The sequence below is a fragment of the Lipophrys pholis genome (genome assembly GCF_963383615.2).
Source record: "Lipophrys pholis genome assembly, chromosome: 16".
Classification (NCBI taxonomy): domain Eukaryota; kingdom Metazoa; phylum Chordata; class Actinopteri; order Blenniiformes; family Blenniidae; genus Lipophrys; species Lipophrys pholis.
The window spans coordinates 2,528,864-2,600,952 of NC_137634.1; the positions used below are offsets into that span (position 1 = coordinate 2,528,864).

The 72,089-nt window shown below is 43.0% G+C and overlaps 1 protein-coding gene across 1 annotated transcript; it reads left to right on the forward strand.

Moving 5' to 3' along the window:
• Nucleotides 1-13,631: 13,631 nt before the first annotated feature.
• Nucleotides 13,632-44,690, forward strand: wscd1b (WSC domain containing 1b). The gene is made up of 9 exons (XM_080484069.1): nt 13,632-14,080; nt 15,371-16,033; nt 31,673-31,787; nt 34,502-34,686; nt 37,046-37,167; nt 38,218-38,443; nt 39,191-39,355; nt 39,439-39,639; nt 43,783-44,690. The coding sequence occupies exons 2-9, from the start codon at nt 15,628-15,630 to the stop codon at nt 44,133-44,135; spliced, it is 1,773 nt and encodes a 590-aa protein (XP_080340195.1). The 5' UTR covers nt 13,632-14,080; nt 15,371-15,627; the 3' UTR covers nt 44,136-44,690.
• The last annotated feature ends 27,399 nt before the right edge of the window (nt 44,691-72,089 follow it).

The window sequence follows — 72,089 nt, forward strand, 5'->3', positions numbered from 1 at the left end:
GAGCGCACAATGAGGCGTGAAGCGCTGGTGGTGTAGTATTGGGTTGTTTATTATGTGTGATTGACCTACAGGTCAGAACAAATATACACAACAATTCATACTGACAAACTGGATTAAAAAATAATTTATTATTATTATTAGTAGTAGTAGTAGTAATACTAGTAATAATAATGAGAATACAATGCGGTTACTTTGATCATTGTAAATAAATGGTCCACTCCCATTGTACCACTAGTATTAATAATAAATATAAACTGAACTGAACTACCAAGACGCTTCTCTGAGACACATCCATCCATCCATCCATCCATCCATCCATCCATCCATCATCCATCCATCCATCCATCCATCCATCCATCCATCCATCCATCCATCCATCCAGCCAGCCAGCCAGCCAGCCAGCCAGCCAGCCAGCCAGCCAGCCAGCCATCCATCCATCCATCCATCCATCCATCCATCCATCCATCCATCCATCCAGCCAGCCAGCCAGCCAGCCAGCCAGCCAGCCAGCCATCCATCCATCCATCCATCCATCCATCCATCCATCCAGCCAGCCAGCCATCCATCCATCCATCCATCCATCCATCCATGTGTGACCGTTCGCCTCAGTTTTTATATTCATCTTCATTACTGTTTCTCTTTTAATGTGCCGTACATAAATAATCATAAAAACAACATTGAGCTGAAAAACAAAAACGTCTGTACATAAACGACCATAAAAAAAACAAAAACAATAAAAGACAAATAAAAGCATATAAAACTAAATGAAGAGCAAAGTACCGCCCCGGGTCAATAAGTCAAAGAGTGAAATTTAGGTTTTAAGAGCCAGTTTTTAAAAGTGAAGCCGTCGGTCTGAAGTGCAGAATAAACTCGGTCCATAATGTTGCAGCAGCAACAGAGACGTTGTTGAAACCCTGAGATTAAACAATAAATACATGTAAATTAGATTTCTTGTCTAAGAGATAGAGGAAACTAATCCTGGTGGTTTTTCAAGGTGACGTGTCAGAAAGCGTCTCTGGATCAGAGTAAAGTCCTGTGAGGACAGTGGTCACTTCCTCCTCCTGCTCTTTATGACACATTTTACTGCGGCTCTCACTGTTTTATTCCTGTTTTTGAGCTTCGTAATGGATCCTGTGACTTTCAGAGACACTCCATCTCCAGGTTGAGAAATGACTGCAGAAGTGTGAGAGACTCTTCGATGGTGTCTGAACAGAGAAACAGATAAATGACGTCTGACGTCTCCTCCTGACTACTTTAATTTCACCTCGGTGGAGACGCTCACGAGGAAAAGAAGGAGGCTTTGGAATGACAGCGAGCACACACACACACATGCGCAAAGAACCAATTTAAGTCCCAGGAGAACATGAACTGGGAGTCATGGCACTCCGGAAGCAAACACTCTTCTTATTGTCCAGCTACTGAGCATGTGCAGTAGCAGGACTGTGTAAAACTGACGGCCAAAAAGTTTTCCATTTTCACTTGAAAGCGTTGTTTGAAGGAAGTCGCGTTTCCACTGAAGCAGCAGACACACTGACAACGATGTAGTTGGTCTGCCGGGCCACAGGAGGGCGCTATCGCTTGTCTTGGCAATGAAACCACACAGACGTGTGTGCAGAGAACAACATGCAAGAAACGTGAACAAGATGGAGAGAAGCCAACATTCTACTGGACTGATGAGGATGTCATCAGATGCTATATATTATACTACTGATATGGACGAAAAAACTACAATACAAACTACTACGGGGGCCGCCATCTTTGTTTAATGGCGCATGAGCACAAGAAACTGTTTACCACTGTTAAGATGTGCAGTAACAGCACAGTTACAGTAACTTCATAGATACAGTGGATCCGAACACTGGTGTCGTGTAAACAGAACTCTGTTCAATGTTATAGGTTCTGCTTCCGCCTGTGAATCCGTTTCTTTAGATCGTCAAAGCTTCAGCCGATCGGGCCTTTGAAGTGAAGGTTTGTCAAAAAACCTGCTTCTCCTCTGAATCAGACTTTTGACAAACTGCCAATCGAATCACACACGAATCCTGAGGTGGTCACCGGAGACCATAATTATAACCGATATTCAGTGTAATCAGGTTAAAGTCACATCTGGGACTTTAAGTATTTATGGGTCATTTGAATCAGATTGGGGGGGAAAATTAAAAATGAAAGAGCATTTGGCTTCAGCTTGTAGAGGCAAGCCAGAAGTCCTGAAAGCTGGAATAAAATGTGAAATGAAGAAGTGAGGAGTTTGGCTTCACGGAAGCAACAGTTAAAAAAATGAAGACAAGTAAAGGCAAGTCTTGATTTTAGGTCAAATATTACAGAGGAGGCCGAGGTGAGGAGGGGGAGGAGCTCCTGGGGACTTCTAGATTGGTTCTGAATCGTCTCACGCTGCGCTGGAAGAGAAAGTTGATGGAGTGGGAGGTGGAGCAGATGGATTTTGACCTCATCTGAGCTCAAAGTGTGGACGGGGTCAAGAGAGCCCCCCCCCCCCCCCCCCCCCCCCCCCCCCCCCCCACCACCACCACCACCGTGGAATAAGATGTTCTTAGCTGCCCGTTGGAAGACGGAGGACGGGTCAGTGAATCATTTTTTGAAGTGCTGCGATCAGACGACGATAAGTGGAGGGAGGCGAAGCAACAATCTGGGACTTTCTTTTTTTTTTATTGAAAAGAGGAGGTCTTAAAGATGCAGGACAATTTTCTCAGAAATCATATGGTTTTGCAGCCTTGGTTCTTTTTGTGCTTTCAGTCCATAGCAGGGTTTTTCTTCACACACACACACACACACACACACACACACACACACACACACACACACACACACACACACACACACACACACACACACACACACACACACACACACACACACACACACACACACACACACACACACACACACATATATATATATATATTCTTATAATTAATTCTGCAGGGTTTGAAGACAGCTGAGTATTAGGAAGTAAATCCTGACAGTGAAGGTCAGAAGAAGAAGAAGAGAGAATAGGCAGAACAGGGAAGGAGAGCTGCAGGCTGCAGATTCTGCTAAGAAGCAATAGTGTGACATCAGAAAGAGGATGGAGGAACCGAGCCACGCCAGCAAAATTCACCACGCACCCAGGATGATGGCTGTAATACTAATGGAGTTAAACAAAGATGGAGAATGAGAGGGCTTGAAGTTCCCTGTGGGGAGGATAAAACCTCCTGTCATTGTGAATCCTTCTCCACATGCTGAAAAACAGTACAACTATACACACGTGAACTCGCAGTAGATAATGTAATTAATCGTAAACGTCCTCATGAAATTCACCAAACCCAGAGAAATATTTGAATATATATATAATAATATATATATATTTGAATATATATATTAGTGCTGTCAAAAATAATGCGTTAATTTAATTAATATTTCATTATATTTATATATTATTATTATTATCATCATCATCATCATCATCATCATTATTATTATTATATATTTATATATATATATATATATATATATATATATATATATATATATATATATATATATATATATATATATATATATATATATTTAATTCATATATATATATATTCAAATATTTCTCTGGGTTTGGTGAATTTCATGAGGAAATCTTGTAATTGTACAACAAGTAGCAGGTAAAATTAAATATATATATATATATATATATATATATATATATATTAGTGCTGTCAAAAATAATGCGTTAATTTAATTAATTGATTTGAAACGTTTAGTTCGTTAAAAAAAATGTTTGTTTACTTCCGGTTTAGTTTTCCCTCCCTTACCGGAGCAGCAGCATGAGCAGCGTCTCTGGATGCTGCACCGTGACTCCAGAGCAGCGACTAGAATAATATCAAGGCAGAAAGTTTAACTTTATAAGTTTCCTGAAGGCTGATTGAGAAAGTGAAAGTCATTAGTTTTCATTAGTCATTAATTTAACGACCACAGAAGTAATTCTGCAGCAAAACAGCAGGTTGCCATGTTGGCTGACCAGGAGCCACCAAACTACTACAACTGGAGGAAATACTGGTAAAATATACATTTATCCTCTTTCTCTCTTTCCCCGGCTCTCCTCTATACTCTGCGGGTGTGTGTCTGTGTCTGTGTTTGTGTGTGTGCGCGCGCGCGTGCTCGCTCGCGCACGCGCAGTGCAGTCGCTCTCTCGTGAATTCCAGTATATTATTGCCTCTTTGTTCATGTAATAATTTTACAACTTTGTTTCTAGAAGTATTAAATCCTCACAGTGGTGACCTGCACTCTAACAAAACCCAGACTTGTGTTAGATGTTTATTTATTTATTAATTTCTGCTTTATTATTTTGCTGATCTTGGACTGATCTTCTTTTGAAACAGTTTCACCAAAAGGTAAAAGGACGTTATGAAAATAGTCTTTGAATTTAAATATTGTATATATATATATCTAAAATCTGCGGCCTATAGTCTGGAAAACATGGTAGTCTCAGGAAGTGGTCAACCTTTATTCTTTAAGAAAAGAAAATACATTAACTACATGAAATAAACTCAATCTAAAACTGCTTATTTGACTAAAGAATGAAGTGAAGACGAACACTTCCCGAGTCCACAAAGTTTATTTTCCCGGTTTCCTTCATCAGGTACTAATATGAGTTTGACAATGTCACAACAATTTGCTGTAAAACTAAAATACTCAAAACACCTGAAATGACTAAAGTTCGGCTTAAAAAGGTAAAACAGCTAAAATTGCTGAATGAACTTAAGTTAAAAATCAAACACGCCTAAAATGACTAACGTTGCTTTAAACAGTCGAGATATTGAAAAGAGTCCAAACTGCTAAAATACCTAAAACCACTAAAAATGGTAGCAAAAGGTAAAACAGCTTAAAGGTGCAGCCTGAAATAAGGAATAACGACGCCTCCGAAATGCAAATGTGTGTAACCATGTGATAAAAACACACTTATATATCCTGTTGTTTGGTGCTTCAAATCCAAATTGTTGCTTCCAAGTCATTCGACCTTGTTCTGTTTTTACTCCACTTCATCTTCCTTTCCTCTGCAGAGATGTAGATTTTCATTTGGTGGCTGATCTCTCATCCAGCTGGAGATTGATTTGGTCAGCGGGAGCTCGCTGGGAAAACGCCTGAAAGCAGGTGTTTCATCCCAGAACTGTGAGACTTGGCAGCGCTGCTCATGTTTGACTGAGGCAAAGTTGTGATTTATACCATTTTCTTTCTGCGGCGGATGTACAGCCGTGTGTCATGTAGACCTTGGATTGCCTGAAAGCAGTGACCGCTTCCATTAACACCTTTTGTGGTTTGAAAATGACCTGATTTTATGAATTTCGTAACGAACTTGGAAGACTGCCTCATCCGTCAAAGTGGCAGTTTGCGTTATTCTCTATTCACTCCGATGATCGATTAGAAATCAGCGCTGTCTCTGTCAAACGTGCGGCAGATTTAAGATCACGGCGACCTTGACTGAACCCAATCTGTTCCTCTTCGGGTTGTGGTGGGTTCACCAGCTGCGATCGTCCGTTAAGGGGACGACGAGGAGAATGACGAAATGACAGGCTGTGGAGAATTGATGCGTTCGGAGTGACCTTGAGTTTCACACAGCAAAACCCAAACTGTCTTTGGCTTCCAGTGAAAGTCTGCAGCAGAGAAAAAGGGGAAGGAGATTGTCGACGAGGCCTCAGCAACCTGTGGCTCTTCAGCTCGAGGCGCCCAGACACGTCTATGTAGATATTCATTCTGCTGTTATTTATATCTTATATGCACACCACACTGGGTTTTTTTTTATTTCTTTCAAAATGATCGAAGCTAAAAATGTTCCAGCCTTCAGGAAAAACACAACAGATAAAAAATAGCTAAACAGCTAAAAGAGCCAGGATGCATACAAAAGTGAAAGTGGAAAAAAAATCCATTAAAAAATCCATTAAAAAATTAAATTGGTCCCAAAAAACAAAAAAGTAATAAGCAATATCTAGATTACATCATCAGTTATTAGTTTGTAAAGAGTTTTATTTAAATTTTTCCCCTTCATTTCACATATTTAACATGTTTTGTGTCACAAGTCAAATTTTATTTCGTGGGAAATCGCAAAAACGTCTTTTGGTCTTCAAAGTTGCAGAACCCTGATGTAAACAGACCGAGAGGGTCAGAACCAACAAGTACCAGGAGCAACAGGTTAAAAAAACTAAAGGTCAGAAAGCCTGAAGGCAAACCAATTAAAACCAGGACGCAAAGAATCTTTAGACTATTGATGAGACGAACAACTGGAACGGTCCCATTTCCCAGTTGGGAGCGTGTTCCTCTAAAACAGCACAACGAAACACGGAAAGGAAAACGTGTCACTAATCACTATTAAAGTCAACACACATATGAGATTTTAAAAAAAATGTAGTTTTCTTCTACGGATATTAAATTTAGCTCCGATCGAATGGAGTTTATAGTCATTGTTTCAGAAAGAATTAGAGATATGGGCAAAAAGACAAAATTAAGAAAATAATCTAGAATATTATTTTGGGACTACGGCTGATTTTTCTTTTTAGCTGATAATCGTATTAAATGACTGAATCTGGAGTATTTATTTTTGTCTAATAGCAAATAAAGGTAGTGAGATATTTCTTATGTATTTGGCCGCATGACACCGAGTTAAATTACCTTCAAATTAGTTTCTCGGGCTTCTGTGAAACTTCCTACTTTCCCAGTGGGAATTTCTGATTTTACCGGCGGTCAGATCAAGTTCATGATGAAGACTCACCGTGCTGTGGTTTTCAGAGATCGACCACTGCCAATCACTGGGGACAATGTTGACATTGACCAAACAACGTTTCTTACCAGTGGAAAGTGAAACACTGGTGAAACCATCAGGAGCTGAATGTTAAGTTAGAGTTCCTGTTTCTTGGTGATTCAGGTCAGTTGACTTCCTGCTGTTGTCCTCCAGTGATTGCAGCTCGTCTGTCACTGTGTCCGTTTGTCTCCATCTCCCTCGTGTTTGACAGCCGGCGTCTTACGTCTCGTTTTCTTCCACCTGCTCGGCGTCTTCCCCGCCGTCCGGCTTAAAGCATCCGGCCAAATCTGTGTTCTGACGAGGGTCAAACACTTGAACTGAACTTTACCTCTGTCCCGAGTCGTCCCGCTCTTTAGTTTGTGTCCCTTTATGAGAAAAAGCAATGAGGATTCTGCACAACAGCCCCAGTCTTTCCCCGTTGATCCCACTCCTGCACTCTGCTGAATCATCTGAAAGACGGACGAGACAGATGCTAACCCAATCTGAAAAGCAAATATTTACCATGGAGCTTCGCACACATTCACGCTTTCTCTTTAAACATTTGCATTTTGGAAAATAGATAAATATATCAAATGAAAAGCTGCCTCCCTTTAAGAGTGTCTGAAGTACGGAAAAGCAGCTCGCTGATCATAAAGCGGCCTCTTCACGTCAGGACTCTGTCCTCTTTCTTTAGAGACGGAGTGGCAATTCATGTCGTAGAGGGGGGGCTGAGCGGGACGACGAGGGCCAGGGACGGACGCGTCGTACCGCAGAGACGCAGCGGCATGTCTCGTCCTGGTCAATGTCTGCCAGACGCCACTGAAAGGCGGCGACGGCCGAGACGAGCCCCGGCGTCTGGACGGCTGACTGACAGCTCCGGCACCCGGTCTGCACCGCGGTCCGAGAGCGAGCTGACCCGGGGGGGTGAGTAAGGTTAAATGGACTGCATTGTTGGGGACAGATGGCTCTGTCCTCTAGAGAAAAAAAAAAAAAAGGAGGAGGGAGGGGTGATGAGTAAGAGGGGAAGAGAGTGAGATGAGGATACTGCGAAGGGAAATGTAATAAAAGCAAATTGCCAAGTCTGCCGTGGATTTACTGTGTCCTTCCTCGATGGCCTCCCGGTGGTCATCTCCTTTGTTGTTGTTGTTGTTGTTTTGTGGCGCTGTTTGGGAGCGGGGTTACACCAGGCTGTGGCTCCACGTGCAGCCGCCGGGAGGAAACGCCAAGATAAAGCTACGTAAGACTGATTGGAATAATCACAGGAGTGTTAAGCTCAGCCGGCGTTGTGCTTTAGAAGCCGGATGTGAAGGCAAACCGACAGCGAGGCTCCTGTCAGCGGAGGGTGACGTCTCACTCCCACGTGGAAACACACCAGCTTCACACAGCCAGCACACACACGACATACAGCAGGCCGCTGTCTTCCACCGCGCAGCGTTTTGCCAGGCAACGTCCTTGACATTTAAGTGCAAAGTGAAGGCAAATCAGCGCAGAGAGCGTGTGAGCTATAATTCCCAGGTAAACCAGGCTGATGAACGACGCAGACAGAAATGTACCGCGGCGTTCGTCGAGGTAATACAAGTAGTCTCATTTGACAAAGTTGTCCTGGTCTGTCTGCACCCAGAAGGATTACGGGAATAGAAATCCTGCTGAGCGAGCTGCTCTGTCTCCGACCGTCGTTGGTCCAGAAACCTTCAGTATTCAGAGTTTCCAGCTTTTCCTTGATTTTCCTCCATTTGAATATTGGATCATAGGAGCTGCATTCAGAATCTGCTGTGTCTGTGTGAGCTGGACTGGCTCCGCCCACACATGCCCATCTTGGGTAGAGGAGGAAGTGCTTCCTCTCGTGGTGCCATGTGCCAAAGCAGAGCTGCCCTAATTGTGGGAGGAGTCAAAAGGAGGGCCTACCTTGATTGGGATTGGCTAAACCCCCGATGACACTATATAGGGTTTGATCTCTGATTGGCTGGTTGGAGCAACACACTTTTTAAAACCTGAAACGAGCCAGGGACAGAGAGGACAGACTGTCTTCACTTCTGGGACGTCAGTCCAGGAATGGGGACGATTAGTACTGCTGGAAAACCTTTAGTACATTTTGCAAATTATGACCCTTTTAAATAAAAGCCGGCTTCAGGTGAAGTTAATTTACCAGAATGTCTTTCCCATAAAAGGCTTCTGAAAGAGACTGAACCAAAACAAGACCATTTCCACTCATTTCCAACCTGCAGTTCTCCGAATCGATCACACTAAAGTCCAGATGTCTACAAACAAACCGAAATTTGTTCCCATCAAACTGATGAGTCCCATATCGTCTCAGAAGAAGACTTGGTTCTCAGAGTGCTGCCCCCTGGAGGTTCCCAGGTGTACTACAAGTAGAATGGGAGGCTCTCGGGTTCCTCTCATGTGGAAGCAGATCCCAAACATCTGGACAAAACCTACAAACACAGATTTCACACTGTGATTTTCTCTTGTTTGCATGATTTCAACCTTTTCCTTGAAAGACTGCATTGACAGACAGATCTGTCTTTCCATCATCATCATCATCAGAGGCCGTATTGAACGCTCTGACCTCCTGAGCTCCTTATTGACCGCTCCCTCTCGGACTAATATTGGAAAATGCATATAAACAAATACAGATTTTCAGCCGCTGTGTTTGCAATTTGTTTCAGTCGCATGAGCTCAAACCACTGAACTAAAGCAGCTCTTATCGGAGCAACCCAATGGCCAAGGATTAATGATTCAAAGAGATTTTCTATTTTGGTCTCACTTGATCTAATTCCAGTCTTTGATACTGATATTTTAATCAAAAGACTTGAAGATCCCATCAGGCAGCCAAGTCCTGGATCTTCACCGGCTTTTTCTTTTGATTCTACATTTACATTCATCTCAGCCGTTTTAAATCAGATGAAAGGGAGATTATCTGCAAACAAGCCTATTTTTCCCCCTTGACATTTGTGATCCACAAGTAAGATGTGTGACTGTCCTATAGTAATAATAATAATAATAATTATTATTATTATTATAATACCATCTACAATCTTGTTAAACCTCACCATGCCCTACAGTCCAGTGTGCGTGGGTGTGTAAGGTCCCGTTCGACGCTGCTTGCATCTTCAATTATGTTTGTGTTTTAAAGGAAGGGCTTACGATTTGAATGCCGTCCAACATCAATAAACTTTCTGTCCATCGCACCGTCGAGTCTTTATCAATTAGCATTAGTATCGAGAATTCTCTAAATATACAAGTATTCAGTGTAAAGTCCTGAGAATCGGACGGACGTGGTTTGAATGTCTCTGCCTTCATGAAGACTGGCGCTGTAAACGTCTGATCGATTTTTGGGGGGAGGATCAGTAAACTTGGCGCCACGGCAGTCGAGTCAACTGAAGTTGGGTGCCTGGATTAGCCTGTTTAATCCTGCTGAGTCAGCAGGTCGTTCAGTGCTGCTGTATTGTTCAGACGACAGGAAGCTTCCTTTGTTATTGCCGTCGCTGTCAAGACTCAAGGTCAAGGTGAAAGCCAAAGGAAAGTCAGACATTTCCATCGCACTCATCCAGTTTTTGTATCTGACTTTTATCCCAAATCTGGGCTGCATGGAGAACGTCGAAGTTAAAAAAGTAGAGGGCCGATTACGGAACCTTGGGGAACGCCACGTGCATTAAACACTGTCGATACATCAAATGTTTCAATGAGTTTAGTTTCACTGTGACTTGGTGTCGTTGCTTTATTATTAATATACAAAATGCAGCAGATACTGAGAAAGTGACACCATAAACTGTATTGTGACAAATCCCATGTGACAAGAAGTCAGACAAGCCAAAAGGTTTAAAACTAACGTCGACTACAAAATAATAAAAATGTAGTTACCCCATAGAAATAAAAAAAAACATGAACTTCAGAAAATGAACTGTGAACCAAAAGAAGCGAAACAAAAGCAAGAAGCACTTGAGGTAAAAACTAAATGAATATAAAATAAATTAGGCATACTTTTTTCATGAAAAACCACTAAATGAATAAAAACAGTCTAAAATGAAATAACAACAGCGGAGTTCTTCATCAGAAACCATCAACAAGGTTAAACGTTACACCTTAATTAACCTGAACAATATTTACAGCAGCAACACGTTAAAAAAAAACACTCCTGCTGAGAAGTTTAGCAGGAAATAGTTAAATTTCAAGTGTCTGCGCACAATGGTTCTTTATTAACTACATGGAAGCAAGTTTTATGATCGTTTGCAGTAGATTAGAGTATATATTTAGTGTTAGAGAAGAAGTAATGTCAAGACAAAGAAATATCCAGCAACGAGGGAGACTGAGGGCTTCTTAGATCAACTGGTTGCTGATTGGTCCATAACTGATCGCTGCTTCATCCTCGTTACGTTTGTGGTTGTTGGGATGTTTGTGTCAACGGACCCCAAAACTTAGAAAGTTCTCAATTCTCTCTTGAGAAAGATGTGTTAAACAGGGCCTTTCACTCTGGGACAGTCCGGGACCCGGTTCACTTGGTTCCTTTGGTTCACATTCACTGTCCAGACGCAGTTACACCAGCTGCTGGTTAGGGGGCGCTGTCGCCTAGAAACAAACACTGGAAGTAAAGAAGAAACACGGCTCATAGATTGGTCCGGACCGAAAGCAGAAGTCCCGCCCCTTTGGCCCGTGGTGGCTAGGCTAGTTAGCTCGTGGCTAATGGGTTCTGCATCCGCTTCTTTTGATTTGCGCGGTTAGCTTTGTTTGTTTACTACCCAGAATGCATTGCGCTCTACGTCACGTCCTCTCACCCCGCCCGCCAGAAAGATCGTTTGTAAAGGAACCGAGGAGGTTTTGAAGGGAACCAGAGATCGTTTGTTAGGTCGGGTTCAGAGTTGGTGCTCGTGTTCACGTCGCCCAAACGAAACAGCTTTTCCCCGAAGAGACTCTGATCCGGATCAAACAGAGGAATGTGAACACGCCCTAAATCTAATTTTGACAACCTGCGAGCAGATAAAACCTCATCCTAGAATTTCAGGTTGGGAACCAGTCCGTCACTGGAACGCAAACGGTGAACATGCAAACACACACGACTCCTCACCTGGAACTCCAGAATGTCAACCACTGCACCGCCGTCTGGACAATAAAGTGCTTCTTTAATCCCCCCCCAGCGTGCGATTCCCACCACATTCAGAGCTTCTCAAACCACTTCCCTCACACTAGGAAAAGAAAAGGGGGGGGGGGGGGGGGGTCATTTCAAAGAACTCTTACATTTCTTCAGATATTTTATGAAACACCCCCCCACCCCCACCCCCCCCCCCCCCCCCCCTTCCCAAAAAAAAGAAAAGGGACTGAAGGCTTGATGAAAGGCCTGTGATGCAGACGCTTGTGAGTCGTCATATAACCGGCAGCCTTTCCAGCGCAGGCGGCTTCAATCAGCCGTGACAAAGTGCTTCGCCGCCGCCGCCGCCGCCGCAGCGCTCGATGGCGGCGATGTTCCTGTGGGGTCGTTGGTCGCGGTTGACTACGTCACGTTTTGAATCACAGCAATTCGTTAAGTGCTCCGACCAAAAGCAGCGCGCTGGGCTGCGTGCGAGGGAACATCAATAAATAAGGAGCATAAAGTGGTCAGGGAGGCGGATGATTGGAGGGCTGCATCTTCAAACTATCTTTTAGTGCTGATGGGACTTCAGATCTCTGATTTAAGAGAGGCATGGGCAGAAATCAAAAGAGGGGCGACTATTATTGCAACATCCATTAAAAGAAAACCTGAAAAAGTCCCTGATTATATCATTAAACCTTTATTGGGCACTTATCAAAATACTTTTGAGAATGAAAAATCCAGCCTTCTGGTTTTACTGAAGGATTATTATTTTGATTGGCAAATTCTTAATGTTAGTGAATATGCTTTTCTAGTTCATTAATTTATAATAACATCAGTTTTAGAGTGAAAAACGGATTTATGAAATCTGAGTTTCTGTAGTTTTCGGCTCTAAATTGTATTTGATTTGCGAAAGGAAATACCCCATAATGAATAAAACAATGAATGCAATCAAATATTTTGAAAATGTTCCCATATTGAAAAGTGATAAATATCACTAAAGTACTGGTGTGCTTTGATTAGAAAAATGCAAAGTAGAAGAAGCACTGCTGTGCCATGGATGTTACTCCGAGGCAGTAACTCACTTCACCATCTTGTGGTATAATGTGGTATTGCACCACTGACTGGATTGTAACGAGCGAGTGAATTTAACTTTTCTAGATTTCTCCGCAACAAGATCATAATTTCTTCTGATGACATTAAAGTGGTGTTGGAAATTGAAAAAGAAACAACTTTTCCAGTATACAGTATTTATATTCTTTCTCCAACATTATGTTTTGCCACTTTAACACCATATTTGATATACCAATCGGTTACAGGTTCCATGAACCAATTTTTCCCTGTAGACACTGAACCCCGAACAACTTACAATGGATGGAGGCATGGCATGGTGTGTGAATGTGTGTGTGAATGGGTGAATGTGATTACCGGTGTAATGCTGCTCAAACCGGAAAAGCGATATGTAAATTAAATTAATTTATGAAAGATATACCTGAGTAGACAGCGTTCTATTCCCTCATGTGTCATCACTCCTATGAGTGTCCAGCAAAGGGTTAATAATGTTTCAGGCTGGTGTTGAATGTGTTGCACGTTTTAACGTTCAGGTGGTTGAACCTCAGTCCGGCTCTACTCGGATACTCCGCGGTTTCACTGAAGTTCACGCGTCCTTCACGTGTCTGACGCGTAATTCAAGTTGTTCTCGATGCCCCGCTTTCAAAGCGGTGTCAGTGGGCTGCAGCGTGCGTGCGCGCGCGCGTTGGGTCTCCCCTGACGACAGGGGGGGGGGGGGGGGGGGGGGGGCGCACGGACGATGAGAGGATCTCTGCATCTCTGACTGAACCGCTGTTTGATCTTGTGCAGCTCGCGAGCGGAGGGCTGCCGGACATGATTCCTCCCGCGTGCACGGCGGAGGAGCCGTGACGCGCACAGATCACCAATGCAAATGAGAGTCAGTATCCCTCCTCTTCCTCCTCCTCCTCTTCTTCACCAACACACATAGACACACTCGCTGCGCTTCATCTCGCCGTGCCAGAGAGAGAGAGAGAGAGAGAGAGAGAGAGAGAGAGAGAGAGAGAGAGAGAGAGAGAGAGAGAGAGAGAGAGCTTATATAATACCAGCTCTGGCAGATGGAGACCAGAGGGAGAGAGAGAGGGACCGTCACTGGACAATATACCGGCGAGAGAGAGCTCTAAAAACGGTCATAAACTGAAGTGGTCTCGGTACCGGAGGATGCTGCTGCGCGCGCCGCTCCGCCGCTGAAGGTAAGCCGCACGTACACACACACACACTGTAAACGGTAGAGGAGGCTTTCTTCCTTTCTTTTTTATTTAAAGATGGAAGACCATGGCTTCTTAAATAGGTGATGCGTGTTTACTCTCACCGGCTCCGTGAACCGCGCGTCCATCCCGCTCAGATCGCCGTTCATCTCCGGACAGAAACGCGCAGCGGAGGAGGATTTTTACGCGCAGAAAAAAAAAAAAACCAAGAAAAAAATGCGGAGTTGATCAGAACTTGGGCACTCGGACTTGATCGGAGACATTGAGCAAACTGTTGCTTCCATCCTTCAGGAGCACCCCCCCACCCCCACCCCCACCCCCCCACTTTGTTTTTCTATAAATCAGAGAGTGAGGAGGTGCAGAGGCCTGAGATGAAAAGTGACACTTGAAGGGCATGACGGTGTGTGACGGCCATCAAGACAAGCAGGTTTTAACGGAAATCTTAGAGAAGAGAGGGAGAGCGAGTGAGAGTGAGAGAGAGAGAGAGAGAGAGAGAGAGTGAGAGAGAGAGAGAGAGAGAGAGAGAGAGTGTCAACCAGGAAAGCCGTGATGCTTGTTGGTGAAACGGTTCGTGAGGCTCCATCATGTCAGGCTGCCTCTTCCCACCGGCTCCACTCTAAAGTGTCAAGCTTCATAGAAGCACCACCAACACAAGCGCTGCTTTACGTCCTCATCATTCAGAGATGCTTAACACCCCCCCCCACCCCCCCCCCACCCCCACCCCCCCACTCCCCTTTCCCCACTCATCACTTATTCATGTCTCCACGGATGAGGCCGGAGTTGGTGTGCACACTGCGATGATAATCCCCATTTCATAAGCGGCCGTAATGCGCTCTCCAGACAGTGCTTTATCACATGATGTTATTTCACTGTGATTACTGAGATTCTCCGTCGTGGGGGCTGAGAGACGGTACCTGAGTCAGAAACGATAAGAGTGCAGAATTTGAAGTGGAAGACAATCCAGTTTCAAAGTCACATCAGTGCAGGGTTGGATCTGTACCGGGAGGGCAGCGGGAATGTCGAGGACTCTCCGGACACAACTTTGGACAGAGGTTTTCAGATTGAAAAGGAAGAATGGTGGGGATTGAAAGCAGAGAGGCGGCAGGGGCAGAGGGATGTGTTGCAAGATGCTGCAAGACACAAACACAAGTCCATATGTCAACATGAGCTGTGCGTCTAATCCACCAGCAGCAGGCTTCCCCTGCTTTTCATTGTGCTGACATACAGAGAAATACACTCCTGCATTAAATCTACCGCTTGTGTTTTGCCCCTCAGACGACCCCCCCGCCCCTCGCCCCACTTCACCCCTCCCAGGAGCTTCTGGGAGTAAAGCAACCAGGGGCTTGGATATTAAATATCTCTCCGCTGTGACACGTCCATTCTTCCGCCGCTGCTGGACTCAAGGCAACAAAAGGGCCGGGATGATTTGTGCACATGCTGCAAGTCTTTGCAAAATCATGAGGTTGTAAGTAGATCCTCTCGCGCTTTATTCATGAGATGGCCCTTCAGTGAGGCGCGAAGCGGCGTGAGGGATGGCGCCGCCGCCGCTCCACAGGCTGCACTGCCTCTTGAAGCGGGCTCACATGCTGCTGCTCTGTCTGGGCATCGCGTACCTGATGGCGGGCAGCGTCCTGCTCCTGCAGCGCTCCAGCGTCCGGCTGGGCCCACCAGGGAACGCCGCCGGCCTCCCGCCGCTGCTGTCCCTCGCCGCGCCGCCCACCGCCCTGAGGGCCGCGGGGCTGGGCGTGAGGGTGCGCTCCAGATGGGCCGCCGCCGCCGCCGTTCCCGTGGTGTCCGGAGGGGGAGCGAGGAGCGGGAGGCACTGGCCCACCTCCCGCAGCCTGGGGGTCCAACACTTACACCGCCGCTGGTTCCACAGTCTGCTGCCAGAGAGTCCGGAGCAGAAAGTCTCTCCGCACAAGAACAGCAAACACAAAGGTAAGAACATCCACGCAACACACCCGACTCCATGTGGGGATACTTTGGATCTCCACTCCGATGTGACGCTGTGGCGTCCTCAGCATCCAGCATGCAGAAACCTGGAGCTTCAAACACGTTTCCAAACAGCTCGGTGAGAAGAAAAAGGTCTTTTCTCTCTCACAAGGTGGTCGCATCCCATGTTAGGGTGATTTCTAAACCTCCTCAGAGTTAATAAACGCCTCAGAACATCGATGTTCTGCAGCTGCAGTAACAAAGTTCAGCTGATTCCAGCTGCCATTAGGCCTGGTCAGCTCGTCTGTCCTTCACAGCTCCAATACACAGAAATAAAACTGTCATCTGGTGGAGGATCACAACTTAAGTCACTACTCAGCTCTCAGGCCGTTTAAAATGAAATGTTAGTTAATACTATGGCAAAGCACAAAAACACATTTTGGTCAAGACACTACCACCATGTGGTGATCAGGACGAGACCAACAGCTTCTTTTTCTAGAATTCTAACCTATTTAGAGATTCAGGTTTGTGGAAAAACAATATAACTTTCATCTTTTTTTCACTTTTCAACATATTTTTATGACATATTTTTGACAATATTTGCGTCCGAGTGTTTTCCTCTAAAGGGCTAAAGGTAGCGATTCACTGGTATCGATACGAGTACTGGGAATCTAGTCCGATATTACACGGAGTACTCATACGCGTACTTGGAAAGAGTTCCCCGATACAACCCAGCGAGTAATACGCCACATCATGCGTCAGCAATGTCAGCAGCAGGTTCGCAAGAGAAGACGAGCATTGGCAAAAATAAGAGAGGAACTGATGTTCTGCCAAAATATCAAGAGGAGGTAAAACAACAGCAACTTCATCACCAGAGACATTTGGACCAGTAGAGTTAGCCCGACGTCACTCAGTAGTTTATCTGCAAAGCACAGTAACTCCAAGCCATGCTACATGCTACATGCTAAGGAGTTTCAGGTTCGCACACTATCGATGCTACACGCTAAACATGACTAAAGTATGACTCACACACTCAGTACCAGCAGCTCGGTCCATCGATCTACAGAACACAGTAGCATAGCGCAGTGTGTAGATAGACGCTACGCACTGCGCTATGCTACCGTTGCTACACTGGAGCCTTCAAAGCTGTTGGAGGTGACGTAGCGTCGACACAGATGCTATGCGGAGGCGGTTCGTGGCAGCGCATCGCCTCCGTCAATCATTTTGCACATTAATTAGGCTTTACGGCTTTTAATAAGTACTCATATTGGTACTCGCTATCGTCAAGTAGCTAAAGGTTAGTACTTGTACTTGTCCTTTAGGCAAGAGGCATCGGTGCTTCCATAGTTGAGGCTTAGTGGAGAGATACTGATGGATTGAACCCTTTGTCACACGCTCCACATGACTTATCCCTTAGTATTACACACTATTACACACTATTGCACGCACATATAATATGCAGGAAACCAACTGACCTGGAGGAAACCTACTGAAGCACGAAGCCTCCAGTGTATCAGGCTCCCTGCTGTGAGAGCCGGCCTCTATACAGGCCTGGTCTGATGTGGGCTCAACTTCTCTGTTGCGTTAGCATCACATTATCTAACGTACGACTCAGGGTTGCTTCCAGATTCATTTCAATATCATCGGCACACCTAACAACCAGTGTGCAGAAGGTTACATCCACTCTTATATTCGCTTCAGTAACATTTTTCTATAAATAGTACTCAGGGATAGAGCCGATCCGATCGGGTTCCGATACCAACGGAATTCACGGATCGGAAATTTCCTCATACTAACCTCAAGTTGCCTTTTGAGAGAATACATGCATACATTCGTACATGTCAAACCTGCCCGTAAAGAGGAGTTTATTACAGCCTCATATAAAATCAACAATAATGATAATAATACTATTAAAGCTAACAGCTCTGTCATCGGAATAATATCGGTATCAGCAGATATCAAATTCAGGTATCGGGATCGGAAGTGAAAAAATGTGGATCGGTGCTTCCCGAGTTGTACTGTGGGAGTAGTTTTATTACAACTTTTAACTTTTATTTTAGTAAAAAGTTTGATGCAGACATCACTTTAGTATATCGGTTTACATTCAGCGGCACATACATATGATCTATTGTTAAAAAATAATCTGTTTAAATTCATAATCAGTTCACAAGGTTTTGAAATACAGAGAAAAGTTTGTCTGACAAGAAAATGTTGGAGAAAAAGGATAAAAATCATTTATGACCAAATTATTGTGGCTTAAGTTGTATTTATATGTTACTAGTAAAGAGAAGAAATCTCAACAACGTTATAGTTTCATTTTATCTGAATTTGCCATTCCTAAGTAGTTTAATTAAAATACTTTATTAATCCGACTCAAGCAATTTTTCTCAAATTTTGCTTGATTGGTATTTTGCTAAAATAAAAATATTCTCCCTCTGCCTCGCTAATTTACAAAAATGTTAGTTTTTGCTTCGGCGTCTGAAGTATGACAAAGTTAGTTTTATGAGAAGGAGAGAGTTCGTCTTGGTAATATAGTGGTTGGTGGTTAGTACTGTCACCTCACAACTAATGAACCCCGGTTCGATTCTGGGCTCATGTGCCGTTTGTCCAGTGTCTCGTTGTTATTCCTCTGATGCTGAAGTCCCCTACTTCTGGTTCGTGGACCCAAAAAAAGACCCAAAAATCTAATTTCACTAGAGTATTTTTAAAAAATTTTTTTGCATGTGATGAAGTCAAACTGGGTCAGATCATCTCTCAAACTCCAGCTGTCGTGGGAAGTTGTTGTCAACGCCTCAGTCAAGAGGAAAGCTATTGGCTGTCTGGAGTCGCTCAATGAAAGATCACCTAATTTGCATATTTGACCATGTGCATATAATTGTGATGAACTCTGTAGGAGGGCTGCTAACTTTAAGCTGGTGTGGTGTGGCTCTTTCATTCTCACCCAGTGGTCGGTGGGAGAAGTGAGAAAAATGAGAAGTTCCTTCAGTCAGAGTTGGGAGATGATTGACAAAACAAAGGGGGGGGGGGGGTTGTTTGGTGACTTAGGCCGAGTTCACACAGCGTTCCAATCGACAGTACTTTGTTTTTGCCCTTTAGTTTCAGAAAAGTTTTATTTTCATGAGGCAATTTTTGTAAAACAATGTTCAATTAAAACCACGCAGTTAGCATTTAGGGCCACCAGTGGGTGCTGTTGTTGCTTTTGCCAACAGAAGTTGGAGGGGAAGGTTTACATCTGCATTTATTTATTTATTGGTTTGTATGTATGTATGTGTGCATGTGTTTGTGTGTCTGAATAAATGCCTAAAAACTATGAAAAAGAAAGTGGCGGGCTCAGTCCGCTGCCCGACCCCCTTCTCCACTCTCAGCCAATCACAGGCCAACTTGCTCTCACGGTGCGTTCAGGTCACACAAAAGAATGGGAACCAACAGGACATCATCATGTCACCTTAACGTCGCAAGGTGGCGCCCGTTCTAGTTTGTTTCTGTAATGAAACCGCACACACATGCGTGTAGAGAACAATAAGCTCTAAACATTAACGATGGACGTACGAGGACACTGTTATGGACAGACGACCAGGTTGGATTGTTATTACAGTGACTGAAAATAAAACTGCCAAGTCCCGGGAGACTATGGAGTCATGACACTCTTTAGGAAACGTTGTTGTTATTGTCCATCTACTGGGCACGTGCAGAAAAACTATTTACTACAGCCGCGGTGCGCAGTAGCAGGATTTCACAGGAGTTGTGTTTTTCCCCCCCGTTTCCACGGAGACAGAATTTGAAGGCTTTTCAAAAAGATGCATTTTCTGTTGCTTCTTTCCACGGCGAAGGAGCATTTTCAAAGCGTTTCCAGTGCAAACAGACCCTCAAAACGCTACCAAAGTTTTTGGTTTTCACTGGAAAACCTCGCAGGATTGGCGTGTTTCCTGTCTGCAGCGGTTTGTCCAAAGTGTTTCAGAATGTAAAGGATCTGCTGCGGACGGGTTTGTTTCTACCTTCAGGGTTCTGGCAGCGTCCGTGTCACGATGCGTCGGGGTTGTTTTTTCCGTTAAAGAGGGAATCCAGCTGCCATGAGGCAGCCGGACACAAGCAGGTCAGGTGGGAGTTTTTCCTCCGATCTGCTTATTTGATGAGTATCGGTCAGTTTGGCCATCGAACCGCTGCGTTCTGAGGTTTATGTGAAACTGAGCAATTAAGCCAAGTTGAGGTGGTTTTCTGCCTGAGCAGCTCCACAGTCGCTGGAGTCTTGAGACGAGACTTCATCAGGATCACTGCAGCCTCCCTCACAGCTCGCTAGCCAGCGGGCACAAGACGCCAAGGAAGCGGCGTTCGCGTGAAGCCGCCACCACGGGCCACGTCCTGCCCTATTTACATGAATTAGTGTGGCAGCCAGGCGTTGGTAGTCGGTCCAAGGAGCGCTGAGCTCCCATCCCAACACTGCTGCTCCCAAAAACTCAAGGACGTCCGATGTTCCTTCCAAAACGCTTGTTACCCGACAGCGCTGATGTTCCGCGGCCTTCTCTCCAAAGCTAATGTGCTTTTACAATTATTAACTGCCCTTGTGTATCTGCTGCCAAGGTTGCTCGCTTAAAGCCAAGCAGATATCGCACCGGGTGAAGCCGCCGCTCTCCAACGCAGAGCGGCGTTATGTGACTAAAATACAGCTGCCGAGACGACGTGCAGATTTAACGCTGTGGTTTTTCTCCTGAATAATATACGAAGGAGCAAATACACAAGTTTGTTTTCTCTTCGGTGATTTACATTTTTATGCCGAGCGAGGCCGGCAGGCGAGGAGACGCACACGCTCGCTGCTCGCCACTCGCAACCGTCTCCCTCCTACACTCGCCAAGGGATAATCTCGACCTCAGAACATTTAGAGGAGCTCCATCACACATTTATGCGACATTTTATACGTGCGGGTGCTTCAGATCTGTTAGATGAAGGATGGAGCTCGCTGATCCTTTCAAAGCCGGAGGAGGAAAAGACACCAAAGTCACTTCCAGGAAAAATAAATTAATAATTAGGAAGATAAAAAACGATATCATTTCAGACTCGCGGGTCTCCATTAAGCAGCCTCCACCATTACCGGAGCACTTTGAGGTTTCCCTGGACGTCCACTCTATTGTTTAACAATGCCTGTCAGCGCCTCGGCCATTTACTTGAGATGATGAATACAGCAGAATTACCTCCAGTGCAACATTTCTTCTTCCAGCTCATTCTTGAAAAGCCTGCAAGAGCTCTTCATCCTTTTTTTTTTTTTAAACGGACACGATATGACCACTCAGTCACTGCGTGAGGTGAAACATGCGAAGAACGTTTCAGGCATTAAGGGGATTTAACAGCAACCTGGGGAAGGTTGAGTTTTCAAGTATTAGTCGGGACACAGATTTAAATCAAGTGTTTCTGGGGGGGTCTCTCTACACGACGACGGCGCTCGCAGTCAGTCAAAACACACCGCTACGACTCCGTCTCCATGGTAACCGGGGGAAATGCAGTGCTACCGGGTACAACAGCGGTAGTTTAATAGTTCGTTAGGTGGTTAACCAGGTTTCTAATGCAGGTCTGTGTGGTTTTATTCACTTTTAATCATTTTCCTTACTTCAGTTGATATTTTCAAGATTGTAAAACCTTAAAACAGAAACACTCATTAGCATACATATAGTATATGGACAACCTGAAGCTCAAAAATGTACCTTAAATGTACTTTATAAATGTATTTTATTGATACTTTCCCACTATTCCTTAGTGGTTGAAGTATGACGATTTAGGCAGTCGGCAGCGAGAGGCGAGTATACAAAATATTCTTGTGGCATTTTATTGCTCTCGAGTTTTGTTTTGATACATCATGATATTCAAAAAAAAAAAAAAAAAAATGGAAGTAACACATTCAAGTTTTCAGTGATCATAATTAAAAGTTTAAAATTTTCATCCAATTAAATTTGAATATGTGCAAAAAAGTGCTGATCTCCCAGTTGTAATTAAACAATTGTTTAAACATTCATTACTGTTGTCGACCTGAATTATACAGAAGTGTTAACAAGCAACACACGAAATACTGCTGATGCTAAAGCTAACATCTGGCTCAGCAGAGAAACAGCAACTATACATCTTTCTATTGAGACACATAAGTAACTAATACCAAACTCAATAAAAACGTATAACCTTGTATCTGCATTGATTATTTCATATAACAGTAATCAGTGACCAGTGTGTCAGTCTTCCTGTCCTGCAGATCTGTAAACTGCAGCTGAATAGGTTGAGAAAAACATGTTTGCTAAAACACTTTACGTACTAAATAATTCTGCATATAAATAGTAAATATAGACTGATGTAGTAAATACTCACAGAAAACAAAATCAGAGAGCAATTCTATCAATAAGTGTAAAGAAACTTTAGTTCTTGTGATATTGACTTCCTTTATGAGTTCACATCTAACTTTTAATCTGATGATGGATTCGTCACACGAATAAACAGCAGGATAATATTCAGACGTTAGAAAACACTTCAGGGAAATGCTAAATGATTTTTTACCAATTAAATAGCAAAAGCATAATTACTTGACAAAAAAGAGGCACAAACCTGAATACTTACATTGTCTTTTCACTTAATTAAACTGTGTTTTTTTTTTTATCTAATAGCTGGAGGCGTTTCAGGCATTAAGTCATTACTGCTTAAGTGAGCAATTCAAATTTGAGATTAAAATAGTTTGAGGTGACCTTACTTTTTTGTCTTCCGGCGATTTGAAGAGCAACACAGTAAAGTTACAGCAGTTTAGCTTCGATAGACATAAAACCCCAAACGCAGCAAAGTTATTGGGGATCTTGGTACAAAATGGCGTCGATATTTATTTAATCAAAAAGGCATTTATCACATTATATGGTACAGTATGATGTTAATTCTAAAGATTTTAGCTCTGAGTAGCATATTATCTTTAAGTTATAGTTAAATAACTAACGTGACTCAGGATGAATTTAATAAAACTGTAGAGTCATAGCGATCACAATTTTAGCTTTAATTAAATTTAAGCATAAAACCTTGGATATGTAAAGATTTTAATTCATGATTCTGTTTGAAATGAGTCGCCAGTACTGCGTTTAAATCCACAATGATTTTCGCATTACTTTGCTTGAAAGCAGCCAGTATTTAAGAGTAAAGATGCTTCTGTCTAAAAAAGCTAAATATTAAACTTCTCGATTCCAGTCAATTAAAAAATGTTACCCAAAAAGGTATCATAAAAATAAACAACCATACGATCACCAAATGAGGATTTAGAGAGAAAAATATTCTTTTTAATGGTCAATTAGCTGCATTATAATTAAAACCAAAAACGCTTCACTTCAGTAAATTCAGCCTTTCGTACGGCCCTAATTGTGCTTTCATGCACTAATATGAATTAATCTCAATCTCTGCTGAGGTTTTTAAAGGCTCCTTTGGTGCTACAACCTCACTGCACAAGACACGCTCACGTGTTTTGTGCTCCATTGTTCTCAATATAGTAAAATCTGTGTCATACTCTGCGTCTCCCTTTTGTTTAGCGGAGCTCCATTAGCATACGTGCAGGTTGAGCTTCAGGTGCAGCAGTGAGTTCTGTGGGTCTTCTTCAGTGTGGAATGGTGATTCAGAACTCATATTAATCAGTTCTAACAAAGTATTTTCACAACCAACTGTTCACGGCACTTTCTGATATTTTAGTTAGGTTTTGTGAGTTGATATAAATGTAATGGATATTGTTAATGGAGTCATATCCTCCTCCTGTTCTCCTCCTCCTCCTGGTCTGGTCGGTCCAGAAACCTTCAGTATTCTAAGTTTCTAGCTCCTCCTTGATTTTCCTCCATTTGAATATTGGATCATAGGAGCTGCATTCAGAATCTGCTGTGTCTGTGTGAGCTGGACTGGCTCCGCCCACACATGCCCATCTTGGGAAGAGGAGGAAGTACTTCCTCTCGTGGTGCCATGTGCCAAAGCAGAGCTGCCTAATTGTGGGAGGAGTCAAAGGGAGGGCCTACCTTGATTGGGATTGGTTAAACCCCCGATGACACTATATAGGGTTTGATTTCTGATTGGCTGGTTGGAGCAACACACTTTTTAAAACCTGAAACAAGCCAGGGAGAGAGAGGACAGACTGTCTTCACTTCTGGGGCGTCAGTCCAGGTATGGGGACGAGTAGTACTGCTGGAGAACCTTTAGAAAGGGAAATTTCAAGATTGTGAAATTGCTATATGATATATAAATGATATATTGATCACAGGCCCCTGAATCGAACTGAATCGAAATCGTAACTTGGCTGACTTCAGCAAATATCATATTGTTGTCCAGAGAATCAATATAACATCGTGATGAAACGGGTGACTTGCACCCGTACCACACAACAATGCAAAGCTGTGATTTAACGTGAAAACTTCAAATTGTTGACCTGCTTTTCTAAAAATCATCAATTCCTCAGGTAATCTACGATTATTTTCATATTCTGGACAGAATCCTTTATTTGAAGGGAATCAGGTGATGGTGGACCGATCGATGAGGTTCCCACCAGTGCGATTCGTGACATTGCGTCTCCGGACTGACTTTGCAGAGGACGGTAAAGGAAATGATGGGATCCTAAATCAGGAGCATCATCAGGTGTTCAGCCAAGGCTTGCCGCCATTAAACCGCTCTCATCCATCCAGAGCAATCTTCTTATTCAACTCTCACAGCTGAAGTCTCTGGACCGCAGCCCGGATGTCTGAGGCCACAGTTTAAAAATGCCACGGTGAATTATCGGCCAAATTAGAGGAATAACCGGGTGATAAAGCTGCACTGTTGTTAAATTACCCGACTCTCCTAACATACACTTATTAATAGAAGCTTTAAAGTTGGTAAAACTGCCTTTTCCCTCGTCTACTGGCAGAGTCGGCTTGTTGGAGCGCTTCATTAAATCTATATGATGGCCATTCAGAGAGTGATGTTTGCATACATTTGCAACAGTCCACGTGGTTAAACGCCTCTCCGTGGTACTTCTGGACCGTAAACACTCATTAATTCTAGAGTCTGGTGTGCAGAGGAATCGCTCCAACTCTTCTATATATCACCAAAAAGTAAAAAAAAAAAAAAATTCTGCTCCTGGTCTGGAGCCCATCTTTATTCAGCGACTAATCTCATAGAAGCAGCCTAGTGGTAATACCATTACACAGCCAGACGGGAAAGTTTCCGCACACATTTCCAGTGTCAGATATTCATAGATTCAGCAGACTTACCTATTCAAACATTTTATAATAAAAGCGAGAGATGCATAATACTTTGTGTCTGCTGCCGGGAACTTTGTGCCTTGCAGGGATGAGTCACATATTCCTTGATATGTAAAGCACATATCAGATGTATTACGCTCGCGCAGACGCGCCGGCGGATCAGACGTGGGGAATGTTGTAGGCGGCGCACAGCGGGAGACCGTCAATCCGTGTGGATATTTCATGATGGGAGATTTCCGCAAAGTTTGGCTCGATACTCCTGCAAAGTTTGGATTAGTTGGGTAGAGCCGCCGGTGTGATTGTAGCTCGGGAATGAAGGCAGCCGGAATGATTCATCTGCCATTTTACACTTTAGTGTTCATGGAAGTGAGATAGGACTCTTTAAAAGGCCAGACGCTGTTACACTTTAGAACTTTGCTTTGGGATTTCCTGCTTTCACACCTGTCAGTTTCAGGTTCGCACAGGTGAGAAGTGAGACGGAGTGTGAACGCAACACTCAACGCAACATCTGCACAGAGGCCGTCTTCAACAGGAGCACGGCATCAGGAGAACAGCCGCAGACAGCAATGCTCTTGTATTTCAGAAATGCTCAAATGGGAAACATTTGGAAAATGATCGCTGACGGTGTCGACAGAAGTGTATTTTCTAAGGACGCGTTCACACTGCACTTGATTCTTTTGCTCACAGTGACCCATGTCCAACCTGTGGCAGTGTGAACGCTCCACTTCCACCCTTTTCACACCAGACCCGGGCCTCGTTCAATTCTGATATTTTTCGACATGCGACCGCTACGTCATCGACGTCTGACTGACGTCACGGATAAGCGCCGTAGGAAGCGGCGCCGCCAAAACGTTAAAAGCTGCGTCGGCTCGTATTTAACAACCACTTGAAAATGGATCTACACGCTGGCCTGTGTTGCCAGATATGGCAGGTAGCTAGATTCTCTTACCTTTTAACTTTGTTTAATTCATGCTTTTGTATGTTCATGGCGTGTTCTTTATTATACATATAATAGTTTCACTGTTTTAACATGATTCCTACACAGGCTGAGGTTTGGGCTGGTTTTTATGGAGGTCTGTGGGTTTTACCTTGTTTGGGCTGGAAACAGTGAGTCACATCTGGCAACCCTGCTGCTGACCGACGACCGTCGATATTTACTTCTGTAAAGAGCATGCTCAGTGTGACTTCACGCTGTGTTCTGCGCATTCACTCTGGGACCCGCCAATGTGGGTTCTGATCACCTTAACATGGCAGTCTCATAGACGTCGCACACGCAAAAAATCAGATCCCAGCAAAAAATTGGAATTGAGCCTTAAGACCTGCAGTGTGAAGGTTTTTACCTGTTCTCTCTCCACATGTGATCCAGATTGTTTTTATGTTTTATCAGGAGGTGTGAATGGGCTCAGTATTTAGCTGCTGTTACGGTGATGAGATGATTTCCTCAGCTGACTCCCCATGACTTTTAATTTCAGACTTTATTATGAAATGTTTTTGTGTTGTATCCGTTCCTAGGTGTTGCGCTCTTTCCTGAATCTCCTCTGTTACTCTGGTTTGCCCCGAGGCTTTCACTTTGTTTAGTTTTTTTTTGGGGCTTTTTCCAATTTATTTGCTGCAACGCTTGGTTTTTGTTTGGTAACTCGCTCCACCAACACGTCCGACTCTGTTATCACATCTTATTTTGTGCTGGTAGCGGCTCCTCGCTCCATCCAATTACTCCACGCCAAACACAAGCAAACAAACGCAGAAGCAATTCGGCTTCCATTAGATTACTCTCATGTAAACAGGCCTAATACATGCAAAACCCTCATTCCAATACCCCTGCTTGTGTGTGGCGTCACTTACTGTGTTATTTAAAGTTGATCACCAGCAGAGTCCATGCAAATTGAAAGTGGAGTTTATATGCGTGACGGTCTTTGTACATGGAGCGTCTCAAAGTGGAAACAGGAGAAGTGATGAGTGTTCAGCTTTGAGTCGACAAACCCGAGCTGGATGTAACTTTAGGGGTTTATTTTTAATATTTTGGTTCATTAAGACACAAACACTGTCTTCATTCAGGAAAACGGCAAAATTAAATAAGTCATCAGAAAAAGATGAATCAAGGAACCCGACAGACTGAACATCCCGTTATGACGCGCCAAAGTTCCTCCATCATCCAAAGTAATCCAGTGTTTTTCTCAGTGAACGGCAGCTTGGTGCAGTGGTTTGCACTCTGGCCTCACAATGAGAGGATCCCAGGCCTGTGTGTGTAATCCCAGATAGACGCTTCTCATTTAGACGCCTCATTATAATAAGTCAATTATTTCTAAAAATTTCAGTGACCCAGGATGAATAGTGATGTATTTTTGCACACGAAGACACATAGTTCCTTTAGAAAATGTAACTCACCATTAGTTTAAAATCACGGCCAGGGAAAGAAAAAAAAAGAGAAACTCTCCGCCCACAAACTGGACTGGTGACGTCTGGATTGTAGGACGACTCGTTCACGGAAGTGAATTTAAATACATTTTTTAGGAATTACTTTTGATGAAAAGCTCAGTTGGAAGCCACGTATAGATATCCTGAAGTCAAATTTGACCAGAAAATATTGGCATAATGTCTAAAATCAGATCAGTATTAGATCAAAATTCACCAATCCCTCAAATCAATAATGCTGAAAAACTTTGTGGTGGACGAGGTGTCCAGGGTTGCAGTTCTGTGCACCTGACGTCTGCAGGGTGTCCCCGGGGGACAAACAGGTGACCGTTCTTCATGAGCGTGTGAGATGGACGGATGGAGGACAGACTGCCAGTTGGATGTTCACTGGACAGAGTTTCTGTCTGTCAACTTTCTGCTCTTTGTTCCCTCCTGCTCTTTTCTCTCTCGTGCCACTGAGGTGAAGCAGAGGTTGCTGCATTTGAGAACATCATCGTGTCAGTTTTCTTTAAGAGTAAAACCTCTTCAGAAACCGTGTGAAGATGATCTCTTGTGACCTTGTCCTTCAGGCGCTCTTCACCCCCCCCCCCCCATCAGTGGCTATCTCGTAGCTCCAGCAGAGAGACAGTGAAACCACCGTCAGTCCTGTTTAATGGACACACACAGTCGCTACCCGTGACAGCGGCGCATGCCTCAGACTTGGCTGTCCTCTCATTAGCTTCCTCCATCCAATCCTGCCGGGAGGAATCGGCTCCGGCGCAGCCATCTGTCTCCACGTTTAAGAAAGCGGCCCAGTATCAGGCCGAACGTGCAGCCATTTCTATCATGTGTGGGAATTGAAGCCGCTTCCCTCCATTAACCCTGAGCTGCTGCCGCCGCGGGCCTCTCCTCCACTTTGATTAAAGCAATGACCTGCCCCAGTGGCGGCGGGGAGGCCGGGCCGGCCGGCGCCTCGGGTGACGCCTCTCGAGGCGCGTCCCTCCGTGGGCAGGTCCGGCTCCGCGGCGCTCTCAGGCTGCTGGTCTTCTCCAGGGTTCGCCTCCTGAGGCGCAGACGGCTGGCTGGTGACTCAGCTTCAGAGGACGCCGCACACTGATTGAATCACAAATTCGATATATAGCGATGATCGGCCTGCCAGAGGTTTCACGCTCCATCGTGCACCTTGCCGCCACAACTCTGCACCGCGTGTCTCCCAACACTTCTTAAACGCATCTCTTTAGCCAGCTGAAGTCACCCAAAACACGAGGCCTCCTTCAGAACATCGATAAATACTAATTCAGAAATGAACCTTAAAGACACCCATCACAAACCGCCTCCATGTCCTTCATGGACTAAAAGATATGCTTCAACATTTCCACAGTGTATATTTCCAGCATGGAGCGTAACCTAAAAATATTCCCGTCTGAGACCCGAGAGGGAAGATGTAAATGAAGTCTGCACACAAAAGAAATGCATATGCTAGCCTCCACGCAGAAGCTGGTATTTATAAAAGAGACTTTTATGCGTCTGCCGAGTGCAATTTGAAGCCGGAATGCGGCGGAGACAAGGATAACATCAAAGACTGAATTTAGGTGACATTTTATATGGTGCCTTAATCTTGTCAGCACATCATAATAGTCCGTCGTAGACCATAATGCGTAACATCCAGCTTTGTACGGCGGTGATTTTCACTCCAGCAGGAGTAAATCGGTTCAGAGTGGAGTAGGAATAAGAATAATCTACATGGGAAGATAAATTAGGCCTTGTCATGTTATAAATTAGTTGCATATTACGGCTCGGAATGCGTGCCGCTGTGTATAATTACCAGGAGTGAAGTGATGACGCAGATGCTGCTTTGGCACCGCCGCTGGTAGAAGACGTGACCGGAGCCAAGCTAAACACATCCAGGCTGGTTGGTGTCCAGATCCGGTCCAAACCAAGAGGAGTGTGTCAACATCGCTTTACAGCCAAGTGTGTGAGTGTATGTCACATGAAGCATCAATATTGTTAGAGAAAACACTCAGGAGTAAAACTAACGAGTCCTGAAGCATGTTAGCATGTTACCGATATGTCCTCTGCTGAGGACTTTTTTAAGCTTCTACGAGTCTTAAAGGGGTCATATATGAAAAATTCCCTTTCCAGCAGCTGTTTGGGAGTTGAGACAATTTTAGGTTTGTTTGTTTTATTTTTGTTGTTGTTTTTTTTAGATTTGATGCTGTTGAGGAAGTTGGAGACGAAGAAACGATGTAAAAGCCTGAGAGAGAAGGCTACGTGTTGCTAACAGGCTAACCCCTGTTCACTGGTGGTGGTGGTGGTGGTGGGGGGGGGGGGGGGGGGGGGGATAACAACGGACTGTAAATGTTTTAGTTTTATTTCGGTTTAAAGTCGGGCTGCACCGATGCTACTTTATAAAAAGATTGATTTTACAAGTACGAGTACTGACCTTTAGCTACTTGCCGATACGATACAAGTCTGGTATCATTCAGCCTATTTTATACTCCGTACGCAAACGACACGTGGAACACTGTTGTCGGGAACCTCCTCTGCTCAGTCATACTTCAATCATGTTTAACGTTCAGCATCGCTGGAGTGTGAGCCCCGAAACTCTTTAGCATGTAGCATGTAGCTCGGCTGATGTGCAGAGCGGGTAACTCGTGAGCGACATCGGGCTAACTCTGCTGGTCCAACGTCTCTGGTGATTAAGTTACTGGTGTTTTACCAACCATCTTTCACCTCCTTTTGATATTTTGGCAGAATATAATTAGAGTCTCTTACTTCAGTCCTTCTCAGTTCTGCTGACATTGCTGACGTACAACGTCACGTACAACTAGCTTGCGTCGGGGATCTGTTTTGAGTATGAGTACGTGCAACACCGGACCCGATGCTGGTATCAGTATTGTTGCATCCCGTCAAAACAAAATGTGAACTCAGGTTTTTACTAAAACTGTTAAAATGTACGAATGTAGTGAAATTAAAATAAACTGTAAGCCCCACAGAGACGTTTGTTGGTACGTTGATTCATAGCCCAGGTTGTTGTGGGTTAGAATCTGTTGTAGGTCTTTCTGTGTGGAGTCTGCATGTTCTCCCTGTGGCTGGATTTTCTTCAATACAGATCATAAGCATGTATGTGAGGCTCACTGGTGTCCGTCTCTCTGTTTCTGCCCTGTGGTGTGACGACACTTGGCAGCTATCACTCCCATCGGTGTTGGTAAATGTTCAAAATATGTCAAAACGAGCAACTTACAGTTGAATATTTAATGTCATTTGTATTTATAGTGGCACAAAGTTTCAAATCATGAGAGCAACAGAAAAATGACCAAATCTTTAAAATGATAAAAGCTAATAACAGACTATGTTAGCCTAGCGCAGCCTGTCGCTGGATTGTTTAGAGCTCATACGTGCGCGGGTGAATTCCGGTTTTGATTAAATTGCAATGTGAGAGCTTTATGACGAGACGTCCTGAAAACATCTGCGCTGACCTTCAGAAGCTGATCGTCCCAGCGGCTCTGAGAGGATTATTTTAGTCCCAATCGTTTTATTTTTGAATAAAAAAGAAGCCCAGACTGACAGAATAAACCTGAAAACACGTCACCGTCCGTGTCACTTGGGTGATGTATAAATAAAGGACATTATCACACAATAATTCACGTTTTCAGAGCTGCAAACGCTGCTGCTTTTATAACTGATGGAGCTGTCATTTAGCCTGACTGATGATTCATTCAGTCAGCATTACGTCTTACTGAGTAAATTCCCATTACTGCTTCCCACAGCCTGAGGTGACAACTTCAGATTGCTTTATTTTATCCAACAAGCCCGACGGTATTCACTCTCCTGCGCCACAGAAAAGGGGCAAAACAAAGACATTTATTTTGCTGGACAATGATAATCGGTGGTTTTCTTTTTGGGTTTAGCTCTCAAGCGTTTATTTTAATTGCTATCAGGCGTTTCTTTTCAAAAATGATTTGGCTTTTAAAACACACTTTGCACTTTGTTTCCAGCCTGAATCTTGTTATTTCTCTGCCTCTTCCAGGCACCTACATGGGCTGCTTCCTGCACAACGCCAGCGAGCGAGCCCTAGGAGGGACCATGCTTTATGACCTGCGCAAAATGACCAGCTCCTTGTGTCAGGACACCTGCACGGAAAGGTAACGGGGGGGGGGGGGGCACAGAGGACCCACTGTGTGAGCAAACGCTCTGGATCTGGGCCCCCGCCGTGAATGCCTCCTGTGTTTGGGGGCTGGTGGATGGAGCCAGGTGGCTGGATGACAGTAAAAGATGAGGGGGAGGAGGAGGAGGAGGATGAAGAGCAGGCCAGGACAGAAGGGTTGATCTGTTGCAGAAGAAGGAGGAAGGAGGGAGGAGAGTGTGTGTTGGAAAGCTTAATGAGCTGACTCCAGCAGCGGGGGAATAAATCAGTAACCCCCCCCCGTCTTCCTCCTCCTCCTCCTCCTCTCGCTATGGCACGAGGATATGGTGATGGTTTGTGGGCGACTCTTCGGCACACCGGCGAGAGGCAGGTGGACTTTTCTTTTCTCTTTTTTCTTTCAAAGCAGACCCGGGGAATGACCCCAGCTTGAATTATTCCCTTTTATAAATCAGCAGCAAGGAGCTGAGTGCTGGCCCCCTGAAACAGATGGATGCAGTCAGACTGAGAGTTGGCGCTCACATCCTCAGGCCTACTACACCCACACACACACACACACACATACACACACACACACACACACACACACACACACACACACACACACACGCCCGCCTTGGAGAGCGGCCGTGCTCGTTACCTGAGCGGGGCCAATTACAGCGATGAGCAAAAGTAAAAAGTCAAGGCAATTTATGAGGAAGCTTCAAAGGACATGAATGAAAAGGTCAGTTTTGATGAGGTCTCTGTCTTTTCCCAAGGAGCCAGGATAAAGAAGGCGATGGGGGGTGGGGAGGCGAGGTGGGGGGTGGGGGGGGGGGGGGGTGAGTCACAGCAGTCTTGATATGTAAAGCACAGATCAGAGGTGACTGCGGCTCAGCCAGTAGAAAGCATCAGGTCAACCCGAGGGTCCGCAGCTCCTCTGCAGTGGTTCCCTCCAGCTCACAGTGATGCTTCAGAAACATCCTAATGTTATTTTACCTTTAAAATCTCAATGTTTCAAAGAGACTTCTACCTCATAGATCGATGTGGCCAAAACATGTTGAATTGCTAAATGCAGCAAAAAATTTATGAAAATGAAAACACAACCAATAAACACAGCTCACGAATGTAAAGCCACTAAAATAGCTAATTAAAGTTAAAAAGGCTTAAACAACTAACATCGGCAAAATGGCTTAAACTGCTAAAATGTCTTATAATGGCTTAAAGAAGGTAAAACAGCTAAAACAGTTCGACAGGTCAAAAAGCATAAAGCTACTAAAACACTGTCAAAAACGCTCAGATGCTTAAACAAGTAAAAAGCCAAAATATCAAAAAAATAATAATAAAAAAAAACTAAAACGGCTCTGCTGCACTTGGCACTGCTAAAAAGAATATTTAAGAAAGTTAGTAAGCTACAATAGGTTGAAATATATACTATTACTACTATGACTATTATAGCAAAATAAATGTTGAAAAATGGCTCATGTTGGCACAAAAAAGGTAAAATAGGCAAACAGTGAAAAACAGTTAAAGAAGGTAGAGCTACTTAAATAGTTTCCAAAAAACCAAAATTGATCAAATTGATAAAACTGCTAAAATGGCTCAAAACTACAACCACTAAAAAGAATTTTAAAAAAGTGAGTCAGCCGATTTATGTTTAAACACGACTGTGGTTAATACAGTTAGAAAAATAAAATAGTTCAACCTAAAACGATTAAATTGTTAAATATAATATGGCTAAAAACATGAAAACGCATACACGTTTTATACGACTAACAATGACTCAAAAGTAAAAAAATTAAAAAAAAAAACAACATAAAAACATTTTAAAAGTGAGACTGCTAAAACTAACAAAACAAGAAGCGAGAATACAATAAGAGTAAAATTACACTGCAATGGCTAATACTGCAACAACAACAAAAATTGAAGTCAGGAAAGTTTTGAAAATACCTTGCATACCAATAAGTGGTAAAATAACTGAAAATGGCTCAGAAAGCTAAAATGATTTAATGCCGAAATGACAATTAAAAGTAAATCAGCTTGAACTAATCAAATAGAATACTTTAAACCGCTAAATATAGTTAAAGGAGCTAAAGCTGCTAAAACACTCAATTTGGATGAAACTGCTAAAATAGCTAAAAATGAATAATAACAGCTGAAGAAAGCGACGATGCTCAGGAAACTCAAATTGTTAGAGGTTGTCTTTGTGACTTGTCTCCTTGATCTAAGATTTTATTGTGAATCATTTTAGAATCTTTTCAGTTGCTCTCAGTGTGATTTCTCAGAACTTTGTCTCCTTGAGGTTTTACTAGGAATTTTCTTGACTTAAATTAAAGCAGAACTGTCTTTGGTAAATACACCAAATCGAACTATATGAGTTTATAAGCTATAAGTTGAATGATTTGAACGCCCTGGCAAATATTATTTGGTGAAAATGAGGAAAAGCAGCTGTTTTGGTAAAAAACAGTTGCAGACTTGTGCGTTAATCAGCCGCTCCGACGAGGGAAGACGATCCTGAACGTTCCAGTTCAACGCGTCTAAAACGATTCCTAATGTGCAGCGAGGCGGTTTGCCAGAGGGCAACTTGCTCGGGGTTATGGATCGCCTCGGGCTGGGGCAATAACCCTGTCTGTGTGTGTGTGTGTGTGTGTGTGTGTGTGTGTGTGTGTGTGTGTGTGTGTGTGTGTGTGTGTGTGTGTGTGTGTGTGTGTGTGTGTGTGTGTGTGTGTGTGCCAGTGGGTACCAGTTTGCCGGGCTGGAGTACGGAGCGGAGTGCCACTGCGGGAATCGGATCAGCAGCCCCCGGGCCCCGGAGGAGGACTGCAGTCTGGTGTGTCGTGGCGAGCGGGGCTCGCCCTGCGGCGGCGTGGGACGGCTCTCCATCTACAAGGTGGAGGAGCAGCTGCCGGGGCACAGACGATGTGAGTCAGCCTCAGACGACCCTCAGCTGTGAAATTAGTCTGAGAAACTCTCGTCTCCAACCGCGGAAAAAAATCCCCCAAAAACGAATTCAGTTTTTTTTTTGTTTTTGTGACTTTTAGGTCCAGTGTCTTGATCCAGTGAGTCAAAATGAATAAATAATTGTAGGATTATGTAGGTGAGGTTGTGCTGAAAAAAATGGACATCAAATATTCAAGATAAACACTTTAAATAGTGAAATATGAACGTAACTGCTGCAGTCAGACTCTTCAACCAAGCCTGCTCCCAGTAGACCACTGCACACCACAACCGGACAATATCACTCCACTCCGACTGGCAAGAAGTAGTGCTATAACTATAATAATCTATAAGAACGTATTTACTATGTAAAATACATCCACCCCCATACTCTGTACATGTCCACACTTATATGCACCGTGTGCATATTTTTGTATTATATTGTATTCTTATCTGCTTTTTCTAGTTCTTCTTTCTCTGTACTATCCTGCTGTACCACTGCAAATTTCTCCACATGCGAGATAAATAAAGGGATATCTTATCTTATCTTATCTTAAAATCAACAGCAGTGAAAAGTCAAATTGAGCTCTACGGGCCAAACGGTTCAAATGTTTTGCTCCCAAAAGTAGTGAACACCTGGCTGCTGCGTGTAATCTGAGTACAGGTTGGCCAGCAGCGTGTTTTCTTTGGCTTCGGTTCGGTACGGATCTAAAAACGCCTCTTCAGTCGTGTTGCGTCTCACGAGCGGAGTCAACCTCAAAGTGGAAGTCGTGTTTGTCTACGCTCAGGAACGTAAATCTTTTCAGAAAATGAGCCGCTGTCGTGTAAATCACGAAATTAGAGGGGCGAAGGCTTTAATGTCAGGGTGAGTTTCGGTTTATTCTCAGGTTCAGGCGAGGATCAGCAGCCTGAGGGCATGAATGGAAATCCTCTGAAGTGATGGGAACATGGCAGTCTATCTACACTTGAGCGAGGATGCAGGGAGATAAAAATACATCCTTACAATCTAATAATTGCTCATTTAGACTTAAATCCTCAAGTTGGTGAAGGTACTTGTGATTCCTCTGAGAGTGAAAGTAGTTTGGTGCTTCCGAGACCCTTTAGGCTGTCGTGTGCAGTTTTCACACTTTGGATTATTACTTGACATTTTCTGACATTTCAGAGACTAATTAATTAATCGCAAAAATAATTGAGAAATGAATTTATTATTAAAAAAAAGGAGGTGGAGGCATTCTCCCAAACTGTTCCACACTTAATACAACGTGTAAAACACCCGTGAAACAGCAGGAACATGCAGACTCCGCACAGAAGTCCAGACGGTTGTTAAACCAGGGCCACGTTTACTGTAATGTATATTTTCCCCTCTATGTTTACAGAAAAATCTTAATTTACACCTTTTTCGCATTTCCACTTGGTTCAGAGCTGCTATGAGCAGAATCCAATCAGAATCCTGGAAAAAAATTTCATTGATAGAAAATTATATACATATCTTTTTTAAACACTGCGGTATAGGCAAGTATCGGTATCGGCAAGTATCGGTATCCGCCGATACTATGCAACCGGGTATTGGTATCGGGACACAAAATTGGTGTCGGAACAACACAAAAAAAAAATGTAATGATTGCTTTTTATTTTTTTATTATTAATGAATTCAATTGATAAAGTAACTTATTTATTCATTTATCATTAATTCATTATGTTGTTTTCATATTGATGCTCCACAAATGATATTCAATTGTTTATTTTAAATGTGAACGCTCACGTCACACTTTACAATTTTGCCATTCCCACTACACACACACACACACACACACACACATCACATTTTGTTGTGTGTGTAATATTTTGCTCTGACGTTTGTATTTACAACCGCCGATCTAAATGTTTCAGGGATTCTCCGGTTCCGGCAGACTCACGTCTTCCTTGTTTCTGATATCAGGCTTCTTCTTTTTTTTAATGAAATCCTGCCAGAGCTGAACCAATTTATAACAACTATGACACATCCAGGCCCGATTATCCCGGATTTCTCCATTAAAAACAGTTTTCCCTTCCTTTAACACGCCGCTTCCTGCCTCTGCCAAGGTCGAATCTATTAAATAATGAATCCATAATCATAAACAGCATTAATATTCATGATCGGAGGCTCCGGTGTCTCTGGAGATCGGCTGCTGAGCCTGGAAACACAGTGAACCAGAATCCAGTCAAGTAAAGGAAAACGATTGCTTCACTTTTGAATTTACATTTTTCTGAGCGTCTCGTCCTTGATGGGATGTAAAGAAGCCGGGGAGTTCTGGCCGGGTTGGGAGAGTCCTGACATTCGTCTTGTTTTGCTCTTCCCTCCAGTCAAAAACATCCACTACCGCGGCTGCTTCGGGCTGCTGAAGAGCGCCATCGCCACCTTCCCCGCCTCCTCCGTCCAGCCCAACCTCACCACGCAGTCCTGCATCGAGACCTGCACCGACAAGGTGAGCCCCGGGCTCGCCGGAACCTCGTCCAGGTCCGGCTGAATGTTGGAGGTTTAATGTGGCTCTAATGAGGAGGAGATACGATCCGACTGCGTGGCGCCTCAGAAAAAATGGCCGGCGGATGAATCGCACGTCATTTGGCGGCGCAGAGTGATTAATTCTCGATGTGTGCGTGCAGAACTTTCCTCAAACTCTTTGCCGGCAGTGCCGTCCTCACTTTGACTCAGAGCCTCCTGACCTCTGAAGGAAACGTGGGGTGCATCCTAATAGTCCCTCCTATCTCCTTTCCTATCTCCTTTCCTATCCACTTCTCCTTAAACCTCGGAAGTGTTTGAGTGGCGGCCATGATAAGGAACATTCAAATTCTTAAGAAGCTAAGGAAAGGAGGCTCAATGCTTCCTTTAGAACTTCCTTTAACCTAAGAACCACTGATGCTTCCTTTAGAACCTCCTTTAGCCTAGGAACCACTGATGCTTCCTTTAGAACCTCCTTTAGCCTAAGAACCACTGATGCTTCCTTTAGAAACTCCTTTAGCCTAGGAACCACTGATGCTTCCTTTAGAACTTCCTTTAACCTAGGAACCACTGATGCTTCCTTTAGAACCTCCTTTAACCTAGGAACCACTGATGCTTCCTTTAGAACTTCCTTTAACCTAGGAACCACTGATGCTTCCTTCAGAACCTCCTTTAGCCTAGGAACCACTGATGCTTCCTTTAGAACCTCCTTTAGCCTAGGAACCACTGATGCTTCCTTTAGAACCTCCTTTAGCCTAGGAACAACTGATGCTTCCTTTAGAACCTCCTTTAGCCTAGGAACCACTGATGCTTCCTTTAGAACCTCCTTTAGCCTAGGAACCACTGATACTTCCTTTACCAAAGGAGACCAGCTCATGCTGCCCCACGATTCCCTGCGGTGACAACATTTAAACTAACCCTAACCCGGGTTAAGGAGAAGTGGATAGGAAAGGAGATAGGAGGGACTATGAGGAAGGACCCGTAGCCTCGGTTCCTTCAGGGTTAAAGGGTGAACTGTTGCTGTGTCTTGTTGCAGGAGCTCCCGCTGGCGCTGCTCAGGAAGCCTCACTGCTTCTGTACGTGGACGTCGTCTCTTTTCGACCTGGACCGGCAGTCGGACGACCGGCGGTGTGTCGGAGCCGCCGACACCAACCGGACCGGAACCAACCGGACCGGAACCAACCGGACCGCCACCAGCAGCTCCTCCCCAGCAGCCCCCGCGGAGCCGGACCACTACCAGGTCTACCACACGCCACTGCTCGGTCAGTCCTGTGGAACCTCTTCAAACTAAAATTCCCACTTTGTCTTTAAAAAACTGTCACGACCCCGATGTGTCAGATTAGTCACCACATGGTGCTCATTTAAATCAGGAATGTTTAATTGATATTAGTTACTCATGGCTGATTTTACAAAACATGAAAAAGATTTTCATTTTCACTTGTAAATTAGTTCAAGAATAATCAACAGCAAATCATGTTGAAGTTTTCAGTCGTTATAGTTTGAAAACGACAGAAACAGAAACTACATTATCTTCATTTTAACAACCAGTGAGATTCTCATTCATTTAATATGAAACCAAAGTTTTTTCAGTTGGTAATTGTCATTTATAAAAACAAAAAAAACTCCAGTGCCCAGAATCAAATTCAGAAATATACTTTTTAGTTTTGATATTCCTCAAATAGAAATAAACAATTAAAACTTCAGCATGATTCACCTGCATTTGTATGAATGAAACTAAATAAAAAGACGTCAATGATGTTAAACGCTGTAAAGTTTCACATTAAGGGTTTTTCCTGCTTTAGTAAAACGAAGCCGTCTGACGTCGTCTTCGTGAGAAAAGAACTTAGTGACATGAGAGGAAATGACTTGAGCTCCCAGATCGTCCCTCTAAAGCTTTTCTTAGCTCCTGTAATCACGCCGCCGTTTGAGTTCCCATCGTGCTGAACATGGATCACGTGGAAGTTCTAATTGTGACGCGGCGGTGAGGAATGACCTGCTCTTGCTCCCAGACTCCAGGTGCAGAGAGCGGATGTTTCTGCCTCAGAGGTCCAGCTCCCTCGTGGCTCTGTCCAGCTTCCCCGGCGCGGGAAACACCTGGGTGCGCCACCTGATCGAGCTCGTCACCGGCTACTACACGGGCAGCTTCTACTTCGACGGCACGCTGTACAACAGAGGTGGGCGTGGTCTCTGTGAGCTCGCCGGAGCGTCGCCGCGGCGGCCGGACACTGAGCGTGCAATGTCTGGGTGGGTTCCGCAGGTTTCAAAGGGGAGAAGGATTACTGGAAGAGCGGCCGCAGCATCTGCGTGAAGACGCACGAGAGCGGCCAGAAGGAGATCGACATGTTCGACTCAGCCATCCTGCTGATTCGGAACCCGTACCGCTCCCTCATGGCCGAGTTCAACCGGAAATGCGCCGGACACCTGGGGCACGCCACCGACGCTCAGTGGAAGAGCAAAGGTAACGGCGTGCAGAGTGGGCGTAGCCGAGACGTTAGCACACCTTAAAGGAGCCATCTTGTGTAAAATTTACTCTCTAAAGGTTTTCCTACAGTAATAATCGTCATCGACGAAAGTCTGTCCTCTCTGTCCCTGGCTGGATTCAGGTTGTAAAAGTGTGTGGCTCCAACCAGCCAATCAGAGATCAAACCCTATATAGTGTCATCAGGGGTTTAGCCAATCCCAATCAAGGTAGGCCCTCCCTTTGACTCCTCCCACAATTAGGCAGCTCTGCTCTGGCACATGGCACCACGAGAGGAAGTACTTCCTCCTCTTCCCAAGATGGGCATGTGTGGGCGGAGCCAGTCCCGCTCACACAGACACAGCAGAATCTGAATGCAGCTCCTATGATCCAATATTCAAATGGAGGAAAATCCAGGAGACGTTGGACGTTTTTGGACCAACGAGATAAAGTGAAAGTGTTGAAAAGCTGGAGAATATGACTCCTTCAACTAAATAATTTCTCTGTGTCCTTTTAATAACTTGACATTCTATTAAACTATTTAGCTTTGCAAAGTGAACTATAACCACAAACGCATTGTCTGAATAAGTGTTGATTGAAATGTGGCTCATAGATTAAAGTCCAGAACTTCCACCGTCCAGCCGGCGTTATAACCTGCTGATTGTACCTGTATGAACGAGAGACGACGCTGCTTTCTCCATTCACCCCCCTCCTCTCTAACAACACAAAGCAGACTCATTATACACAGACAGGTGGGTTTTCATTCCACTTTCTCTCCACGAGATATCGGTCGTCTCGGGTGTTGAAAGGGTTAAATGAAACGGCAGCGAGGACCAGAGAAAGGGCTCCCGTCTTGACCTTTGACCCGCGGATAAAGCCGAGGGCAGACGAGCTCAGACCGAAGGTCGGGGTGAACGACTGCTGAGGCGGAGACGACAACAGCGGAACACAAAGACACAATCACAGCGAAAAGATCAGAAACACAAAGAATGAAGGAACGACGACAGATTCCCCTTTTTCAGCACATTTGCATCCAGTGAAGCGATTTCAAAGGTGTTTCTTTCTGGGTTCCAGTTCTACTCAATCAACCCAAATCAAACCTGATCCCTTTTTTTAGAGCTCATTTTAAAACAATTAATTTGACCAAACAACACTTTAAAATATAATTAAAAAGGAGGAAAAAAATGCGTGAATAAAGAAATAAATTAAACCTAAAAAAAAACCCCACATTTGTAAAAATGAAATGCCACAGTAAAAACAAAATGACACTTTTGATTTGAAAAACTATTTAAAGGTCAAATGTTCTCCGAATGATTAAATGAGTAATTTAGTGAAGAACAGTGGCAAACATGATTGGAACCGTCATTTCTATTTTCATTGAGGTCGTGTGGATTGGAAGAAGAGAGACGCAACAAAAAAGACTTTTGTCTGCAAATATATCTGAATGTTTATGGAATGAAAAAGGGGTTAAAAACAAAAAAAGCAGTTTCCAGTGGATCATGGCTGTAAACAGACCAAACAGCAGCTCCGACGCCAACTTCACCTGGAAATACTTCAGAATGTTAAAAGCGGAGTTTGGAAAGATGGAGCGATGAAATGTACCAAGCAGACGCTCGATGAGCTTCTGCCCTTCAACGGTTCAATCGCAGACAAAACTACAAGTGAAAGAAGAAACCGTTTGGAAATGAAGAACAAACGACTGGAAACAGTCGCAGGGATCAAACGTGTCTGTTACACCGGTGGATGGAGGGAGGGATGGAAGGGGGGAAGGATGGATGGAGGGAGGGATGGAGGGATGGAAGGGGGGAAGGATGGATGGAGGGATGGAAGGGGGGAAGGATGGATGGAGGGATGGAAGGGGGGAAGGATGGATGGAGGGAGGGATGGAGGGATGGAAGGGGGGAAGGATGGATGGAGGGATGGAAGGGGGGAAGGATGGATGGAGGGATAAAAATGTATTGATCCCTTTGGTGGGTACCTCTGGGAAATCATGATTCAAATAGACATATATATATATATATAAATATATAAACATTAAAAATCAAATTCCAGTAAAAGTTCAAAAATATCAATAAATTACCATGAGTGGATAAAAAGTATCAATGAAGTACCAGTAAACATTAAAAAGTATCAATGAAGTACCAGTAAAAGTAAATAAAATATCAATAAATTACCATGAATGGATCAAAGGCATCAATAAAGTATGAGTAAAGTTTTAAAAAGTATCAATAATGTACCATGGGTGGTTAATAAAAGTATCAATAAAATACCAGTAATGAATAGTAACTAGTTCTGAAAATCCTGCAGAAGAAAAAGAAAGTGAAGAAGAAGGAAGTATTTTGCGAGGATTCTAGTTATTGACTAAATGAATAATTAAAGCACCCTGACACGCTCACTCCTTCCTGTCATTGAACTTCTTCTTTAATGTAAATAAACCGTTTTTTGTGATGAACACGTAGTTTCATAGAAGTTCTGTGTGATTCGTCCTTCTGCCTCTAGAAGTACCACCGTGTCTCTGTTCGATTTACCTCCTGATCAAATAAAAGACCGTTTACACCCAAAATACGCTCATTTAAACGTACGTACTCGGAGGACCTGAAGTGAATCTTTCTAGTTTTATTTTGGTTTTATTTTTATTCCGTTGCTGCTGCGGTGATTACGGAGCCGACTCCCCCTCGCAGATGGCGAACGCAGCAACGCTCTGCCGTTTGTAAACTTTAAAGCGACGCCGCAAACACATCCAGCTTCTTCATGAAGAGGCTGTTAAGCTGCAATAAATCACTGCTGCAAATGATCAACGTCGCCGAAGCTTTTGAGGAGACGCTCCGGAGGCTTCGCCTCAAAACGCACAAACGTCACTCACTAATTTTTAGACATTCTTTCTCTCAGTTTACATTTTTTATTTCCTCACGGTCTGAAAGAATCAAGCATTTTCAAAACTGGCTTTTATAAAACTACATTCAAGTGTTTTAATGAGGTTGTTGTCTTGTGCTTGATGCTTTCTAACAATCATATTCGAGGTTATTCATATAGAATATTACACATATTTGACTGAATAGGATTTATTTGTAATTTCCAGATGATTTTATGATCCAGAATCACACCCAGAAATTTATACTTATACACTTTTTACTTTTTCCAATAATAACATGATCTATCTTGATCTGAACTTCTGTATCTAGTCTATCATTTCTAAATAACATAAATGTCAAATGTATTGATAATTTGTTTTTAACAAGCCACCAAAGAACTTTAATTCAACCAGTTCTGTTGTGATTTCAGATTCTCTCCCCAGGAGCAGGAAATGTTTGTATCATCAGCAAAACGAACAAAGTTTAGTTTTTTAATCATTTCTGATCGTCTAACATCTTTAAAGGAAATCATTGAGATCGTTCATTGTTTTATTAAAACACACATTTTTAGAACAACATAGATGAAAATTTCACTTATAAACTTGCAGAAAGTTTCCTCATCCTGATGTCAGTGTTTTATTATGTTTACACGTACCTGGGTTTTTACAAAAAACTGATATTTCCCCCTCTACGTTTACAAAAAAATCTTTATTTGCACCTGATTGTTTACCAAAAAAACTTAATTTACATGGACTCGCAAAAAGACCTGGTTCAGAGCTACTGTGAACATTCCCAACCTGTAGGGGGCAGTGTGACGAGATGCAAACAGAGACACAGGTACGTGTAAACGTAGCCTGAAGAGCCTCTTCCTCTTCCTACAATCCCCACAATTCACCCCGTCACTGCGCGTGAAGGTCTGATCAGAGAATAAATATGAATACAGTAAAATCAGTAGCATTATTATTATTAATCATTAAAATTCAACACCTGGATTATTAAAATTCAAACAAAATACTAAAATACATTATTCAACAATACAATGGACTTTTAAAATAGACTAATGCTGACACAGCTGGTTTTCCCTCCATGTGATTTCTAAAGGTTTTGAGAAAAAGTGTTCCAGTCCACAGACGACTGCTGATTCCAGAGTTTGATGGTTTTAAACTCTAAATACTGCCCCCTGTGTTTACTGGTGGTACTGCACCGTCGGTCTGCTTCTCTGAGCAAAAAGCAGATGAAACGTGTGTGTAATTGTACGCCGATGAACCTGTTCCCTCTGTTCGTCCCGCAGAGTGGCCTGAGTTCGTGTCCAGCTATGCCCCCTGGTGGGCGTCCCACGCCCTGAGCTGGCTGAAGTTTGGGCGCCGCCTGCTGGTGGTGCACTACGAGGAGCTGCAGCGAGCGCTGCTGCCGCAGCTCCGCGTCATCGCCGCCTTCCTGAACGCCACGCTGACGGAGGAGCGGCTGCTCTGCGCGCAGACCAACCAGGACGGACACTTCAAGCGCTCGGGGGCCCGGCGGGCCTCCGCCGACCCCTTCACGGCCGACATGAGGCGGATGATCGACTCCTTCATCCACACCGTGGACCAGGCGCTGCAGAGCAGGAACTTCAGCCGGCTTCCAGAGGAATACCTCCCCAGATGACCATCTGAAAAGGTGGTGCAGGTAGTTCTTTAAAAGACTGGCTTCCGCAGGGGACTGGCCAGGAGGAGGGTTTTCCATCGAGCGAGCCGACACGCCTGACTGTGATGATCCCCCCGCCCTGCCAACGGCCGCCGGGCCGCAGCCAATCGTCAGAGGGAGAAAACACGACCGGTCATTGTGGAAGCCAGCAGAGAGCCGCGGTGGAAAAGCTCGGGGCCACGAGCGGCTCGCCGGGAGCCGCTGAAGTGACAGACACTCGGAGAGGATTTGACACCGGTGGTCGGCCTGCGGAGTTTCGGATTATCCAGCAAAGTTTCTGAAGGTTTGAAATCCAGGACAGACTCTTTCTGGTTCTCTTTAGCTTCTTAATATTTCTGCTCTAGTGCTTCTAACGTGTTTCAGCGTACATGAACGGTGACAAAGCGTGAATACAGACGAGGATCGCTGCTTCATCTGTACAGTGAAGTATTGAAACTTCTCCAAACTGTATCTGAGTTCCACCACTTTTACAAGCATTTTTATTTGATTAAAGTCATTCTGTTGGACGTGAACGAGACTGACACCTCTTTAACTTGATTTGGGGGGATACGCTGACTCAGCAGGTTTGAGTCTGTGAAAGCAAACACTCAATATGGTCAAGCTGCAGACGTATAGTTTTAATTATTCCGATATAATCTGAAAGAGCACTGCCCCCTGGTGGCAGATGTAAAGACTGCAACCAGCTTCAGAAAGTCAATATGATGGGATTTATTGAGATGAATGAAGCTGTACTGAGGATTTAGCACTGATATATGTGGATATAAATACTAAAATCAGGCAATGAGAAGCCGTCAGTGTGACATTTTGGGTTTGAATCCCACTGCTGAGGGTCCTTGAGCAAGACCATCGACCCTGCTGCAGCAGCCCACTGCGAGAAGTACAGTATGTGAAGTTCACTTTAACTATTAATACAATGGGTTGGATGTAGAAAAGAAATTTCTTGCAGGCATTAAATAAACTCTGATGATGCAAAATAGAAATGACTAAATTACATAAAACAAAATGAACAATGACATAATGAACAAACAAATAACATGAATATTTATTCTCTACCTTTCTTACATTCAGGTTATATTTATCTGACCGTTCAATCGCTCACATTCTGAATATAAAAGTCTTGTTCTAACTATGAGAACGAATCAGTAAAACACATATTGAAAACTTTAAATCTGAAAAGAGTACTCGCCAAAATCACAACAGAAAACAAATAGAAAAAGTAGTTGAATGAGAAGCTTCATTAAAATCCCAGAAAAGAAGAGTGACGTGTTTCAGCATTTCATCACAAATTTTATTGGTTTTGATTGTTTAAGTAATTTTTAAGTGTCTTTGACGTGAGGCCGAAGAAAACCTCAGTACAGGGTTAAGTACAATACAAGTATAACCTTAATACGTGCTCGTTCTTTAGAAGGTCATCCTGCCAGAGGAGTTCAGCTTTAATATTTGGCAAAAGTGTTTTGTACCCAAAAGATATATATATTTGAGGAGAGAAAATATAAATGCTAAATGGATTTCACTTCGAGCTTTTCAGCTGCTTGAGCAATCCCAAAGCGCTTTACTTCATTGGTCACATTCACCCATTCACACTATCAATCACACACAATTCTGGCTTCAATGTCTTGTTCAAGGACACTTCGTCATGTGGACTGGCCTTTTTCTGTCTTTTTTCTGGGCAGGAATTAAAGTAAATATATAGTTTATTTGAATAAAACGTTAACTTGAGGGTTTGTTAAACGCTGCAAAACTGTTCAACAAGTTTAAAAACACAGATAAACAAGATTTATCCAACTTTTATAAAGAAGTCAGCTGTTACACAACAGGAGTACTGACGCAGAGGACCAAGAAAAAGTAGAAAAAATTGTTCATTTAAACATAATAATTGCAAATATGATTTATAATAATGTGGGAATCAAGACATATACTGAATAATTATTTAATCACTGCTGCTCACTCTACAGAGATTAAACCTAATTTCTACTTTGTATCTTCCCACATTTTCTAAAGACGATTCACTCAGTGCAGCGCAGAGCCGCTCAAACGTTCTTAATGTTGGATTCCAGCTTCCACAGAGGCTGGGATGGGATGAATGAATGGAAAGTGTCATAACTCTCCTCTGGAAGTTTACAATAATAATAATAATAATGATAATAATAATTGGACCCGATGTTGGTATCGGTATCGGTATCGGTATCGGTATCGGTGTGTCTCTACAGCAGCTGCTCAGTATGTGTTTCTGTGCAACGTTAACAAATCTAACTGAACCCAAATACAAACTTTACTCTGAATCCCAGGTCTGCACTCTGCTGTTATGAACTCTGTCCATTACGAGCTGATAAGTCGTCTTCTCTTCAATAAGCTGCTCGTCCGGCGGGCGAACCAACAGCCTCACACCACATCGCAGCAGAACTCGGCGCTCAATACTTAAAGTCGTATTACAGAATAAGTGAGTCTCTGGACTCCTGCAGTAAAATAAAACTCCCTGCATGTGTTTGGCTTTTTATTCTCCTGATGAAAAATGGTCGTCGCAAAACCGCCCGTTTCTTTTCTCCGAGCCGTTTCCTCCCGAATGAGTCCGTGATTGCAAGCTGTGCATCCCAGAGGCAGTGAAGCAACCGCAATACCACCGTCGCCGTGATTTACAACCGCGACGGGCTTCGTCTCCGGAAGAACCCGCGCTTGGGCTGAAGAAAACAAATCCGCGGTCGCTGTGGGCAAACGTCTCCGACTGTGATTCATCCGTCTGGATCCGGAAGTTCGGAGTTCAGAGAAATCTTCTTACCTGCAGACACAATCCAGGACTTCCTGTTTGCAATGAGCGCTTCACTGCTGGGCTGAATTTACTGATGAGATCCGGCCGACAAACTCAAATCAAACGGCTCCTCAGTGATTTCCTGATCTGTTTTCTTCACGCTGCAATCAAGGATCTGGTTGTTGAAAGTTCAGCCTCGCTTGAGGGATTCTAAATTTTCACATTTGGGAGTAAAGACCCAACAACCAGGTCACCAGGTCACTAGGGGCACCCTGACTGTTTGTGCAGGTCTTTGTATTGTTTTCCTATATGCTCCCTGTGGAGGGTGATTAACGGAGCTCCAACGTTCTTGTAGAATCGAGAACCGCCTCCCCTGTGTTTCAATTCCTGTGAATCTTTTGCCAATTTTGAGAAACGATTTCCTTTTCAGTTTCCAGTGGACGTGAGTGACGTCATTCACCAGTGCCACCAGCAGAAAACGTGGCGGCCAAGCGGCACAAACTTTTCTTAGATTTCACAGAAAAAAGACGACAACAGGGCAGATTTCAATATTTGCAAAGTGAATAATTCATCAGCGGGAGGAAATACCACCAAAGTTTTTTTACAAACATCAGCGAGAACTTTGAATGAATGTTGTGTTTTCCTCTCGTTACACTGAAAAGAGAAAATACTTGGAGCAACGACTGGTAACGCCTGAATGATTCAAGTTGTTTTAAGTTCGAAGAACTTGATTAATTTAGGTTTTACAAACTGAAGCAATTAAGTTAAGTTAGTACAAGTATTTTCTTTTTTCAGTGTGTTTGTCACTTTTAAACTAAACAAAGTTGATGCTCATCAAAACGTCTCTTCTCCTTTTTTTTTTTTCACGTGAGAATCGATAAAGAACCAAATTGTTCAGCAGAATCAAAAATGTCATCGGAATCATCACAATCCCATCTGTGGTGGAACCAGTACACTTTGCCTTACCGTACCTTACCGTACCATACCTTACCATATTGTACCGCATCATATCATACCGTGTTGTACCGTACCTTACCTTACCGTACCGTACCTTACCGTATCGTATCGTATTGTATTGTATCGTATCGTATCATACCGTGTCGTACCGTACCTTACCGTACCGTATCAAATCATATTGTACCGTACCATACCGTATCGTGTCGTACCGTACCGTACCTTACCGTACCGTATCAAATCATATCATATTGTACCGTACCATACCGTATCGTATCGTACCGTACCATACCATACCGTACCGTACCGTACCGTATCGCATCATATTGTATCGTACCGTACCGTACCATACCGTGCCGTGCCGTATCGTGAGACGAAATGTGGCCATAGTGGTGCAGTGGTTGTTATTGTCACCTTACACCTGGAGGACCTTCTGGGTTCGTTGCCTTTCTTTGTGCTGCCATGGGTTTTCTCTAGATCCTCTGTTGGGTCAATTGGGGTTTTAAAATTCAACGCACTGTGTGTGAATGTGTGTGTGTGTGTGTGTGCGTGCGTGCGTGCGTGCGTGCGTGCGTGCGTGCGTGCGTGCGTGCGTGCGTGTGTGTGTGAATGTGTGTGTTCCACTGTGAGGCGCTGGTGAGCTGCAGACAGCCTTTCACTCAGCGTTAGTTGGTATCAGCTGGAGCACTGCCTTGATTCCGCGGACGTGGAAGATGGATGACGGGATTGATGGTTTGATTGGATCGTTACTCAGCACTGACACCGCCGCCCGTGGTCAAGACCCCCGCGCTCGTTGGGTGTTGGCAATCAATCCATCAGTCTGGCACGAGCAGCCATTCTTTCTTCTAATTCAGCTCTGCCAGGCTTATAACCAGCACGTCTTCTGGAAAGTCAGACTGTAACTGATGGAGGTGAAGATGACTTGAATCTAGGAGTGTTTTCACTTCTGGATCTGTCTGTCGTTCCCTTTGTTTTCTCGCTGTGGCTTTATTTAGCATTAGGATTCGGATTAATAAGGACTGGGACGTTTTCCTGGGTATTGTTACCAAAATGATCTCTCTCTTTCACTTCAGTCTGCATCACATTAAAGATACGAGGTACTTTTATTGAAGTCCGTCCTGCATTATTGCCTCGTTTTTCTTTCTGCCGCGGTGATTTCGGACCTTCTTCCTCCTCACAGACGCTAATGGAAGCATAGATTTGCCATCTGCACACTTTGAATGATGCAACAATCACATTGAGCTTCTGTAAAGCAGCTGCAGTCGGTATTTTCACACAGGCAATAAATCCTCCTGCAAATCACAGACCTGCACTGAACACCCAGCCAAATCTACACGTACTTTCAGTCTGGCAAAGCCTCCTCAAATGTGTAATATGTAATATTTGTATAATATAAATCCATTGTGTCACGGGACAAAATCAGCCCCCCGAAGTCGATCCAATCCACCTCGCATAGGGTGAAAATTACAGCCCAGATTAAATGCATTTGTTGTAATTCCTCCATTGGGAGGACAGTCCCAGAGTGTCTTTGTATTTCTTGGCACTATAACTAGTTATTCTGTGTTTTTACTGCTCTGGTCCCATCAAGATCGAGCTCTGTGTGTCTTTGTGGCTCCTAAAGTAAAATCAGTTTGAAGTAAATAATCATCTAAATACAACAATCACAAAGTCATCTCAAAGAGATGGACGGTCGATTTTAGGAAAATAAAGAAAATAGAAAAAGACATAGAATGCATCAGCAAAACTGTCAAGGAGAAAAGGAAATATTTTACTGTTAAGAAGCAAAATGTACACGTCACGATGTAGTATTTAGTCCAGAACGTATTAGAATGAACCATTTGCACTGCAGAAACGCTGCTACTCTGCATGCACACCACGGCATAGTAAATAGTTCTTCTGCACATGCTCAGTAGAGACGGACACTAAGACCAGCAGAGTGTCGTGACTCCATGTTCTCCTGGACTTGGTAGTTTTATTTTGACAGTCACCGTAATAACAATCCAACTTGGTCGTCTGTCTATACGAATATCCGTGTTCTGCCGTTGTTAATGTTTATATTCTATTGTTCTCTGTCTTAAGCTCCTACATAACAAAAACTAACAGCAGCTCCTACTAGTGACCGTACATGAAAACTACATTTTAAACGCGAAAATTTTCTAAAACAAAAACTGCATTTTCACTTGAGACGTTGCGTAAACAGGGACAGAAGACAAGTGACTTTGAGAAACGGACAGGAATGTCTGAGGCTCATTAGTAAAATTCTGAGTTTCTGTTCCATACTGACAACATGGGTGCAGCTTTTATTGACTCCGTGTCTTTGGAAAGCCTGACGAGCCGCTCCTATCGCGAAGATTTGAAGGTACGTGTGTCTTGTTGATGCTTTCTAGCAGTTGTTCTGCTCCCAGAGGAGCGTGGACTGATGGAGCTTAATTAGCGCCGCCATAAGGCGTCACAGTCAGGTGCCCGTCACACACACCGGGCGGACTGACAGCTCGTCGGGTTACATTAGGACCATCTGCTCTGACGGTGCCACATTCCTCATCGGCTCCTCTTCCTGCTGATTCCCTGATTAAGCGTGCGAGTGGCAGGATGTGTCGTCGCTCCACGGGAGGACGGATGTGGACAGGCGCTTTTTCTCCTGGCTGCCCGTCAGACAGACGGGAGTCCAGCTTGTTACCTGAGAAGCTGAGACGGAGAACCGACGGAATCTCCGAGGACACTCAATGTCCAAATCAGGGAGACTTCAGTGAAGGTGTGAGGAGGAGCCGGTGACGGAAAACGAGACGTCCCCGGAGGTGGGAAGTGTGTCTCTCATCCTCCGTCACCAAACTCAGCTGTTGCAGTACCGTTAGTACATTTCTGTCCAGTACCGCAACTTTATTGTCAAAAACGATAAAGTCGCTAAAGTTGATGTTTTACTTCAGTTTGGCAGGTCTGAGATTCTATTTGAGCCCAGCTTGTCTTGGTATCAGCTTACAGGGTACAGTGATACCGCAGTAGAAATATTTGTGTATTTAAGAGTCAACTTTTTTATTTTCAGTGGAGCGTTTATATCAATATGTTGTTGTTACTTTCATATTATAGCATATATTCATATATATGGTGGTTCTGCTGCAGCTTTTACGTTTGTGCTTGTATACGTGTGCAAACTGGACTTTCCTCTGTGTTTTTCAGCTTTTGTATTCATGCTGTGGTTTTTGTATTTGAGCTGTGAGTTTTGCTTTTGCGTCATGGGTTCCATCCACATTTTGTGGCTTTTTATATTTGGACTGCGACTTTTTCATCAATATTAAGATTTTTCATTATTTTGCTGCATCGTTCTTAATGTTTATTTATGTAAATGGTTTGTGGGCTTTTCTCTTTGTTTTGCAGCGTTTGGAATCACATCGTGACTTTTTCAGTTTTGCGGCGGTTCGTGGATCTTAATATGATGATGGCCTGTGTGTGTGTGTGACAGCGCCACCCTGTGATGGCCCTCGGTACACTGTGTTGCTGAAATAGCAGCGTGACCTCAGTCCTTAACAAGCACAGTTCAGATGGACACATGTCGTCTCCTCGTCTTCAGCCCGGCTGCTCTGGCAGAGTTATGAAGCCACCAGAGGAGTTTCTCAGCTGGCCTCACACAGACGGAGGGACGGAGCCACCGAGCAGCCGGAGAAAGAAAACAAGAGACGACAGATCGAAGGCTCTCAGCTAAAGCCGCGAAAATAACACTGCATTTAATCCGGATTCTTAATCTCAGGAGACCTTGAAAGCAGCTCTGGTGTATTTCATGACGGATGTGAACGGACGATACGTATCCTGTTTCGGTTGTGACATTAAACAAATCAAAAGGTCTGGGTGAGGATTGCTGCTATGACTCTGGAGAAGAGTGAAGCAGAGGAGAGAAGTGGAGCTGTGGTTCTGATCAACGTTTCTGAGGTGAAGAGAACAACACCAGGTCATCTGCAAACAGTTTTAGACCCGTTCTGCCGTCATAATGGGGCTCGACTGTGTATACACACACACACACACACACACACACACACACACACAGACGTCCTACTGCAGGTGATAATTAAACTCCGTGGAGATATTCCTACAAACAGCTGGGAGCTAAAAAAAAAAAAAAAAACGTCAAAATGCGTCATGAGCAACTGTCTCCATCTGACAGCCTGAGTCCACAGAACTGTGCCCACACAATGTTCTGCGAGAGCCCGACGAGGCTGCAGCGTACAGGTAAACAACACTTTTAAAACAGGGGAGGACAAAAATTGGATTTTGAAAAATGAGGTGGGGGGGGAGTGTACCTCCATCCCCTGTGGAAATTAAACCTTTGATGGATATTCTCCTCCCCTGGCAACTCAAGCAGCGGAATCAGGGAGCAAAGTTCAAACACAAAACCCATGTAAGTTGTTCTCACAACACGGAGAGCGAAGCTCCAACTGCTGGAGCTTTAAATAACCGCAGAGCGTTACACAAGCAAGGGATTGGAGTGATGTATCAGTGATGAACCTCGATGAACAGGAGATGTTTTATTTATTTATTTATTTATCTGATATGATATGATATGATACACCATTTATATATATATATATATATATATATACCAGTGTGTCATATTTTAGGACAGATATGGTTGACACTCTTGCATTATAGTCCAGAATATACGGTAATTCGGTTCCCATCAGGTTTGTGGGTTTGTGTTTAATTGTTAATTGTAATGGTGAAGCTGGAGGTAATGAGACGGGAGGCGCCTAGTGTGTGTGTGTGTGTGTGTGTGTGTGTGTGTGTGTGTGTGTGTGTGTGTGTGTGTGTGTGTGTGTGTGTGTGTGTGTGTGTGTGTGTAAATTAATCAGAGTGTTAATTGAAGCGGATGAAGCGACGACTGTCGGTGTTTCAGCCACACAGAAGAAATGGCGCCCCTGCAGGTCGACCTCCATATTGTCCAGGTGAATTAGAGCCAACATAACGAATACAGTCTGCTGGTTAATCCCGACCTCGTCTGGATTACAGAACTCACCACCACTGAAGGTTTTCCAGTCGCTCACTGGAGACCGGCGCCTCTCAGCACTTCACACATTTCATTACTTTCATTTAAGTTCGTCGTCTGGACGACAGTGAACAAGTGACAAACACAAAGATTTGGAGCACCAGTCGTCAACAAAAGTATTTCAAAAGTATATTATTGCAGTATTTTTGAAGAGTAATTAAATTTCATGATAAAATAAATAACTGAAATATTAAAATGGGTCAGTTATGACCTGAACGGCGTGTGAGGTCAGGTCCTTCCCAGGATCGTTCTTCTCCTTTCTGCTCTTCATATCTGTAGAAAAACTGTGAAAACGTCTTTTCTCTTCTTCCTCCACTTCAGGAAGTTCTTCATCACCACACATTTTGGTGAGAGGTATTGTTTTTCCTTGTCAGCTGCAGATATAAACTCCTTCTGGCGCACGTTGCTCCACTTCCCCTCTGGAGCTCCGGCTTGCAGCTGCAGCGTCTCTGTGGACCCCGTTTGTTTTTTTTGGTTTTATTTAGATTTGTGTTGTGTTTCCCGGCCCGCCCCTCAAATATACGAGCCCCGGTGTAAAATTATACGAGGGCCTGTGGCAGAGTGGAGTTTCAGGACAAACGCAGCCGACGGCTCTTGAGAGGCGACGCCGTAATGTGTGTCGCTGCTGTTCCCCGGCGAGCCAGACTTTCTCTTTTATGGTTTCCTCTTATGCGGCGGAGATAAATCAGAAGGAGCCATAAAGGAGGGATGAGCATTAAAGAAAAAAAATGATAAAACACACACAACAAAAAACATAAAACCTTCAGGTATGGACTCCATCCTGTAAGTTTGACCGTCACATCCCTGCTGGACAATCATTTTTGATCTTGTGTCAGAAGGGAAAAAACTTTTGTTTTCTTTCTTTCTTTCTTTCTTTCTTTCTTTCTTGCTTCTCTTTCCGTTCTTCTTTCTCTATTTTTTTTTTAAAAGTATGGACTAGTGCGAACCAGCAGATGGCGGTAGTGCAACTTCACGGATGCCAACTGCTGTTGAACCCAAGAAGAACGGAAACAGTCATCAGGGACGAAGAGAGCGGTGGAAAACAATGTAGATAGATGGAACCAGCAGGTGATGGCGGCAATGCAACTTTATGGATGCAAACTGCCAATGATAAGAAGAAGAAGAAGAAGAAGAAGAAGAAGAAGAAGAAGAAGAAGAAGAAGAAGAAGAAGAAGAAGAAGAAGAAGAAGAAGAAGAAGAAGAAGAAGAAGAAGAAGAAGAAGAAGAAGAAGAAGAAGAAGAAGAAGAAGAAGAAGAAGAAGAAGAAGAAGAAGAAGAAGAAGAAGAAGAAGAAGAAGAAGAAGAAGAAGAATGCCCAAACTCTTTCACTGATAGTTTTTATTTTGAAAAATCTTTTATTCTGAAATGTGTTTCTTGCTAAAGAAGTTATATGTTTTAGAACTTACTTCCTGTTAGTAGTTTGCAGAAACGAGCTGAATCTGCACTCCTGAGTTCATCCTTTAGTAAGCCACCCAGTAAACGCCACAGAAGCAACGTTAATAATTTAAAGTTAATTGAAGAAGTATCATCATTTTTCTTTTCTTTTGCACGTTTCGTTTCTTTTCAGGCTGACATGTACAATATCATATAACTATGATTGTTATTCAACAACTGTTTGAGAGTCGCTTATTTTTTCTAGATTTACTGGTGTATAATACTGTTTTTTTCAATATTTATGTATTTATTATGCACATATTTTATTTTGTATACATTTCTTTGTTTTGGTTCAGTTATGTGCTTTTAAATGTCTGTTGATCCTCCAGATCATTAACATTCCACCACTTTCCATTGAAGTAGATTACTATTCAAACTACATTTCTTTGCTTGAACATCTCGACTCTGTTTCTTCTTCTCTTGTTTCACACGTAATTGATCATGATGTTAAACTGCGGCTGTGTTTTCCAGGTTTTCTTGAAGGTGACCGTTTCTCCCGGACGAGTTTCCGGAAGCTGAAGAACAAACGTCTGCAGGAGCCGCTACTAACATTTGGCTTGTTACCCGAGGAAAGTTAAAGAGTAATTATTCTTTTTAATCACGATGACAATGATGTATTGCTCAGCCTCGGCCGGCTTGGCGCTCCCTCCGCCTGCTTGGCTGTAATTATCTGGAAGAGGTAACGTGCCCTTTGTCTGCCTGTTGTTTGTTTTGTTTTTCTAAACAAGGAAAGAAGTAATTCAGAGTTGTTGTGAGGCATGAAATAACTGCATACGCTAATAACACTGTGTTCTAATACGCAGCAACGTTATCTCAGCGACGGCCCTGCAGGGCAACATTTCAGTCAACAACAGGGTGAGACAGCGAGCAATGCAGCAGAGCTGTGAGCTTCTTGTTTAACATGAAAACCTCCTGCTAATATCACTGCGTCGTCTTCCTGCTTTTCAATGGTCACATCATCTGGTGGTTTTTTTCACTCATTTAGATTACCGTACAATCTGGACTATAAATTGCTTCTGTCAAAGAATAAAGCACAAGGAGGATAAAGCGGTATACCGTTCACGCTGGTGCAAAAGACACAATCCAGACATTATTCCAGGTCCAGCAGCTGCTGTTCCAGGAATAATCCAGACATTATTCCAGGTCCAGCAGCTGCTGTTCCAGGAATAATCCAGACATTATTCCAGGTCCAGCAGCTTTCTGTTCCAGGACCTTCTGTGAATGTGTTTCTCAGCTTTTAGTCCACGATGAGCCTTCTTGGTTTACTTCACAGGAAGACGCCTTCTGTCGTGATACAGTGACATCTAGTGGTTACACATGGCATTTACTGTACGTTTCACTTCTTTATATAACGCGTATGGCGAAACCAATCAGCTGGAATACACGTGCAACTTTTGGTCGGGTAAATACGGTACTTTTGATTTCAGCTTTGTATTTTTTAAAAAAAATCTAGTTTAACTGTTTGGTTTTTATTCTTCACAGCTCAACCTGACATGTGGGATTTTTCAGTTTTTATTTCAGTTTCACAAAACGTATTAGCACGCTGGACCTAAATCCTCACAAAAAATATAAATTCAGAAAAAATTGTTAATTTTTCACTGAAACCACACACACACACATTGAACCGCTCGTTTTTTATAACTCCAAATATTAATAGAAATTGTCAATTAGAAATACCAGCAGCAACGTGACAGAAGGAAAGAGCCGAGAATCACTTTAAAGAATAAAAGCAGACTGATGTAAGAACACAAACTTTTTTCAAAACTTCAGGAACTCAAAATGTCCATAATTTACCTTTTTAGGTTTCAGCCTCGATTTGGTTTCTATGGGAGAGTAATAGTGCCACTGAAGGAAAAAAAAATTCAGAGGCTAAAAAACAAAAAAACCTTCATGCAGTTCAGGAAAAGTCGAAAATCAAAGTCGAGATTATTTTTTCGGCGGCTGCTCCGTCTCTTCTAGTTCTGATACTGATGATAACTGATCGTGTTTATGAGCTAAATTCTGTCCTGAAGCATCTTTTCACCGCTTCATTAAACCGCCGACGATGCATTTTGTAGAAGCAGTCAGACTCGCTGGCATGTGGACCGACGGACTTTGTAAAAAAAAACTTTTTTTCCACCGTGAAAAATAAATCTCGACTTTGATTTTCGACTTTTTCTGGAGTGCATCAAGAGTTTTTGGGTTGTTTTTTTTAGCCTCCACATTTTTTTTTTCTTCAGTGGCCCTAATACTCTTTAGTAGGTTTCTCAGAGTTGCATTGATAATAATAATAATAATAATAATAATAATAATAATAATGATTCATGCTGCGTTTCTATTGGTTGACGTCCAGATTGACTCCGTCACTACAGCGTTTCATCTGTGTTCATGGGATCTGACATCATTTTGAAGACGTTGCTGTTTAAAGGTGAAACTTTTCTGAAACCAAAAAGAATAAAATAAAATGCTGCATTTTCGTTTGAAAGGCCGTCGTGTCTTTGCTCGCAGTCACCTGGGATCGTTTCCACCTGGAACCCTGAAGTGGATGAATGGATGTTAAACATCATGACGGTGTAAATTAAGACTTTATGGACGTTGGCCTCTTGTGGATCCACTGATTTGAATCAGAATAATCTCCAGGAGCAGGACTGGAAAACAACGGCTTGTAAAGGAAATGTCATGGTGGCTTTAGAGGAGGAAATATAATGTACACCCAAAACTCAATAAATGCTGAAGAATGTGTAGAAATCTTCCTTGTTCTGGACTCGCTGTGTGGAACAAGAGGAACGCTGCAGTGTTCTACCGCTTAATGTGACGTTCTGCAGCTTTTTGTTCACTTCTTTACTGGGATGATCGTTTGATGATCCTCAGATGGTTCCAGCAAAGATCAGTGATGAAGCGCAAAGTGAATGCGAGACGTGCACAGCTCATCAGCCGGAGGAGGAGGAGGAGGAGGAGGAAGAGGAGGAGGAAGAGGAGGAGGAAGAGGAGGAGGAGGAGGAGGAGGAGGAGGAGGAGGAAGATTTACATAAAGAGACTGAGAGAAGGCAGCTGCTGCAGGACGACAGATTTATAAAAGTGCACGACTGTCACCTGCTGGCAGGGAAGAAGATTTGTGTGTGTGTGTGTGTGTGTGTGTGTGTGTGTGTGTGTGTGTGTGTGTGTGTGACTCAGTGTTACGTAATACCACTGCATTATATAATAACCAGACAAAATGTAGTACATTTTCACTGCATTATGCAATAGCATTCACATGGTATAAAAGCCTGAGGGCAACATGTAATCAGTTTTGCAGTTTACATTTTGAAATATATTGGTAAATATTGCAGTGATTAGATTAGATCGAACCTGAATAATCCCAATATATATATATATATATATATACACAATAATTAATGCTGTACTATTAATGTTAGAATACATCAACTGCAATGTATTCTAGTGTTTATTTATATTTATGGATGAACAACTTAATTGTTATTGTTATGTCATGCTCTTAGAACTAATGCATTTTGTAAAACAAATGCAATACTAATACTACTACTACTACTACTACTACTACTACTACTAATAATAATAATAATAATAATAATAATAATAATAATACATTTTAAAAAGCAATATGTCCCAATCTATAACCAAATATAAGAGAATATATGATATATTACGTCCCAAAATGCGTCTGATTATTACAGGATATTACAGGTGTTATTACATAATGTGGTGCGACAGGAGTGCAACATGTAAATGGTTTTTACGATGACATGATGAAATTCTCGGCACAATGTGAGGAAACATTCTCAGCTGAATGACTTCTCTATGTTTACCTGTTGACTTAAGTTTAAATTGACCAAATGTCCTGTAATGCTGCTTCAAACCACAAGGGGGTGCTGTGTGTCTCTGCAGCATCTAGTCACTTTTCAGGTGGAAAAAAAGAAACACCAGGTAATTTGTTCTAATGATAAATACCGAATATATTCCTCCGTTTCTCTCGAGTGTTGTTTGTCCACCAGTGTTTGTCTTCACTGGGATATCTTGGAAAGGTGATGAACCGACTGAACGCTGCAGTGACGTTGCAGCATTTCTTTGCCTTACATCCACATGGTTCTATTAAAGTAAAAGTTTGAAGTATGTGGGACATTTATTACCTTCATCTTTACCTCATTAAACAGCTGCTGCTCGTGTTTCTGCAGCGACCGGTTTGCATCTTCTTGATGATCCTCTGAAAGTATTCTGGCTTCTTCCTCAAAGAAAGTTAGAAAGTGATGGATGTTTGGTGTTAGAATATATATATATATATATATATATATATATATATATATATATATATATATATATATATATAGATATATATATATATATATATATATATATATATATATATATATATATATATCTATATATAGATATATAGATATATAGATATATATATATATATATATATATATATATATATATATATATATATAGATATAGATATAGATATAGATATATAGATATATAGATATATATATAGATATCTATATATATCTATATATAGATATCTATATATATATATAGATATATATATATATCAAACATAGAGCTTGTTCTGACCCTTTTTCATACCACTACAGTTATTTTGTACCATCAACAACTTTTGCAGGGGACACACACGAAAACCCGAAAAGTACCGTACTGTACGGCATCTTAGCATACTGTACCCTACTGTACCGTACCATACCATATCGTACTGTACTGTACTGTACGGTACTGTACTGTACCATACCATATCATACTGTACCGTACCATACCATATCGTACTGTACTGTACGGTACTGTACCATACCATATCGTACTGTACTCTACTGTAACGTACCGTACCACACCGTACCGTACCACACCATACCGTACCGTACCGTACCGTATCATACATCAGAAGAGAATCCTTCAATAACACAAAGTAACACTGAGTCCATTTTTAATCCTTAAAGAACCAAAGAAGTAGAAACGTTAGGACTACGGGTGCACGTTGTCTCTTCTGTTTACAGAGGGAGAACAACTCTTCATGGATCCTCGTACGTAATACAGAATAAATACAAATGAACTGAAGGTTCAAACTTGTGTCATGATGTTTGAACCTCCTGGTCAGGACCGGGCCGTCACATAGGAGACGTAGTCAGCAGATCACATGATCTCACCATCACACCCAAATGTCAACAAAGACAAATTTACTCCCCTCTAATTTCCAAACGGAGTTAATTTCCCCGGAGAAGCAGCTCTACTTTATGTTCTGTTACGTCGGGTCTGACCTTTAGTTGTAATCGACTTCCACAGGAACGTAGCTGCCAGACGGAGGAAGAAAACTGAAGGAATAATGAGTCTGTGGCGAGACTTTCTGTTCAGAGTTTGTATGATTTCCATGAATTTTCTTCATGTCCTTCATGTCGGGCGGCGGCGTTCATCATGCGGCGTCAATCAAGAGGCTCCAATCCACCAAACCACCGAGAAAATGGTAAAAATATCTCAGATATCATTGATTCTCATTAAATTTCTTAAGAGAAGCGACACGAGACACAAAATATAAAACTATTTGGGTTTCACGGTTTGTTTGTTTTTTTTGTTTTGTTCAATTATTCTTATTATTGTTTTCACTATGACCAGTTTTACCTAACGTCATTACTATTCCTGGTATTTTTGTTTGTATTTTTCCTTTTTTCTTTCCTATTTTCTGTACTTTATGAAATTGATATAACCTTATTTCATCGTATTTTATGTTCATATGTTATGATGTTATATGAGAGAAACAATAAAAATTTTAAATCAAAAAAGAGACACGACACAACACTGAGATATCGGTGACGCTGCCATGAAAGAACGCAGACTAGTGTTATCCTCAACGTCACGCTGTCAGATTGTGAAAACACCCATGATGCAACAGCTAGAGGATAACTTTGGTTTATTTTTCACCAGAAGGTTCTATTCAAATTTCCTTTATTTTGACATTGTAGTCATTTTCAGTAGTAATGGTTCTGTGTGAAAATATCAACATACTCTGCTCCACAACAAAAAAAACTTCAAAGTTTAAATTTCATGGTTATTATAATACTATTTTACCAGTTCAGGATGGAATCGGTCTGCGTGTGGCCCCCGAAACTAAAAAGAGTTAAGGTGGGTTTATGCATGTCTACCACAAGATGGCGCCAGAGCCCCTCCCTGTGAGGAGGAAGCTGGCGGTTCAGCCTGCAGGAGCTTCAGAGCTTCAGAGCTTCAGAGCTTCAGAGCTGAGGATGTTAAGCAGCTCCATCTTTCCTCTTACTTTGGACCAGAGGACAAACTGCGAATCTGAATTCTGCTCGGATTTAAGGTTTGCGATCTCGTGGCCATGTTGAAGTCTTCCTCCGGTGGGGAGGGTGAGGGCGGACGGGGGTCTGTCAGCCTCGCCATGTTTTCCGTCTCTGCACCAAAACCTCCAGCAGGCCCGACACACTCCAGCACGCTTAACGCGCTTGTCTCCACGGTTCCAGCGACTAATTCCAACGTCATTAACAAGGCCGAGGCTGACGGACGTGCGTCCTGACAGGCTGGGCGGCGCCTCCTGCAGGCACCAGTGAGCCGGTGAGGGACGGAGACATCTGTATATTAGCCCTCCGGCTCACTGTGCATGGTGGGACACGAGGCAGCGCCGTCGAGCTGTGGACGCCATCACCACCGTGCGAAGTAAAGATGAATCAATATACCGCTTGTGTGTTTGATTTCACTTGTTTACGGGGCGTCGTGGGGACCGTTAGTTCTGCGAGAGATTCCGGGGACCTTGAGGTAAAGACATTACCGCTGCAGGTCTTTTACTTTCTGTAATTGAAGTTAGAATTGATTTTCAAGCCTCGGCTGTAAACAATGGACAGACATCAGTGAAATGTCCGAACAAAGAGAGTTCAGCTAACTGGTGTGTTCTGCTATACAGATCCATCTCCCACTTTTAGAGTACGCCGCTGCCGCGCCGTAGTAAATAGTCGTTCTGCACATGCTCAGTAGCTGTACAATATAATAAATATAATAAAGTTTCCTCCGTCATGTCATGACTCCCAGTCCAAATTCTCCTGGGACTTTTATTTTGACAGTCACCGACTCCACCGTGTTCTCCCATTGTTAATATTGATGGTTCTCTGCTAGCATGTGTGTGTGTGGTTTCGTCACACAAACAACCAACGGCGCCCACTCGTTGCCCAACATGTTAATTACGCCATTTTTCAGCGTTTCAGTGTAGACAGACGTCGTTTTCAAAAACTTCTCGAGAAATGAAATGTTGTCATTTAAAACGTTGAGGTGGACACTGGGCCTGAAAACAGCTCCTTTTAAAGAATACTAAAAATTAAAAAACATTTTTGGTCATGAACGTTAAAAAAATAAAAAAAAATTAAAAATTAAAAAAATTAAATAGGCTAAAACACTAAAACTGTGAAAACAACTGAAAAGTACTAAAACTGAAAAAAATTAAGCAGATTGAAAAAATAGTTAATGATGAATTTGAAAAAAGGGTTTTGTTAATGTGGTTACACCCACACACACACACACACACACACACACACACACACACACACACACACACACACACACACACACACACTCACACACACACACACACTCACACACCTGGTTGGCGACGGCGGTGAAGCTCGGGACGTTTTTATTTTTCATTCCCGTGTTTGGTCTCGGCGTGAGCCCCGCGGCGGCGGCGAGTCGCAGTCAGCACATTCCCGATAACGTGTTTATTTTACTCCTCGGGAATCAAAGTGGTCGTTGTGGCGGCGCCGGGATCCGGTTCTCCTCGAGCTGAAGGCGGCGGGAGGCTGGAGGTGTGAGGACGGAGCTCACCTTCATCCATCGGACTCACGAGACGAGCCCTTTGGACTCGCGCCATGACACGCAGACGCCTCCTCGTGCGCCAGACGAAAGGCCGGCGCTGCGTTCAGGTCACGCCTCAGCACACGTGGCGTCCGGATCGCCTCCATGTTTTAAATGGCCAGACACAGAAACGCAAACCGCAAACAGGAGGACGAACGCTGTTTTCTTCCTCGTGTCAGAAGAGGAGGAGGAGGAGGAGGAGGAGGAGGAGGAGGAGGAGGAGGAGGAGGAGGAGGAGACGGCGGAGGTCACGCAGTTCATTTGGCTGATTTGATCTATTGATGGATGTGTCACTGAGGACGTCACTCACCATCGCCCTCTAGAGGAGCTGCCAGACGACGCTCCGATTTACTACTTAACCTGTGTGACCTGAACGCAGCAGCAGCGTCTGAGAAGCTTCTACCTGAACTGATCACATCAACTCTAAAATTATATATATTACACAAACACATATTATATTATATATATATAATTATATTAAATATATATCGTCAGTGTAAAAACATTTATGAAGTAAAAGATCAATGAAATATAACAAAGAAGACAGTTTATTCAAGCAAACTGATCGACAATAATAGAAATTTAATTTCAAAAAGAATAAATAAAAGTATTATCATTATCATAGTTTCAAACTTTTTTTTGACCCATAAAGAAACATCCTACAAAAAGTACACCAATGTAACTGGAGTTAATCCACAATGACTGTTTATTCACAGGACGAGGGTGTGTGTGTGTGTGTGTGTGTGTGTGTGTGTGTGTGTGTGTGTGTGTGTGTGTGTGTGTGTGTGTGTGTGTGTGTGTGTGTGTGTGTGTGTGTGTGTGTGTGTGTGTGTGTGTGTCTCAGCAGGTTTCCTCTACCTCCACGACTCCGAGGTGAAGTGAGGTGAAGAACATTTTACTGCCAGAACAAACTTCTGCAGTATTTCAGTCTGCAGGAACTCTCCACTCATGTAAATCAGGACTACACACACACACACACACACACACACACACACACACACACACACACACACACACACACACACACACACACACACACACACACACACACACACACACACACACACACACACACACAGAAATTTACTGCGGCTGACGGTAACGTGAGGTCATAACTCACCATAAATCTACAAAAAGTGATTTTTATGTGTTTTGCTCTGCAGTGAAACTCTGCTGAGTTACTTTAACTTCAGTGACGCTGTAAAGTACTACTGCAACTGGAGTTTCTTTATTTCACTGCATTTTATCTTCCTCCCCTAACATCCAGATTATAGAGCATCTTCCTCCTCTAACATCCAGATTGTAGAGCATCTTCCTCCTCTAACATCCAGATTATAGAGCATCTTCCTCCTCTAACATCCAGATTGTAGAGCATCTTCCTCTTCTAACATCCAGATTGTAGAGCATCTTCCTCTTCTAACATCCAGATTGTAGAGCATCTTCCTCCTCTAACATCCAGATTGTAGAGCATCTTCCTCTTCTAACATCCAGATTATAGAGCATCTTCCTATTCTAACATCCAGATTATAGAGCATCTTCCTCCTATAACATCCAGATTATAGAGCATCTTCCTCCTCTAACATCCAGATTGTAGAGCATCTTCCTCCTCTAACATCCAGATTGTAGAGCATCTCCCTCTTCTAACATCCAGATTATAGAGCATCTTCCTCCTCTATCAAGATTATAGAGCATCTTCCTCTTCTAACATCAGATTATAGAGCATCTTCCTCCTCTAACATCCAGATTATAGAGCATCTTCCCCCTCTATCAAGATTATAGAGCATCTTCCTCCTTTGTCTATAGTGATTTATGTTTTCCATTAACGAACATTCCCACTGAGAATAATTCTGTGCCGTTAAAAACGTAATGAAGCAGGTTTGATTGGGATTATTTGTGCCACGATATAAAGCTCATCCTCTGAAATGTAGATTAAATTAATTAATTAACTTTGGAACCTTTGACCACATCAGAAACTCCCAAAAGTTCCCAGAAGCCAGAAACAAAACTTCAACCGGACCATGAAACCCGAGGTTCTTCTTCAACATGAACTTTTAAGGAACATAGAAATAAAAAAAACCAATACAAGTCACATAAAGTAAAAACGGTGAAGATTTGAACAAATTTAAATGAAACGTTTCCGATCTGGACCTTCTTCCCCTCTGGACCTTCTCTGGACCTTCTTCCTCTCTGGACCTTCTCTGGACCTTCTTCCCCTCTGGACCTTCTCTGGACCTTCTTCCCCTCTGGACCTTCTCTGGACCTTCTTCCTCTTTGGACCTTCTTCCTCTCTGGACCTTCTTCCTCTCTGGACCTTCTTCCCCTCTGGACCTTCTTCCTCTCTGGACCTTCTTCCTCTCTGGACCTTCTTCCTCTGTGGACCTTCTCTGGACCTTCTTCCTCTTTGGACCTTCTTCCTCTCTGGACCTTCTTCCTCTCTGGACCTTCTTCCCCTCTGGACCTTCTTCCTCTCTGGACCTTCTTCCTCTCTGGACCTTCTCTGGACCTTCTTCCTCTCTGGACCTTCTTCCTCTCTGGACCTTCTTCCCCTCTGGACCTTCTCTGGACCTTCTTCCTCTCTGGACCTTCTCTGGACCTTCTTCCTCTTTGGACCTTCTTCCTCTCTGGACCTTCTTCCTCTCTGGACCTTCTCTGGACCTTCTTCCTCTTTGGACCTTCTTCCTCTCTGGACTTTCTTCCCCTCTGGACCTTCTTCCTCTCTGGACCTTCTTCCTCTCTGGACCTTCTCTGGACCTTCTTCCTCTCTGGACCTTCTTCCTCTCTGGACCTTCTTCCCCTCTGGACCTTCTTCCTCTCTGGACCTTCTTCCTCTCTGGTCTTCATGTTTTCCTTCGTCTTTCTTGTCGTCTGTCATTGGAGGGAATGAAGATTGTAACTGTGACGGACGACTCGGTCGTGGCTCCTGTTTAATCGCTGCAGGAAGACGCTCAGATCTTCACTTTGCCTCTTTAATGCTTCATGTATTTAAAAGTCCTGCGGAGAGAGTTCAGTCCAGCTCACGACACTTTATTCATCCCCGATGAGCTTTTTTTTATCAGCAGGGAACCATCGATCAGAACACATCATTAAATAACGGAGAGACTTTAAGAGGCATATTGGCAAAATCGATGAAATCATAAAATAGAGTGAATAAAGCCGGGAAATGTTGTGATGAGCTCACTGGTAATGCTAATGCTATTAGTGGAGGCAGTCTGTGTTCTCATCTCAAAAGTTAAACATGAATCCTCGTGTTTTTAGTATAAAATAAGCAGGTTTAAACTGCACAGTTACCCGAGGTTCCCATTTGATGATGCATCGGTATCGGATCGATACCGGTGATACCGGTACCGAATTTACTTGGTATCAGATCGATACCAAATTTTCCCGGTATCGCACACCACTAGTTTTTAAGTCATTTCTACACATTTTAAAGACATTTTAGCTATTTTCTCTACAAGAGCAACAGAATTAGAAGACCTGGAACAAATCTTACGTGTTTGATGAAAATCAACTTACAGTCTTTTGAACAGTCGGATTATAAAATCTTACAAAACATAAGCTACTGATGCTGTCCGCGACACAGGACCAAAGATTTACAGCCTTAAAACTCGATTCATTTCCTCTTTTTAGTGAAACAGTCACAGAACATCTGGTTTCGATATGAGTCGACGCTAATTTAACTTAACGCAATAAACTCTATGCACCTCAGGGACACTGGAATATTTCCAACAGATTGAGACGTTTCACAAAAATCACCAATTTTAATCTCGAACGGGCAGAAAATTTCCACTGTTGTTATAAATCTCAGTCATTGTTTATTACACATCACATCATCTAAAACACAGGTACACAAAGTTCCAAGCAACAAGGGCAGATTCAGAGAAGTTTTATTTGAGGGTCAAACGGATCAAAACGTTCTGAAAATGAAGTCTAAGAATCTTAATCGTTCAGTTTTTAACTCATTTCGTTCTTTGTGAAGCAGGTTCATGTTTTTTTACTTCGTTTTCCAAAGTTTACATTAATATCAGGTTGGACATGTTCCTCTTTTTTATAAAGTTCAGTCCAATTTCAGTTATGAAACTGACTCCGACTCAGCAAAAAAGACGATAGCAAATTGCCAGTTATCATGTCGTAGAACATTTAATACATTTTTAGAGTGAAAAACAAAAATCCTCAAAGTGAAATCACTTAGTTATCTTCAAACCATCCCCTTGTTTTCAGGTTGTTGTTTTTTTTTTTTTTTAAATAGTGGCATAATAATTGACATAACTTCAAAAACCAGAGAAGTGAGCCAATCAGATCCCAGCATTTAAGCCCCGCCCCCTGTCCCACAGGTGAAGGTGTTTCGTGCTGCCTCTGTTTGATGGCTGCTGTGCTCCACGGTGTGTGTGTGTGTGTGTGTGTGTGTGTGTGTGTGTGTGTGTGTGTGTGTGTGTGTGTGTGTGTGTGTGTGTGTGTGTGTGTGTGTGTGTGTGTGTGTGTGTGTGTGTGTGTGCGTGTGTGTGTGTGTGTAATAATAATACAAAAGACCCACTTAGGAAATTTAAAAGTACCAATTATGATGAGAAATGACCATGTATGAATATATGAAGGAAGAAATTAGACATAAACATAAATGATTTATATTTTTATTACATTCCAGTTAAATTCATACATAAAAGTGAATCGTTACCTTACAGCCGCTTCACTCCTCACTGGATGAAGGGGAGGATTTTCACAACAGTCAATTAAAACTCAAATAAGGATATAAAATAATTGCGTTATTCTTTTTTTTTTCATAGTCGACACACTTGATCTAATCATCCTGAAATCGTCAGAGAAAATATAAATATTGCGAAGAAAAAAAAAAGTTCTTGTGGGAACTGATTGAATGAAATGTTAAAAAGTTATGACATTTAACTTTCTATAAAACTCTGTCTCATCTGGTATACTTAAGTGACTTCAGTTAAAAGAAATTCATATGTAAATAAATCAATTGGAAATTGATTTAAAAAAATCACATAGTTCATATTTCATGACCTGCAACGTAAAACTTTCTTGTCATAATTCTCTCTATATTGCTGCAAAATGTAAAATCATCTACGATAATGTAGTTTTAATCTAAAAGTTTTACACAAGCGGCAAATATCTGAAAGTTTGAAAAAACATGATCGTAGTTACGCGTGTTATCTAAGATGTTAAAGATCAAAGAGTTTCATATGGAGTTAATACAGAAACACGGAACTTAAGTAACAGAAAGTAATCTAATTACTCTGCGCTTGACTGTTAATGTGAGTTGATGACACTTGTAAATAAAAACAGGAAGTAATGATATTCCTGAGACACACGCGTCCTTTGAGTCATGAAACGTTTTACAGAATAAAACGTCCTCATCTAAATTTCATTTTATTTTCAAAGTGAACTACTTTACAAAAAGTCTATATTTTCTAAAAAAGGCAAAATAAAGTAAGAAAGCTGAAACTGCTAAAAGAAAAAAAAAAAAAAAAGCATAAATATGCTGAAACTAGGAAAAATAGAAAAACGGATAAATTCTTCTAGAAAATGATGAGAAGAAAAACTGCAAGAAGAGTTAAAGGGTTAAAATCACTTAAAACAGCTATAGAATGGCTTAAATAGCTAAAATAAAAATAACAATAATATAGCTTATCTAAATAAAAACATCTAAAATTACTTGTAACAACCATTAAGACAGGTAGTACCTGCCAGTACTGTCGTAACGCTGAACTTTTTAAATGTAATAAGCCACTGAGGTATAAATTCAGGACTTTTCTTTAATGTAGTAAAACCACTTAAGTATTGAGTTTCCTGTAGCGCAACAACATATTTGACCCATTATCGTAACATTTTGGTCAAAAATGTAAAAAAGTTCTTACAAGATTAAAGTAGCATTAAACTAAACTGCAGCCAAAGGTGTAATAATTTCAAAATAAAGCTTCATTTCATGGAAGCTTTTTTGCAGGTTTTGTGTGGTTTTCTTATTAAAAATAGTGGACGAGATCGTCGTCATATTTATTCAGGATACAAACTAAAATTATGACATTATCACTGTCAAAGGAGTGAAAACAAAAGTACAAATGTGTTTTTTTTTCTTCCAGTTCCCGATTTGCATCAGTTCTACCTTCTGAATCGATTTTGTTGAATTTCCCTTCCAACTTTTCTGGAGGAAGGACTTCCTGTTCTGCTGCACTGATCGCAGACTTCTATCGTAATTAGTCTGGAGAACGTGACCCCCGAAGACACGCAACCTTTTGACTCCTCCTTCATGTGCGTCCATAATTAAGCCTCCATTACGTCTTTCTGAAGCTTGTTAATTCCCCGACGACAGCGCCAACTCTAATAAACGTGGGTAAAAAGTGCCTTGCACTACGGGCCCGGCTCCCCCCCCCCCCCAAAACACTGACGAGTCCTAATTCAATCCTCATGTCTGCGCTGGTTTAATGCCTCTGACGGGCCGGAGCAGATACAGAAAACACTTGGAGAGAAAAGCCACACAATGTCTGACAACAGCTTTGAAGCACAATTAGTCACGGCCAAACAGAAGGCTTGTAATCCAGTTACAGCAGCGCGCTGCCAGCGCCGCGCCGCACCGCGCCGTACCGTACCGCGCCGAGCCGCACCACACCGCACCGCACCACACCGCACCGCACCGCACGGCTAGGAAAAAAATGAAATGGGGTCGGTAACGTGAGCTGCTGGTTACCTGCAGTCAGCGAGGCGGCCGGCAGGTGGGAGAACCGGGCCCCGGCCGGTCACTGGGGGGTTAATGATGGAGGGAGGAGGAGGAGGAGGAGGAGGAGGAGGAGGAGGAGGAGGAGGAGGAATTAGGATGCAGCCGCCGTCGTTGTTGGAGCTCGTCTGCCACTTTCCCAGCAGCACCGGGGCCGGTGACAGCGAGATGGATGATATCTGCAGCCTGGCCGCACTGCTCCCCCCTCCCCCACCCCCCTCTGACACACACACACACACACACACACACACACACACACACACACACACACACACACACACACACACACACACGTTCAGAGTATATGTCTAATACACCTCTCTCTCTCTCTCTCTCTCTCTCTCTCTCTCTCTCTCTCCGTCGCCTCTGGCAACAGAACCAACATCCTACATTTCATGGGGAATGAAAATGTGAGCAGTGAAAACAATGACAGTGTTTTGAGGGGAAATGGCAGGATTCCTCTGGTGTTTGCTTACAACAAGTCAAAGATTACATTTCCAAATACGCACGCACGCACGCACGCACACACACACACACACACACACACACACACAGCGTGTTCAGCAGAGATGTTTATTGAAATCACAGTTTACAAAATGACATTTGAAGGCGGTGGGTTTTTTCTCACAGTTTTTTGGGGTATTTTTACATATTGTAAGTGTGCGTGTTTGTGTGTATGTGTGTGTGTGTGTGTGTGTGTGTGTGTGTGTGCGCGTGACGTGTTTGACGCAGTGTTTCCTGATGAATCGTGCAGCAGGAGGAGGAGATTGTGTGTGAGTCCATAGGAGAAGTGCTCCTTCCTCACCTGCTCTCTTCGTCCTTACCTGCTATCCTGCAGTCAGTGGGGGTGGGGGTGGCGTGGGGGTGGGGTGGGGGGGGGGGGGGGGGGGGGGGGGGGGGGTCCAGCATCACCTGAAGCGACAGCCGGCGCATGCTAATGAGGAGGAGCCGAGGGGAGGTGGAGGTAGAAGAGCGGGTGGGGGGACGAGGGGCTCGTTTAAGCTCTTCTCTCACTGGCAGGAAACGCCGCCGACACTTCACCTCCCCCCCCCCCCCCCCCCCCTCCGCACACCTCGTCTCCCACTTCCTCCTCCTCGTCGTCGGCGTCCTCTGCAAGAACAGAGAGAACGGAAAGCTGAAAACAACGAGGCAAAGAAAAGGGGGACAAATAAGGCGAGAGGGAGGTGGAGAGGAGGAGGGTGAGGGGTGGGGGTGGGGGGTGGGGGTAAAGGGAAACATCCATCACTGTTTTAAGTGACTGCAGAGGGACGGAGCCGAGTTAAAAAGGTCGTCTGGTCTCTCTCTGAGCGCAGCGGGCGCCCGGGCCGAGCCGAGCCGCTTCCAAATGACTCCGGGCTAATTACCCGCCGTGGCCCGTCTGCCCACATGTCCGCCGGCCTGAAACACAGGGGCTGCTGCCGCCGCCGCCGCCGCCGCCGGCCGGAAACGCGCTCGCAGTAAACACGCTGTGATCAGTCGAGCGTCGCTCGCTCGGCGGATCAGCCGACACACTTCGCGTCACGCCAGGAATTCAACACACAAAGCGAAGCGGCAGCATGAGACCGGGCCGACCGAGCGTGTCCGGGTCACAACGCCAGCGTCTGGACAAAGGGCCTGATCGCACCCTCTTGTGGCGCTTTGTCGTACTGCAGCACAGCTAACGCAACAATTAGAGCGAAAGACCGTTCTTCTATTTGTAAGATAAAATCCAACTCAGGGGGCGAAATAGTTTTTCAAGTTAAGATGCACTTCCACATGCAGCGCAGGTTTAGCAGATTGACTGCTGCCAGTTAAACAATAAAAACAGCCACGTTCACGTCCAAAATAAGAAATAATTCGTTACGACACGAAGCTCAAAGAACTAACCAGACGAAGCTCGTCGTTTTAAGTATGAACACAATTAAGTGACTGAACTGCACCGAGCTAGCGCGAGACCTTTTCATGTTTAACATATTTTTATTCTACGTTGTGCATCATTACGATAATATTATGTATTTTTAACGAAATTTCATTGCCCAATAAAAAAAAAAAAAAAAAAAACACGTATCGCCACTCGCGGGAATGTGAGCAGGTTTCACAATAAAGTCGCTGTTTTGAGTTGTTAGAATAATTAAAATAAGACAAACTGTCCGATCCAGCATCAACCAACTGAAGTTAACGTTCGTCTGCTAAATACGGGAACAATTTTACATTTCAAATTATTATTTTTTAAAGAAAAATGCAGCAAAATGTCTGGATTTCATGTTACAACAAGCAGCTGGATTATTTCCACAATTTAAAGCAAAGATTCACACCGAAACACTGATTCTGATTTCATATCATTTCAGTACATTGGTATTATTTTTTCTTGTATATTTTTGTTAGATATATTTGATCATTATGATCATCTTATTAGTCTTAAAGAAAATGTTTAAGAAGGAAATTGCTACAAAATTTAAGTCTAAAAAAATCCAAACTACATAATTTGATTATAATCGATGAAAAATTCAGCAGAAATAAATGTTAATATTAGTGACTATTTGAATAACAGAAAATTTGATATAAATTTATGTTTATGTGCAGCTGATTTTAACTGTACGTTTCAATATGAATTTCCAGAAAGTTTTACAAATTTAACCAATAAAGATATTAACTTTATTGAATTTGTTCCCTAATCTTATCATGTGAAATATTAAATGGTGTAATTAACATATAAATATTTATATTTATAGTAAATAAAGAAAAATCTAAATGTGTTGTTTTATTAATCAACTCTTTGAGGAATCAGAATCAATCAATAAAAAGAAAATTGGAAAAGTAACTGTACAATTTCATCATTTTTATTATATTTTAAATGTATTGATTTAAACTTGCTTTTCAATCTTATTTTTTCCAAATAAATCTGACAGTTTGTGTAGATTATTACAGGTTTTGAGGATTTTCTTTCTTATTTGTTTGAGATTTAGTTAGAAAAACAGTTTGGAAAGTGTAAGATTAAAGTAAAAATGAGATGTTTTTTCCTGATGAAGCAGCTCTGGTAGCTCGCCTGTGATTGGCCGACGCCTCCGCCATAGTTCCTAACGTTTAACGGCCGACGGTCTAAAAGCCTGTGGCGAGAACTGCTCGTCCAGCTATAGTTTCACACTGGTCCCAGCCAACCCGCGAGCCCGTTCCAAACTACCC

Excerpts from the sequence above, each read along its gene's own strand:
- wscd1b (XM_080484069.1), top strand. The coding sequence starts at position 15,628 with ATGGCGCCGCCGCCGCTCCACAGGCTGCACTGCCTCTTGAAGCGGGCT. Across the intron at positions 38,444-39,190 it reads CTACCACACGCCACTGCTCG|ACTCCAGGTGCAGAGAGCGG; the intron begins GTCAGTCCTGTG and ends TCTTGCTCCCAG. Across the intron at positions 39,356-39,438 it reads CGGCACGCTGTACAACAGAG|GTTTCAAAGGGGAGAAGGAT; the intron begins GTGGGCGTGGTC and ends TGGGTTCCGCAG.